The sequence below is a fragment of the Sphaeramia orbicularis genome, chromosome 22 (genome assembly GCF_902148855.1).
Source record: "Sphaeramia orbicularis chromosome 22, fSphaOr1.1, whole genome shotgun sequence".
In the NCBI taxonomy this organism is placed as follows: domain Eukaryota; kingdom Metazoa; phylum Chordata; class Actinopteri; order Kurtiformes; family Apogonidae; genus Sphaeramia; species Sphaeramia orbicularis.
The window spans coordinates 44,631,174-44,703,262 of record NC_043978.1 but is presented as its reverse complement, the minus strand read 5'-3'; the positions used below and the strand labels follow the sequence as shown (position 1 = coordinate 44,703,262).

The following is a 72,089-nucleotide window of genomic DNA, read 5'->3' as shown; positions in this document are numbered from 1 at the left end:
CTGATACAAAGATTAACTGGTTCGCAGACTGACTGATTTAACAGTTGACTGGTTCTCTGACTGACTGATCTGCCAACTGTCTCTGAGTGGTTTTCATCCTATATCCTTCATCATGGTCCTTCCATCCTGGCTGCTTCCTTGTCCGTAACCCACTTTCCCATAAACCCCTACCAAGTGCTAATCACCCCCCAGTCAGCACAGCCTACATTCAGTGTGTGGAGAACAATAGCATGATTAGGATTGTTTCTGAAGACAATAAGTAACATATGAACATATAGTCTGACTGGGGACAGAGGAAGGTTAGGATGGGGCACCCAGCAGGCAAGTAAACCATGATAGAACACATGTATTATCACTTATAGATAGTTTGATGCCTGTTCCTTAAACAGGACATATTTGCTTTTGCAACTTCTGAAAACTCCTGACACTTGCTTTGTTGTGTTTGATATGTGTAACTGATTATTTGTGAGCCCTCATGCAAACTCACAGACTCAATCCAATCCTTTAATATGCTGAAACTTAATCAGTTGAATGTTGTGGTACCACAGTTTGGGATGACTACAGCTAAAAGAATGACTACACATCTCCTGAATGTCAGTCCAAACTGACTGCAAATCAGCTCAAAAGTCTGAGTAAAGGATAAAACTCTTCAGCTCTTTTTACTGCAGACTTCAGCAGCACATCTGGCTGTGACGTTTACAACCTGAAACCTGCATGTCAGGATGTGGTCGCACATATACACGAACACAAGCACACACATACCGGAAACACAGGATTAACTCACTTACCACTCATATACTCGAGCCGACACACAAAAATACACACTTTTAACTGACTCATGTGGTAAAAACTCACTGTACAACTACTTACATGTGTGTCATGATCTTGTGCAGGAAGACGCCATCCACAAGCTCCATGAACATGTTGACCCGTTCCTCAGAGCCCACTTCATCACATGAACCCAGAGGACCCAAAGTCCGCACCTATACAGAAAAAACACCCCCACATCACACCTAGAACTGGTCACACTATGCAAATATTCCTCAAACATCTTGATTTTTTTTAAAACTATGATGTTCTGCTGATTTCTCCAAATGATCTTACAGGTATTTAAGGACTTTTCAAACCTTTCACAGAAATATTCAGAGAAGTACAGAAAGCTGTGCTCCCAGTTACAGAGCTGGAAGCTGCCCAGTGCAACCACTTTCTGATCTGCTGGCCACAGCTCGACTGGAGCAGTTGGAGATTAAGGGCCTTGCTTAAAGGCCAGCACTCCCCTTTCATTTTCTCCATCCAAATATATCCTAAAATCAAGTCGAGGGATTGTACAGGGGACCCTCTGGGCACAAAGACTGCTTCTATAACCTTTGGGCCAACAATGGCTGTGCCTGCTGCATAGTCTGAGGAAAGGGAGAGTGACACAACAGAATAAATGGGGAGGTGAAAGTTTCCCTTCCACTGAGTGGCAATGTTAATTGTGTTTGTCTGAATCCAACAAAGACGGGAAAATTTGTCGGTTGACGGGTCACTCCTGCAGGACGTGAGGTTAGGAGAAACAGGAAGTACAACAAGGTTCATGACCTGTTGATAACTCTGCTGGTTGTCATTGTTGTAGCTGGGAAATCATAGCAAGCTGCAGGTAGAATAAAACCATCCTCAAACAGTTGTGCCTCTTGGGAGTTAAAACCACTTGTGACCTAACATAATGGACCACACAATGCATGACACATTTCTCCTTGCTGTGTCTTTTACAAGGTCTCTCCAGGCATTATGCACTTAAACCAATGCTTCTTAAGATCTTTACAAGATACTTTAAACTTTGGGAAAATTTCAACAAGATGTGAGATAGTGTTGGAAGTTTTTGTCACTTGTCAAGTATAGTCTTTCTCTGATGCCAATGTTGCTGATGTAGATGTGCTGAATTATCTTACATTTTAACAAAATCTTAAACAATATTTAACATTAAGTTTTGGACAAATCATTTAAACTGGTAGGTGAATACAAAGGTAAGAATATGTGGTTCTGTGCAAATTTAGATTATATAGGAAAATATGATAATTAAAGTGAGTTAACACATTTTACAACCAGTGCCACTCTCAAGTAAAAGAGTAATACAAAAATCCAACATGCTGTTTTAATAGTAGTGGTTTGCTGTGACTTTGACTTGACTTGCTTTTAAGGAGCTTTTACCCCAACTAATCACTTGCCCACTTGCTGCTTGATGCCTAAATCAGTTGATGTGTTGGTTGCTCAGAAGGAACGCTGCAAAATAACAGCCATACAATAAGAATAAGAGTTATATTTACTGCTTAGAGCACAGGTGTCAAACATGCGGCCCGGGGGCCAAATCCGGCCTGCCAAAGGGTCCAGTCTGGCCCTTGGGATGAATTTGAGAAATGCAAAAATTACACTGAAGATATTAACAATCCTTTTAGTTCAGGTTCCACATTCAGACCAATTCAATCTCAAGTGGTGATCAGTAAAATACTATCATAATAATCTATAAATACTCACAACTCCAAATTTCTTTCTTTGTAAATGTAAATATTTTCATGTATTTACACTAAAACAAAGCTTAATTTCACAAAAAATGTGAATAAATTGAACAAATATGAACAACCTGAAATGTTTTATAAGAAGTAAGTACAATTTTAACAATGTTCCGCCTGATATTAAATATTTTGTGTATTTGTAGACCTGCTATGATCTATAAATTATAATGAACACATGAAAATGATTAACTGAAGCATAATATTGTTAAAATTACACTTATTTTTTTAGTTTGTTCATGTTATTTACATTGTTTGAAAGGATAGTTTGTAGATGTAAACATTTTCATTGTTTAATTGTACTTATTCTAATACATAGAAAAAATTTTGGAGTTGACATTGTTTATATATTATTATGTTTTTATTTTACTGGTTCGGCCCACTTCAGATCAAATTTAGTTGAATGTGGCCCTTGAACTAACATAAGTTTGACACCCCTGGCTTAGGGACTTGTGAGGTTACCACCTGGGTCAAATATTGTGCCACCTTCATCTCCTGTCAAAAATCTGATTCAACCCTTAATGCAAAACACCATCTGAGCCACAACTGGACTCATGTATCTGGAGTTGCAATGTTACAGGACTTCATGAATTTTTTTCCCTTCATTAAAGATGTCCTGTCTTACTAAACGCAAGGGCTGTATTTCCATGTATTCCCTTACCTTAATTGTTTTTTTTGCTACACTAAGAGTAATGCCACACTGTTATTTAACATGGCAGCTGCTGTAAACATGACCCTCTGCTTCATTTTGAGCCAGGAAAACCCCTGACAGAGATGTGTTGGCTGAGACATACCGAGCAGAGAATTTACAGGAGTTAAGAAATATCAGTGAGGTATACCAGCTGTAAGCGACAGAACAGAAACAAAAAGAGAATGAACTTTTTCTTTTTAATAGATGGCATGATAACCGAAAGTGGAAAGTCCCCTTGAAATGTATCAAAAGAAAAGACTAATATTCAGGTCTTTAGGGCATTTCTCCTGTCACTACGATGTAACTCAATCCCAATAGTGTCATACATTCATTAATCATGCAACACGTTATATAAGTTTGCAGTAAGTTGTATGTTTCTGCAAAAAGTTTAATACGAAGTCCTACAAAAAAACAAACAAGAGACAAGTCTGCAGCTCGTGCATCCTCACAACTGAGTGCGCGTGCTGCTCCCACTCACTCACCCAGACCACCAGCGGCGACTCCATGAAAGTGGCCAATAACTCGGACAGAGTCACATCCATGGTTGCGCAAACGACTTATCGATCACCAACCTATCATTAATCCAAAGATCGATCAGTCGATGTCCGCGGCAGGCTCGCGGTAGGTCTCCACACAGGACAGAACAAAGCCCCCGCGAGGCATCGATCCCCCCTCTTGCACGAGCTCTCTCCTACACACTATTGTCTCGCGCTGTCCCGTTTCCCTAAACACCGGGTTTAAAACTTGAAAAAAATCTGCGAAACGTGGGTAAAAACTGCCCCAGCCGCTGTCATAAACGGTCACATGAAGCGCTGATTCAGTTCCGTTGGCGAAGCGAGTAAATATCCAGTTTATTTTCCGGCTGAAGGTAAAACACTTGATCCAAACTTCGCAGGACAGTTGTTCGCGTTGCCAAGGATACAAGACTCGAACCGTAAAGTGGGGAAATCGTCGTGAAAAGACAAGAGTTACTAAAAAAAAGTACAAAAAAGTTAAACACACAGAGGGTAAAAAAAAATACAGAGCGTTGAAACAGTTGTTTCCGTTGTTTGCTACATCTTCGCACGGTCCTTCCACCTCTCTGCCCTGATTCTCTCCATCAACCTGACTATGAGTCCAGAGGCAGGGGAGGGCTGACTGATAGGAGGATTGACCAATCGGCTACTTAGGGAAACGCAGAGACGGCCCTTTGAGATAGAACAGCCAATCACAATTGAGTAATTCAGCAGCGTTTTACGGAGGCTGATGTCACCGCCAGATGAATTAAACAGCCAAAGAGTTACTATAGAACAAGATGATAACATTTAGGGAAATTGTTGATAATATTTACCTTGGTAAACCACAACTGCTACATGATATTGACCTTTAATAACACTATTCATACATATTTTTGTGCTTTTTGTGTTTTTGTTGCAGCGTAGGTTATTTGGTGGGCTGTATTGTGATGCCATATTATACAGGGTGTCCCATAAGTCTCCATACATAAGAAAAATAAACGTTTCTTGACATAAACCATTTTTATTTATATAATATGCTCTATATGACTGCCATTTTGTCGGGAACACATTTCAATGCGTGTCCTCCACTGCTGTAGAACTGTAAAGAAGAAATATAAAGAAATACATGTTAGAACCATACGTATTATGTCTCCTATGTATGGAGACTTATGGGACACCCTGTATTTATTATTTGTCAATGTCAAACAACTGAATTACAGAATAGAATAGAATAGAATAGAATAGAATAGAATAGAATAGAATAGAATAAGGAAGCTACAGTTTAACATTGCTTCAATACAATGAATGAATCTGATGTGCTGTACTATACAGAGTGTATAGCTATTGTGAATTTTCAACTCTATATACAGTCTATGCTTGCAGTATCAAGAAGGTAGCAATAAAATTATCCTTTTGCATAAACTGTAATTCACCTGAGTGTTAATTAATGTCCCTTGTGGCATAAGTAAACTGAATGACAATACATTTTAAAGTTTTAGCTAATCTTGGGTTTCTGTCATACTTGATTCTGTTTGAACTGTGGTTTAGTTAAGAAATGTGGCAACAAAAAAGTTTTAGTCAAAATGTAGGTGCTAATTATAGACATATCAGGAAGCCCATTTTTAACAGAGAAACAATAAACTACAAACACTAAGCTGCGCATCTGTCATTCCTGTGACAAAATAGCACAGGAAGGATGCTAAGCTAAGCTAATTCACAGCAGTTTTATTGTCCTAGCAGGAGAAGTTTAACTACTGACACCAACACAATCGTGGTTGTGTCAGATTCAGGTACTTGATATTCTATTTCCATTTTTTCGGGTCAATTTTTGGTGTTCCCATTACAGCACAGGTGTCAAACATGTGGCCCGGGGGCCAAATCCGGCCCGCCAAAGGGTCAAATCTGGCCCGTGGGATAAATCTGTAAAATGCAAAAATTACACTGAAGATATCAACAATCAATAGTGTCAAAATTATTCTTATTATTCAATTCGGGTTCCACATACGGACAAATATAATCTCAAGTGGGTCAGTCCAGAAAAATACTATTGTAGTAACCTAGAAATAATGACAACTGCAAATTTTCTCGTTGTTTTAGTGTAAAAAAAAAAAAAGAAAAAAAAAAAAAAAAAGTAATATTACATGAAAATGTTTACAACAAACTTTCCTTTTTCAAAAAGAAAAGTGAATAACCTGAATAAATATGAACAATCTGAAATGTCTTAAGAGATTTAAGTGCAATTTGACCAATATTCTGCCTGTTAGTAAATGTTTTGTGTTTTTGTAATTGTGAAGTAAGTTGTAATGCACATGTTTGAATAATAAACTGAGGCAGAATATTGGTAAAATTGCACCTGTTTTTCTTAAGACATTTCAAGTTGTCCATGTTATTCAGATTTTTAAGGAAACGTTATAGATGTAAACATTGACATCATTACCTCCGCCAAGGTGGTTATGTTTTTGCCAGGGTTTGTTTGTCTGTCTGTCTGTCTGTCTGTTTGTTTGTCTGTCTGTTAGTGTGCAATATAACTCAAAAAGTTATGGACAGATTTTGATGAAATTTTCAGGGTTTGTTGGAAATGGGATAAGGAAGAAATGATTAAATTTTGGTGGTGATCGGGGGTGGGGGCAGGCCCGGACTGGCTAATCGGGAGGACCGGGACAATTCCCGGTGGGTCGGTATAATATTTGGGCCGCGAGGGCCGGAGTTCACTTTAAATATGTATTTAATATTTTATTTATTTATTTTTTGGGGGCCGGTGTTCAGTCATAGCACTGAGTTGATCACGTAATCTGCAGCCGCTGTTCCTGGGCCACACCCCCTCTGCTAGCAAACTGTTTTTTTTCTTCCTGTTTTTTTTTGCGGACACACCGTGACCTGGCGTAACATGTCCTTGCATACGGTTAGTAGCTCTAGACTGTAGCTGTGGAGCATATACCATCTGTGCTCTGCAGGCTGTGGATGGTCAGCTGTGTTTGCTGTTTGAAACATGGATAATAGAAACAGCAAAGGTGGTGTAGAGAAGACAAGAATTAAAAAGAGGAAAGCTCTGGAAGCAAACGCAGCCAAATGTGACAAAATCTGCAACTTTGTCACAAAAACGACCTGGAAACTAATAAGGACGATGAACCGGGTAAACCACCTTTCAAGCTAGTTAATTATCGAGTCAATGAATTGTGTGGCATTGTGGCGTGTAACATAACGTTATGTCATTTAAATAATAGTATGATACGACGCCCCATAACTGGGAAACTTTGTCTTGTAGCTCCTCAGAGTCAGAAAGAACATCCAGCAGCAGACACCAGCCATGAGCACCACAAGTCCAGAGTGGGCAGGTAGGACCGCTCAGAGAGGGAAGATTATTAATAAATAGGCTCCATTGAAGAGTATGGTGTAAGCCTGTTCAGTATGAAAGGTGCTCTGAGATGCTCCAGGATTCAGCACTACATGAATGAAACTGACACCAAGGCTTTGAAAATGGAAAATTTGTGCTGAGAATAATGACCATTTTTAAACTGTGCTTTTGTGTCAGAAGCAGAGCCAGGAGCAAGTAGTGATGAGGGGATTGTTCCTGTCAGGATGGATACACATTTTTTTCTTATCATCCTCATCAAACCCCTAATATCACTATACCAAAAATTTTCAATAGCATCGATGGAACAAACCGCAAGTAAGTTGTGATGGAAATCTTTTGTTGCAGAGGATACAAAAATGATAGTTATTAGAAAGTGCAGCAAGCTTTTTTTTTTTTTTTTTCAATTTTTAATATTTTTATACTTTCATTTCAAACATTTTAAAGGTTTGAAAAATGTTAACACTTATAAGAACAAAAATATAGATTCTGTTATTGTTGTGTTGTGAGGAATAATAATGTTGGAGATGTCGATGTGCACTCACTTTTGAAATAAATCCACATTGTGAAGCAACCTTTACTTGCACTGAATTGGAAATATTTTAGAAAATACACTGAATTAGAAGGCTTTGCAGAACAGTGTGTAGACCTAACATGTAAGGTTATAATTCCATGATTTTAATAATAATCGGTCGTGATCTAAAGTGGGCCGGTCTGAGGTATGAAACTCCAGGGCTGAAAATGAGTCTCAGTCCGGCCCTGGGTGGGGGGGCCCACGGGGGGGGGGGGGCACTGATCAGCCTTGGCGGAGGTCTGCGCTCTTCGAGTGCTTCTAGTTTAATTTTACTTTGTCACTGTTATTATTTTACTGGCCCGGCCCACTTGAGATCTTATTGGGTGAATGTGGCCCCTGAACTAAAATGAGTTTGACACCACTGCTTTACAGCGACACGAAGGCTGGTTGGGGGGTTTCCTCTTGCCTTCTGTTGAAACTCTTTGGCTGCTCTTCGAACAGGTTGAAAAGGAAACTGAAGTTGCGCGAGGATCAAAAGGACGCAAATGAATGAAATGGCAGTTAGTGACGACAGGAAGTGCACCGACCGAAAAGCGTGAAAAGTCAACAAATTACACAGACAAACTTATAATAAAGATGCTCAGCAGCCGATTTGATTGATTAATAACCTAGTGAGCTGAAACATTTTGTGAATAGTTTTTGTGGCTATATTAACCCTTTCATGCATGAATTATGAGAACCTTAGTCAAGATTTTTTTATTTTTTTTATTTCCCCGAGTATTTTTATTCCTCTTTAGGCATGAAAAAAAAAAAACATTGCGATTGATTTTTTTTTTTTAATTTAACCTATTTTTCATGGAGTTACAAAAATGTCCACTCATTTGGGCACCATGTGTTTAAGTTTTGAAGCAAAGAAACATGTATTTAAAACTCATCATCAGAAAGTGATATACTTTTTCACTGGGTGAAAAAGAGCAGGTAGCTAATGTATCAAACGAAAAATTTCCTGTTATCATGGTTGGGGTTTCAGTAGCAGTCAGGATTATTCTTAAGCACTGGAAAACACCAAAAGCCCCACAGTTTAAGAATGGGTCAACAGGGTGATAAAGACTGCTTCGTATGAATGTATGCTTCATAAGGTTAATAACAGGATGGAACCACAGCACCAGTTTGGAAGTCATTCTGGTGTTACATAACTATGACTGACAGTCAGCAGGATGATAGTTGAACTACTTCCCTCCTGTATTTAATTAATTAATTATCTATTTTATTTTTTATTTTATTTTTTTTTCTTGAGACCTTCCACGCTTTGCAGTTTTGTTTTGTTTTTTTGATACTTTTCATGTATGTACAGAACCCCTCAATGTTATTATTAAGCAAAATTGTATGAATGTCATGATCCAAGTGAAAACTCTAATAAAAACTTGAATTATATATAAAAAAAAAAAAAAAAGAAAGTGATATACTGTGTGAAAACTATGAAATAAAAACATTTTTCTTGCAGCGAATCTGATGTTTTCTCACATTTTAACATACTCAGTTATTACTCACTTCATGGAGATAATATGCACAAAAAAAAAAAAAAAAACTTTTTGTGTAAGAAAACTGCTAATTACAGTCTAATAACAATTAGTAATTGATTTACACTCAAACATGTTACTGAGTCAAAACACAGTAAAGTCCCGTCAGAGAGCCAACTTTAATTGATTGCCATTCCAACATTTATTTCAATATAAAGTAGCTTCTTGTTATGGATAATCCATTATGGTCCAACTAAAGCAAAAATTAATTTAGAAGTAAAAATGTGGATCATTTAGCAACACTAATCTGTCAAATTGTTTCTAAAATGTCCCATTAGAGAGATTTTGAATACCCTACCGCAGATCAGACTTATCAAGAACAGGAAAGCGTCCACTGTGTTGGTTGATATGCAAATAAAACAACAAAACCATGAATATACAAGAGAACAGCTGTAGAATAGCTGTCCACTGTAGTGACCAGTATGCATGAAAGGGTTAAGTTCACTGACCTTTACAGAGGAATCTGAGGGAAACAGTGAAAGTATTTTGATGCTGAACTCTATTTAACTGCACTGGATGTGGAGGAGTGGAGAGCAGATCAGACCTGCACAAATCAGCTCCACTTATTTCCTTGGAAGACTGATTTATAAAAAAAAAAAAAATTAAAAAAAAAAAAAAAAAAAAAAAAAAAAAAAAGAAAAAAAAAAAAAAAAGGGATTTTGGACTTGGTCTGATGAAGCAGGAAACAGCAAAGCACAACAGCTTCATGTCAAAACAAATACATCAACGACACTAGAATACTGTGGTTTCTCCAAAAGAAGTGAATCAGGAGAGAAGAACATGACAGTGGACCATGTTCTATTTCAAAGTTTACACATGGTGTTAAAAATCTGAAGAACAGCACCCCCTTGTGGCCTTTTGGCGTTACTGCAGCTTTTAGCACATGTGAGTGAAAGTACCCGTGAATGTGGTAGAGATTTTGCAAGTGTTCACACAGAAATTGTAGGATTTGTGTGACTTTGTCTCACTCTACACACAACCACAATAAGACTGCATTTGGAGCTAAACATCCCACTTCTGTATTGAAATGAAACTCTACCATTAAAACCATAAAAATGGCATTTTTGCAACAAAATAAGAGACAAAAACCATACGTATTAATCTTTTTAAGTAGCAACAGCACCTAGGATTCCTGCAAAACTCAGCTGTCTTTAAAGCTTTGTCTTGTTTGTGAATGGTTGCACTCAAATTTCAACAGGAAAAAAGAAAAATACTGAAGTGTATGTAGTGTGAGAAACTTTGTTGCCTTTGTTAGGAACTTGGTTACAAATATTAAAATTTTGTTTCTTTTTTTCCTTTTTTTTCCTACTCTACTCACTTTTGCATGTAAGCAGCTCTCACAAACTGAAGTGATGCTGTTAATAAGACCCACATAAAGAATCTGAGTCAGACTAGACTTTATTTTATATTATTTTATATGCAACAAAACTGGTGTGCTAAGACCTGTACAGTGTGTAATGACATAAAAAGATGAGAGTTAATAAGGAAAAATACACAAACTACAAAAAATACAATTAAAAAAAAATAGAAGGAAAATCTAATGCATAAAAATAGACAAGGTGCCACTAAAAGTGTATTTTATTAGATTTTGTTGCAATGTAAGTGTAATTGCACATTAAAAGGGTTAGCCTAACCCTAAACCTGCAGGTCAGAATATTCTAACACTGACACCCCATCAGTCATCATAACTGTATTTATTATTTATTTTTATAATTTTTCTAATGTGATGTGGACTGTAATATAAGATTGGATCCATTCACCACAGATTCACAAAAACATGATCAAATCCTCATATTGATTGATTGATTGATTGATTGATGTGTTTATTTCAAACATGGATGTCAAACAGAAGAAAATAAGTAAACAAAACACTTAAACATAAGACATATAATACATATTCGAAAAGGAGTGAGAAGTACAACTTATAAACTCCCACCCCTTCTCCTTATATAATTAATAACAATAATAACCTTCCTCGTCTAATCATATTTATACACTATGCCCTAATATGACTGATACTTACTAGTAAATAATTAGGTTTCTGGCTTCATATTATTATGAACAAATATAATATGATTTACATAAACACATAATATAATAACGCATATATGCAAATACATATTCATACACCGATCTATACACACATACACACCTATACATATATTTACACACACTTACCACATACTTGTACATCTTTAGAACACCCAGTGATCCCCAAGCCCTCCCTCCTCCCTGTACCTCTGAAAAATTGTATCTTTGTACCTCTTTTTAAATTCTTTCATGCTTTCATTACTTTAACTCTATATTAACTCTTTTCCACAGTCTCACCCCGCTGACTGAAACACAAAAACCCTTCCTAGTCGTGCATATTAAGGGAATTTTAAAGTTAATTTTCCCCCTTAAATCATAACCCCCCTCATGAATACTGAATAATTTCTGTATATTTGTTGGTATAAGATTATTTTTAGCTTTGTACATTGTTTGAGCTGTTTGATAGTCCACAATGTCTGTGAACTTGAGTAATTTTGACTGTAAGAATAATGAGTTTGTGTGTTCCTGGTAGCCAACATTATGAATGATCCGTATTGCTCTTTATAAGCATTTCCATATAGACAAAACATTAACCTCTGTTGTACATATTTTACAATGTAAAAAAGTAACACAAAGAATATCAGCTGTGAGTAAATGGCCTGTTCAGAGCTTCGGGTCACAGTGAACTATAAGTAGTACAGTCTGTCATAGTCTGATCCAGTGTCAGTTCTCTTCTTTAAATTATTCAACTGCTGTAATAGAAGTATCACATATACTGGACAGTGGCGCTCCAAAAAACTGTACATGCTGATTTCCATTTAAAGGTGACAAAGAGGATTATTCAGCCTGTAAAAACAGTCAGCAGCTGCGCTATCATATATAAACAACTGAAATTAAAATTAAAGCCAAAAGCATTTGTCCCAACTCTGACCCTGTGTAGCTGCAGCCTACAGCCTGTAGAGGGCGCATCAGGACCTGGACCTGCCTGACTCTATTCCCACTTTAAAAGGTTAAAACATCTGTCAGCCTTTGGTGGAATCTGCACAATCTGTCCTTCCATAAAAAATGAATGAAGACTTGAACCCCTGAAGACAATTATCACCATGATACTAGTTCTTTTCTTTTTTTATTCAGTGTCAAATCTCTGCTTTAACACATCTCACTACAGTACATTTGTCTGACAGCTTTAATTCCTGTTCAGATATAAGTATTTCATTTCCTTCCTGTTTAGTGAAAACCACATATCTCCTAAACCGTTGATGCTAAATATTTGTGATAAAAAGAGGGTTGAAGTTGGATTTAAAAATTTCTTCTTTCTCATTATAATAAAAATCCTTTTGGATTAGCTGGAAAATACAAAGACAACTAGAAGCACTCGGAGAGCGCAGACCTCCGCCAAGGCTGATCAGTGCCCCACCCCCCCCGTGGGCCCCCCCACCCCGATCACCACCAAAATTTAATCATTTCTTCCTTATCCCATTTCCAACAAACCCTGAAAATTCCATCCAAATCTGTCCATAACTTTTTGAGTTATGTTGCACACTAACGGACAGACAAACAGACAGACAAACAAACAAACAAACAAATAAACAAACAGACAAACAAACAAACCCTGGCAAAAACATAACCTCCTTGGCGGAGGTAAAGATGTAAACTGGCCTGTTTTTCTAGAAGTCGACCCAAAAATGCCTCAAGACCCATATTTAGAAAAATACAAATTGAATTGAGTAAAACTTTAGTGATTCTTCCACCATTAAAAGAATACATGTATAGATTTTTTGTAAATCTAATGTGTTCTCTTTTACAGTTTACCCATTTTGAATCTTCATTGTACTGCATTATGTTTACCATTATGTTATGTTCATCTTCTACACTTTTACATCATGTTGTGTTTTCTTTTACATCATTTCTCTTGCTACATCCTTTACTTTTCACATAGGTCTACATCTATAAACTCCTCCAGACACTCTTCCTCAATTTAACTCAGAAAATTCACAAGTCACATAATTGTTAAGGGGAAAAGCGGTCTTATGAAATATGATGCATTGATGCAAGTTAAACTATCAACAGTATATTAACCCTTTCATGCATGAATTATGAGAACCTTAGTCAAGACCCCCCCCCCCCCCCCCCCCCCCCCCCGGAGTATTTTTATTCCTCTTTAGGCATGAAAAAAGACAATGCGATTGAAATTTTTTTAATTAACCTATTTTTCATGGAGTTACAAAAATATCCTCTCATTTGGATACCATGTGTTTAAGTTTTGAGGCAAAGAAACATGTATTTAAAACTCATCATCAGACAGTGATAAACTGTGTGAAAACTATGAAATAAAAACATTTTTCTTGCAGCTAATCTGATGTTTTCTCACATTTTAACATACCCTAATACTAGTTATTACTCACTTCATGGAGATAATATGCAAAAAAAAAACTTTTTGTGTAAGAAAACTGTTAATTACAGTCTAATAACAATTAGTAATTGATTTACACTCAAACATGTTACTGGGTCAAAACACAGTAAAGTCCCGTCAGAGAGCCAACTTTAATCGATTGCCATTCCAACATTTATTTCAGTATAAAGTAGCTCCTTGTTTTGGATAATCCATTATGGTCCAACTAAAGCAAAAATTAATTTAAAAGTAAAAATGTGGGTCATCTAGCAACACTAATCTGTCAAATTGTCTCTAAAATGTCCCGTCAGAGAGATTTCAAATACCGTATTTTGACCCTACTGCAGATCAGGTTTGTCAGGAACAGGAAAGTGTTCACTGTGTTGGTTGATATGCAAATAAAACAACAAAACCCATGAATATAGAAGAGAACAGCTGGAGAATAGCTGTCCACTGTAGTGACCACTATGCATGAAAGGGTTAATTAGTTCAAATGAGCTTATTTCTACAGCAGTAAAATGTATCACACACATTGATGTTAACAGTAATATAAAACCAAAACCATCATATAAAACCGGAAATTATTTTAGAGCCCCATGACCACTTGGCCAGAACAATTAGAGTAAAGAAAAATACAACGAAGCACAGGATAATTTTCTATGAATCATCTATTTATTTATTCATTGTGAATATTCATACAAAAAGTTGATTTTCTCAGGAACAAGTGACGTCAGATAAACAGGAAGTGGTATCAATTAACTTTACATTCAATAGTTAATTCCATTTAGCCCCGCCCACCAACTTCCTCCTGGACCAATGGCAGGGAGGCAAGGGGGTGAAGCCTGCAATCCTATTGGTGCATCCTGGACTTCATAAATCTATGTTCAATATTACAAATATATAAATGCTCTACACAGTGATAACAGTGATATGCTGTCAGGTCTACTTCAGGTAATAATAATACTTCACTGTCTCCAAGGACAGACACACACGCGTTCATTCACACAAGCGCGCACACACACATACACAAACACACACACTAAATATAGACTTAATTCAACATCATGTGCTGAACAGGAACGCGACTAAAACCTACGACTTTCACGGCTTCTTGACCCGCTCACAGGCTCTGAGGTCAACTCTACTTAAATGTGATCAGACCGGACTGAGGAGTCGACAAGTCGTCAAAAGCAGTCAGTAAAACACCTGTCGAGTGCTGTGTCCTTTATTTTAGTGTTTAGTGCGACAGTGTACATTTAAACAGGAGGTCAGTCGTCAGTCAAAGCCCTTTTCCACTAAAATGGAACCGGTGCAGGTCTGGTTAATGAACCTTCATCCTCAACTGTTCAGATCATTTGAACTAAAAGTAAATCAGTTGGAAATATTGAAAACCAAACCAAAAAACAGCAGGTTTTCCCCTAAATTCAAGTGTTTACTGTTGTGCATCACAAACAGGTTGGAAAGAGAGGATGAGATGGAAAAAAAGGTAAATGTCCGAGAGAGCAGTGTAAAAAAAAAAAAAAAAAAAAAAAAACTAAACCCAGTGTTCGATGCTAATTTATGGCACTTTAACTCTGTCCTCCTTTGGTCTGGACTCTGGGACTAGACGGTTTGATCAGAGCCAGATTTGCAGGTCTGAAACCTCCCCTGGACCACAGTGCAGACAAACAGCTGGTCCTTTGGTCCAGCTTAAACCAGATGAAACTGAATGACAGTTTGGTTCGATTGCAGTGCAAATACTTTTTAAGTGGTTTGGATGTTTGGACCAATTCCATTAAGTTAAGTGTTTACTGTGTTAATAAATAGCTAAAGGAAAAAGAAGACGTGAAAACAGACGCACAAACGTCTGTAAAGAGAGCAGCACACGTAGTATAAGTAGCATGAGTAAACTAAACCAAATGTAAAAAAGAAAAAAATTTAACTTTAATTCAGACTGAAATCACCTCTGGTCATCTACTGTGTTTAAGGAAAAACTAGAAAGTAGCACAAGAAAGAGGAACACCTGAACACAAGAACAAATGTAAAACTAAACACCTAAACCTCAGCTTTGGATGAGTAATGTGTTACCGTCAGACAGTCCACGGTTAATGCCAAACTACTAGAATAACTCCATTCAACACCTGTGGAAACAAGAGCTGGTTCAGGAGAGGCATCAGGATCCCAGGTCTGAATGGAACTGGTTCAAGAATCAGAACTACTTTAGTGGAAAGGGCCTCTTAGTCAGTGGGTGGGTGAGTCGGTCAGTGAGTGGGTGGGTCGGGGTTCAGAAGGCTGCAGCTTCAGGCTGTGAAACACAGACTCCCCAGTTTGGTTGGGGGTATGCAGCTAATGCACAGCTGGTGTGTATGCGTACAGTGTGTGTGCGTTTTCTTCATAGCTGTAAATGCAGTGGCTCAGTGCGGATTTGTACTATACGTCAGTGTGTATGCGAGTGTGTGTGTGATCTCAGCACACTGATTTTCACATTTACTCCTCCCTACGGGCCTCATCCAGGCTTAGGACTGAAGCTAAGCCTGAGTTTTAATTAGAAAAAAGAATGAATTCCAAATCAGAGGTTTACATGGATTCTCTGTAACATGTAAAAACTATTTGATCGCCATCATATAAATAGATTATTAATTAGAACTCAGTGAAATGATCGAAGGATTAAGTCAAAGGTGTGTTATAAAAGAGGCCCCACTTTTCTGAGAAAATAAAAACTCTTAAAGAAAAACAAACTGTCAGTGTTTCAGGTCCACGTTTTGGTCTCACCATGATTACTGATGAAGACGTCACTTAGTGTCATAAATGCCACTGCTGATCAAAAAACTAAACAAGGATCAGTTGAGGTTTTCCTCCCTTTTAAAGACTAGAACTTTTAACTTTATATATATTTATAATTACCTAAAGTGCTGCACATGGGATAGTGTTTATGATGTTGCACAGAAGTGTAAGGTCACTGTGAGATATGAGGAAAAAGTCTTAAAATGGGATTAAACAAGAATAGAAATAACATTAATTGTAAAAGAAAGAAAAGAAAATGTAATATGATCACATTTAAATTATTTTATCTTTTTTTTTGAGCGAAAAATCAGTGTTGAGGACAAAAAAAAAAAAAAAAAAAAAAAATCAACATTTAAAAGGCAATTAAAAAAACTTTAAACCTAAGTAAGGCTGTAGTATCTGTGACAGAGTGGGTGCAGTAGTTTAAGTTCATTCTAAAACCAAACATGTTGAAATTCATACATAGGTTTATGAAAGAAGTGTGATATTATCAAGATCAACATTTTACCATTACACATTCCTACATTTTTTTCTTAATTTTTTCAATACTGAATAAAACCAATTCAATGATTTAGGAGCCACAGAATTTGGTGCGTTTTCTTCTAGTGGCTGAAGCACAAAAAATAAAATTAAAAAAAACAACAACAAACATTTCCTTCATGACCGGCTAAGAGCGTTCACAGACCCAAACAGAAGTATCTGCAAACTAAACTTAATCTGACAGTCAAATTTAATAGAGTCAGGTTAGTAAATATACATCTGGGTGGGATAGGTGTAAACATGTCTCTAAATTACTCACTTCATAATACAGAAGTCTTTTCTCATTGTACATTTTTACTTAGATCCTTTCAACTCTTGTTGGAAAATCTTGTATAATTCTGATTTTCTTGTAATGTTCATGACTTTCTTCTGGAAATCACAGTGCTCTTACACTCTGCTGTAGTTGCAGTGAAAACTGGGTCCAGTTAGTTCAATGTGTAGAAATGTGTGCACCTTAGGCTGTGTGTGTGTGTGTGTGTGTGTGTGTGTGTGTGTGGTCAGTTGGTGGGATTTGTGTGTGTGTGTGTGTGTGTGTGTGTGTGTTCAGCGCAGCCAGGAGCAGGGCACCCACTGCGGTTCAGTGTCCAGTTTGTTGATGAGTCGTAGCAGCTCATTGTAGGCTTTGTCCTGGTCTGTGTTGACGATGACGGCGTCAAACAGGTGACCACAGCTCTGCTCCATCTCACGGGCTTTCTCGATGATGTCTCTCAGCTCCTCGGGCTGCGTAGAACACACACATATGCACATTAGTGAAGCAGACGTTTCAGGCGGGTCAACAACAGTGACATTTATCTTAGCCTTAGTGTAAACAGACTGTAGACAGTGAGACCACAACCTTAGGGTTCTTGTTGTCTTTAGCCAATAGCGCTCGGAGTCTTTCCTGGGAGGGCGGGGCTATGAAGATGATGTAAGGCTTCAAGTCTGAACTCCTCAGGACCTTTAGAGCCTGTACACACACACACACACACACACACACACACACACACACACACACACACACACAAAGAGAGACATGAAACTCCAGTTTTACCTAAGCAACAACAGTAACAACTTAAATGCAATAAGTGGTGCCAGGCACAACAAACCCCGCCCCTCGTACATATTGTAGCTTATTTTGGCATCAATCCAGCTGATGTTATCATGTTAGAGATTTTCTTGTGATCAGACAAGTAGAATTGAGGAAAGCTGTTTTTTTTTTTAATTACCTGCTGAAGGTTTTGGCTGTAGCGTCAGCCTTCATCAGACCTGTCAAACGCTTCCTGGTGTGATGTGTCTAAAAACAGCTGATCGGACTGGGAAACAAACATCTTTCTTCGATACTACTTGTCTGATCACAAGAAAATCTCTAACATTTGGAACGGAAGACATGACGAACGTAATCAATTTGATGTCATCATGTCTATGCATGTACTGATGTCAGCATATCAATTGCCTTTATATATGTGCCGAGCTGAAAGTAAATTGAAACCAAATGTATGCTTTTATAGACATTTGAAATTTTGCTCATTATAAGTAAATGGGAAAAAAATAAAATAAAATTTTAAAAATTCCTAAAAATTTGGAACTTTGACCTACTTTTCCCAAAATGTAATCATATCTATTCAGGGTCACTGGCAATCTATAAAGCCAATTTGGTATGAATTCAACCAATAGTTTAACTGCTAGAGTGTTAACAAACAAACAAACAAACCAAAAACAATACCCCTTGCCTCCCCTTCAGTGGCGGGGTAATAAATGCTTTCAGGAGCAATTTATCGGTGCATCAATACCGTTCTTGAACGCCTGAATGTTTCCACACAGAATGTCAATTTTCAGCAACAAAAAAAGGGCTGTCTTTCGTACAAACCAGAGCAGAGGTCAACTTACAAAAGCTTTTACATGGAATTCATAAAGTATTAATATCCTGCCAATCACAGATTACAAATCATCTTGTATGGATCAGTGCAGCAGCTGAAGATGATCACCTCCCATTTTGGTGAAGGTGAAAACGAAAGTCTCATTTATGCTCAACATATACGGACACACGGAGGCATAAAGGCTTGATGTTTGAAATGATTCATACGGACCCGCTAAAACTGGACAAGAGAAGATTGGAAAAATGTTGCATGATTTGATGAGTCTGATTTCTGCTGCAGTACCATAGTCAGTCTAAGAGAGCAACTTTTGAATGTGATAGAGTTAAAGACCTGCGTCATGGATATGAAGCTGACAAATCAGCAGCAACTGTGTGATGCTGTCATGTCAGTATGGACCACAACCTCAGAAATATTTCCAGGACCTTGTTGAATCTATGCTCTTAAGTCAACCTAGGGCTAACACTGTGTACCTAAACTCATGGGTGTATTTCCAACATGGCTGTTGTGTGTATATAGTACTAACCTGTGTGTGCAGACAGAGCACACAGATTTTTCCAGTGTTGATGACCTGTCTCACCGAGTCTGTACTGGTCCCATACAGGTTCTTCTCAAACTCACCAGACTCGATCAGTTTCCCTAGAGGAAAAAAAACCCACATTGACACAGAAAAATGAAGTGTCAGTTTACAGACTTGATATGAAATCACTTCTTCAAATGTAGGTGTACTTTGAGTCTGTAGAGCTCAGTGTTCTGGTAAACTATCACTGACACATTCAATCATAGAAACATACACTATATGGACAAAAGTATTGGGACATGTTGAATTCAGGTGTTTCTTTTCAGGGGTCTGTGCTACAAAACAATAATGACGAATTTCATAATATAGTTCTATATTGTGATAAATACTATTGCGTTGTTTTGGTTAGTTTTGTTTACATTGTTATCTTTGCTTCCGTAATACCTCAGAGATGGTTTTTCCTTAATTTCTCTCAACAGTGACTTTGTTTTTTAAAATCCATAAATGATTTTAAATGTTCTACCTCTAAATTTTTAAAACATTTTTTGTGCTCTGAGTGTAAACTAACCCTGTACTTTCTTCACATCTCATTTAGGAAGAAAAAGCTCCCATTAAACTTTAAGGAAATAATGATGTTCATAAACTATATGGACACAAATATTGAGACACATCATGTCTACAGCTCATAAGATGTCCTGTTTATGCTGATTTGAGATATAAACATCAAAATTAATAATAACTATATTTATCACAATACAAAACTATATTATGATATTTGTCATTATTGTTTTGTAGCCCAGACCCCTGTTTAGAAAAGAAACACCTAAATTCAATGTGTCCCAATGCTTTTGTCCTTATAGTGCATGCTACATGCTTTTCTTTTAATGTTTCTATATATCTTAATCATACAGGATTGAGAGAATGTGTTTTGAGCTCCAGTCTGGAATATAAGGTTGTGTTTACAGTACAGTAGTAGTGCCACTGTTTAACCATCCAGTAATAAAACTGAAAACTCCTACCAGCTGCCAGTTCTGCTTCAAAAGTCTGACGTGACACAAAGTGGTAGTCTCGTCCACTCAGCTCGCCTTCACGCCGGTTCCTCGTGGTATCTGTGACACGTACAAACACACGTCAGTATCTTGACAAATGCACAGAAACATGAGTGCAGGTGTCAGTGTGTGAGCTGAAGTCTTACGAGGTACAGCGCCAGCGAAGCGCTCTGGTTGGTTGTTGAGTAGTCGCTGTCTGAGCTCCGCCTGGCCACAGCTGGTCGGACCAATCAGTGCAATCGGCCGTTTCCTATTGGCCGGTTGGTGGTACAGCGCCATCTCCTCATAGGTGAGAATCTCATCATTATCCATATCTGGACCGAAGGAAAGAAAGAGTAAACTGAGTAATGTGGCCCAAAGGAGAAACTGTGAGATGACTGAAGAAAAGGAAACTACAAAAAAGAAAAAGCACTGAAATGTAGGAAGAAAAACAAATGACAATTCAATATCCGAAGCTACACATCAGACGTGCAAAGCTGAAGCAAAATATTTTTTCCAAGGCCAGATTCATCTAGTTTTCATCAATGATCCTCTTAATTTTTTTTTTAATATTACAAAATGCACTGTATTAAACCCAGTATTTATCAATGTATTAACATGTGTGCAGGAATATTTTGTTTTCTCCAATTAACGACGTGATGCAAATTCATGCTTGTTGTCATATGCAGCTTATTATTAATGGAGATAAATGCCAGCCACACAGACAGGCCATACCATCATTCCTGTGAGTGTTGTACAGTAGCTTCTTTCTCTTCCTCTTGTTCTTTTTTGCACACCACAGTTTCCCTGTAAATAGATAATCACAAAACACACCTCACTATGAGCTGCAGGGCTTATTAACATGCAAAGCAGAGTTATTTTTTACCTTCAGGTGAATACGACTCATAAAAACACTAGTATCAAACAAACCATTTGTTCGTTATAAAGTCAGGTGGTGCAGCAGGTGGAGAGAATAGACTAAAACATTCATGTTCAGAACTAAAAAAAAGGCATTACATGTTACTCTTCATGGATATATTTGATTGTGAACACATTTATTTTTGTCATTTGTTTAAAATTCGAAGTGATATGACAAATTATTAATGTGTCATAGGCCCACATAGAATTACTCTGATATTTACATAAAAAATGTACTTCCCTCCAGGAGTGGATGACAGAAATGGGAAAAGCAGCGGCATATGAAAGAATGTCCTATAGGATGCAGGACATGACGGAAAAATATCTTTTGAAATGGAGCAAATACCTGGAATCTTTAAATTTCAAAGACTAAAGGCTAAGAGGATTCACACTGAAAAGACAATGATCACATACCTTATGTGGGTATGTGCATATATTATGATTAGACACCTCTGTTTAGCTATTTATGGTGTATGTACAGTATATATATTATATACATGGATACTCAAAGGTGATGCGTGCGGAATAAAAAGCCACTATATCGATATGAAGACCTCTTCCGGTTACGGGTGGCTGGGCGGGAGGGTAGGGAATTTACCAATGCTCTAATGTTAGTATTTGATGTGTGATGATGTGATATGTTTGGAAAAAAGGCATAAAAAAGGCAGAGTTTTGATTAGTTAATATATGGACCACGGTAGCATTTCAGATTCCATATTAAGCTGTGACACTCGTTAGTTTAGGGACATCTGGAGTAGAAGAACTGACCAGGCTTCTCAGGCTCCTTGTCTTCTTCTATGGTCTGTTTCATGGCTTCTCTTTGCTGCTGGAAACTCTTTCCTGTGTGAAAAAATTAAGAGAAACTAAACAACCGGCATATTGTGCAATCAGAAAAACACATTATCAAGAAGTCAATTAGACCATAAGTGTTAAGTTGAATGTTTTTTACACACTATCCAAAAAGAATGTTGCACTGGGGGGGATCCAAAAATCAAAAAGACAAAAGTACCTGGTACCAGTCCAGCTAGTGGCTGGTTATCCTCGTCTCCATCCCGGTACGCCTGCCACCAGTTGGGGTCGGACTGGCTGATGATGTGCAGAATGTCTCCTTTCTGGAAAGACAAGCCTAGCTCTCTGCAGGGCACATAGGGGTCATCTGAGGGGTCGTAGTCAAAATGGGCCTTGACGTGGATCTGGAGTGAAAGGGGAGACACATGGGCGCAGAGGGAGGACAGATCTATGAGTCTGGGCTGGATTAAGCTCACATCTGCAACGGGAAAAGGCTGCATGTTTTTAGACTCATCTCTGTTCATACTCATGTCTTGAATCTGGACACTAGCTGTTCATAGTTAAGGTTGTTTTCAGGAGCTAAGCCAACTACCTCGGATCTCATTGGTTAGGAATTTGAAGTTTTACCCATTATACAACAAAACAAAACCCCAGTCATGACATTATTAATCATTGCGATATTGTATTTATTTTGTATGATTTATTTTCATGTGTGGGGGACTTGACACTCACCACAGTCTCTTTGACAGGAGGAGGTTTGCTCTGTGTGCTGGGAATGAGCACAAAGGTCAGGAGGCCGTGCATGTCCGCCTAACACACACAAAGAAGACAAGAGCACTCGTTATAAATCAGCCTGCGTTCATCACTGTCAGTTAAGTGGAATTCTATACCACTTAGATCAACTGTATGTTCATGTACTTACAAGAATGTCAAAGACTTGGTTGACATCTTTCCCTCTGATTTCTATGCCGTTAATCTCTAGTATTTCATCTCCCTCTGATAACAGCCCGCTCCGTTCAGCTGCTCCTCCTCGAACGATCCGACTGATCACAACACTGTCCATCTCGTTCCGAACCGTTGCTCCCTTCACAAAATGCAAAGTGGACACACAGCCATTAACACTTTAACAGAGTGTACAAACTGAAGCACACAAAAGGTATGTTTTTCCCCATTATTCTTTGTTCAACAACTGCTGACATTTCCCATATGTAAGGACATTCAGGCAGCATCATAAACAGCTGTGATTTTTGACAGGACTGAGGATAAACAACCTGTACTCCATGGTATGATTAACTGTACATGTATCTCAGCAATAATAAAATAAACATTATCTTTTGCACCACATTCCACCACGTTAATTCTTTGTACATAACTGCAAACAGAAAATAATAACTTTTAGACATTCCGTACACTTTTACTGATAAAACAGAGTTACAAGTAAAAAGGCTCAGTTTCACATCAAGTCATAATACAAACATATTTGTGCCATTATTAGTTATCCATCCATCAACTGAACTGCTTTATCCTTGAGAGGGTTGTGAGGGTGCTGGAGCCTATCCCAGCTACTTTTGGGCAAAGGCGGGGTTCACCCTGGATGTGTCACCAGTTTGACCAAAGGAAAAAAGACAGCAGTGAAGCTAATACTCATAAAATTATTATCTATACGAATTTCACTGAACACACAAAACCAAATAAAGGCTATTCTATAGAGTATTTCAATGAGTGCTGGCTGTACTAAAATCTCAACACTGCATCAAAAGGACATTGAAATATTTCCTGAAGCTTTATGGTCAGTGCTGGGCAGACCTCTGAGACCAGATTAAGCACTAGAGAGCTGTATTGAGTACTCATATTTATCGTTTATTTTTTTTAAATTCAACAAGAAAACACAGGAAGTTTGTGCACAATATTAAAATACACAAAACTATCAGAACCAAAGCTATTAGAGATAAAAGTCAGCATTTAATGTGGTCTCTGTTTGCTTGCACATAATGTGATTTCTTGGGCTGATGTCCTATGGTATACAGTACCATGCTTCCCTCAGAACTTCCTTCCTTTTTTGTTGTTTGTAATGCTGTTTACATATCTGCTGTATATTTCAGCTGTATCTTGATACAGAGATTGAGAAATGCACATGTATGGTTATTATAACCTTGCTAAAACAACAAACTTGGAAAACAAATGTCATGTTGCAACAGATAGCCACAGCCACCTTTTCTCTACAATGAGGACTATGTGTTTTGGTTATTGCAGAGAATTTCATTGTTTTTGTTTTTTACATATTGAAAACTAGTTAGCCATTGTACTGATTTCTGAGGTAGACTTGACAGTACCTTTTAAATTAATATTTTTGTTGTGGATCAGCAGTTTGCACAGGTTTAAATGGTTCATTTGGATTTTTTCTTATTACTCTCTACTAGCGTCATGTATGACATAATTGTGCCCCAGACAATGGTTGGCTTTAAGTTGACTGAGGGTAAAGTCCACTCCAGCTGTCTCTCTCTGACAACTGGGTTAGGATGTCACCTCTATATAGTTGGCTTCCTATGTGGATCGCTGAGTAAGTGTGTGAAGCATTCCTCTTACCAGTGGTATGTCTTGGGCCTTCTCTATGCGGACTATCTTAACGGTCTCTCCTCCCCACTGGGTCAGTGTTTCTCCTTGGGTGGGCAGCGCTTCAGGTTGCATTTCCCTCTCTGCTATGCTATCATGGGCCACGAGCAACGACTGCCACACACACACACACACACACACACACACACAAAAAAACTCAAATACAGAACTGGAGCAGCGACATATAGGCATGTGTAACATTGTGTGATGTGTCTACCTGAACGTGTGTGTCTGACAGCAGGTTGTGGAGTTCGAGTCCCTCTTTGTTCTGACTTGAATGGATGAGATCCCTGACCTGAAACCATGGTGACAATATTATCACGAGACACAAAATAATAGCTATCACATTTTAATTTCATGTCCTACACAAACCTTTCCTGTAAGTTTTATCATTTGTCCACTGTAAACTATAAATAAACTAAAAGAGGAACATTTATGAGCCTGACTTGGACTGAAAATATTTGAGTATTTATACGGATCTTCCCAACTATGTCAGTTTTCATTTGTGAATTTTGCACTTCATCCACACTGACAAAGGAACATGTTTGTGGGAGTACAGCGTGAACCAAAGCTTTTCCTTCTTAAAGCCAAATGCAGGGCAGGGGGCGGAGATGCCAACATGGAGCAGAAATAATGTGCTGCTCTTTAATGGGATTCCACTGAAATGAGCCATGAATAGCTCTGACAGCTCGCCAACTCAACGCTGCTGCAGAAAAATAATTGCAGCCCTGATCATACTTGCATCCTGGATATTGGCTTCACTTCAATTTGTTTCATGTGTTACAGAGTTTCTACTTGGCTTTAAAACACGAAGACCAATCAGGCTACAGCTTCGGGATGGGTCGTTCTGATGAAGGCAAGAAACACTTAAAAAACACTAAAAAGAAAAAGTGACAGCGGAGATGGCATTAACATGATCAGCACATAAAAGCTAATAGGAATCCATGCGTGTGTTTATATGCACGTGTTTGTGAGAGTGTGTGTTCATGCACATAGTGTAAACGTCAGTGTTTCAGCTCTAATTGATGCTGAACAGAGCTGCTCTGTCTCAACCTCGTTAATACACACTCACTGACCTCAAGTGTCACTGCGTGTGTCTGTCTGTGTAGATGAATACAGTGTAACAAGGACTGCTGAGGACCTAAATACATCGAAATGTTGAATAAAGTCATGACAGTCAGGTTGATCACCATGACTGTCAAGACTAAAACTACCCCCCTCGGAGTGTGTGTTACCTCCATTGCCAGTGGAAGTGCCTGGTGTGTGTGTGGGTATGGAGGCGAGGGTCTGTGCATGCTGCCGGCCACTGCATTATGGATCTTCAGTGCCGCCTGGAAGTCAGACTAAAGAAAAGGAAAAAGGACATCAGCATATTATTCTATTATTCCTAATTCAATCTACAGTAGGGCTGTATTCATGCGCTGACAAAATATATTACATCGATTTGCAGTGGACGCATCAATTTGTTTATATTCATCTTCAATTATGCCAGTTCACACACACACACAGAACATGATGAAATCAAGACTTTATCCAGAAAAGTAAATGTCTGAAAGTCAAGTGTGTAGAGTTCATGTTTTATACATTTAAGCTTCATGAAATGCCACAGACAGTCAAGCCATTAGTCGGTCATGAAAAATCATAATTACACACTTGCTCAGAGGCTTTTAAATTTTACTGAAGGATACATGATGTGAAGACGAGTGGTAACATCCAAGGAGAGAGAGAAATCTATCTTTTAGTCAACTCTCTGTTCCATGTGGTTCAATGTGTTCAACCTGGTACAGTACATCCCAGACGGCTCAAGCACTTGTCACTGGATCTGGGTTCGATTCTCAGCCCAGGCCACTCCCTCTCAACATCTTCAATGTCTTTCAACAATATCTCTAATAAAGGCTAAAAAGCAACAGTTGGTTCAATGTTTACTTCAACTAGCGATAAAAATGTGTAAAGTTGTTGATAAATTTTCTATTAGCTCATGACCCTTCCGGTGACATGTGGTCTGTCTTATCCAGTGTCAGGAAAACACTGCTATAATGTTCATAACATCTTAATGCATTTACATGCTAACATAGCACCCAGTCATTAGTTTGATGGTTAATGTTTGTGATTACCACTAACTGTTTAGAACATTTAGTAACTTGTCCTACTAAGATTTTTCTCTCTTTTCTGTTTTGTGTATTACAGTTCCACTCAAATACTGAGGAAGGTTCTTGCTTCCCGGCTTGTGAAAACTGAGTTTAGTTTGCAGATGTTTACATGTTAACATACTAAATGTACAGAACATGTAGCAACAACAGTGTAGCCAGTGTTTTATCTGAACTGTCCTTATTCAGGTTTTTTGAACAATACAATGAATAATTATAATTTGTTTTTTCAGTCAAAAATTGGATTTTGTTTCCATGGTATGGAAGCTGATTTGTATTTATCTTCTGTTGTAAAAACACACAAAAAAAGACTTCTCATCAGTTTCCTGCAGTAGTCTGAGAGATGTCTCTGGCTCTCTATATTCAAGTTATTTTCATGGATGTTCCAGCTCAGACAGCAAAGACGCCACTCCATCTCTGGATATCCTATCTGAGGTCCAGAAATCTCAAAAATCCCACAATGACGGTACAAGTTGCCCCGAAGCCCTTTCCTGTTCATTCCTTTCATATTACCTTGTTTAGTAGTGCAAGAACCAGCTCTATGTCATTCTGACTCTGCTGGTCGGACAGACAGCCCCGGACCTGCTTCAGTGACAACAGCAGTTCCTCCAATTCTGCAGAAAACACACACAACAGACAAACACCACTTAAATCTGACACTCAACATGAAAAAAAGACAAGAAAAGACTCAGAAACAGAGATTTACTTTACTATCCGATGAAGCCAGGGGACATCCTGCTTGTCCTGCTTCGTGGTGTCTCTGAGGCAGTATCTCATTAAGTAGTCAAGACTTCAGCTCTGCAGTGTGTTTCTGTTTGTTATTGTGTCATTACCTTGCCTACAACAGTTTTAATTAAGTCGCCCTCAAGAGCCTCTCATGTCCTTCTCTCCCTCCCTGAGGAATTCCCTCCCTGATGGCAGAAATGTCTTCCTTACATTCCTTTCCCTCCCAGCTTTCTCACTCTCCATCTCTTCCCTTTCACTCCTTCCTCCTCACTGTTTTCCTTCTTTCATCTGCTGTAAATTATCTTCGACTTCATTTATATTCAACGTTCTCACTTCTTTTCCCCGTGAGAGCTTTTAACTCAGAAATACATGTACTTCAGCACTAAAGAGTGTGTGTGTGGGTGAGTGTTTTACCCAGCAGTGCATGAGCGTGTTGGCTGGTGAGTGGCAGCTGCTGCGGTGAGTGCGAGTCTTGCAGGAATGTTGGGTTGTCGATGCCGATCTGGGGATTCTGGGAGAGCTTCCTGAGTCTGAGTGAGGCGTTCAGGTCCAGCTGACGACCCTCCTCCTCTCTGCGACGACGAAGGTCCTCCTGGAGCAAATGTATCACAAACAGCAATTAGTTCTGGACATAATATGTTGAGATAATTTTCATTGGCTCATTATTTCACTTCAGTTTCTCTTGTATACAGCTATCTGCTGAGTAGAACTGGGCAAATTCATGATCTGAGGTCATGATCATAAGTAATGATCATCAGCAGAAACATACAGACTATGTCTTTAAAAATGTTTTAATAATTAACAGTGCTGTAAAAACTTTTATATTCTGCTAAATTTTGTTTGAAATGGGACATTCGTCAGTACATATAAGATATTTTACAGATACTTGTACTAACCTATGGCAAATACCCTTATGGTTTCATAGTATTACTAACACTTGGATAGGTTACAAGGCTACTGAGTTTATTTCAGTCCCTTTATGATGATACCAACACATGTTCATATCAAAGTGCTCTGGTTTAGGCCACATTAACTTGCAAAGTTTGTGTTATATGTGGTTTTGCTGCTACTGAAAAAATAATGACAAAGAATTACTGTAAGGCCATCATCTGTGGGTCTGAAATATGAACTCTGATGTGCTGTGAGTCTGATTTGCACAGATACGTCAGAGTTATGTCAGAGTGTACATTTTTCAATTCATTATGAAACTCAGAGGGAAAATTAGACCACAGAATAATTAATGAAACACTGCAGACAGAAAAATATGGACTTGTGTTTATGACATCTTGATATTTTCAGAATATTTGCACAAAGAGGCTCACGATGACGAAAAAAGTTGTTAAAAATAGGTTGAAAACACTGGAGTAGACTAACATTGCTTTATTTGCAGCTTGTTTCATGTGACCAATGGCAACATATATAGAGAAAATTGCTACAAAGGGAAAGAACTATTAACTTCAGAATCAAATATAGGGTTTTCAAAGGGAGCTTTCATAGTCTTACTTTTGACTCAAGGGCATCTTTTTCAATATAACAGAGTATTATAAACAGTACACAATAAAATACACACTCGTAACAGAATAACAAAAGCTATTCAGACAGTAAAATGAACTAAAGCAAGAAAAAAGCAAATGTGACAGAACTTAGGACTTTAAACTCCCCGCAAACAAAAACTGAGTGCATTTAAGTAGAATCAGGATTACCAATTTTCCTATTAAACAAAATGACCTTTGTTCCTTGTTTTTTCCATGTGGTGTCATTTTTTTTTGCTTTCTGCTGTGTCATTTTACACAGAGTTCAGTATCACAACATGGTATCAACGTGACTTGAACAGACAGCTTTTTCATTGACTTTGCAGAAAGATAATGTTTTCACAACAAAGATGATAAGGTTAGACATTAGAACAGTACAAACTGTTGCAGGAGTGTGGTTCAGTGTGGGTCAGCTACTGTAGGTGCACTGTCTGACTGCTTGTCATAGTTGTTGGAGAGTTGCATTAAGGAGAAAACAATCAATACAGCATTTACTTCACAGCATAAAACTGTTCAGTCTTTATTTTTCATGATATGAAGACCACCTCAATCTCCACGTTAATAATGGATACGATACAAGGTGATAAAAGGCCAGGACAGCAGGTGTAAAATGAGTGTGTATGTGGTACCTGGTGTTGTCGTATCCTCTCCAGTTGGGCAGATCGTCGCAGAGGAAGCGTGCGACTCCCCAGCTCTCCAGGACAGTCCACAGCCATTTCCCGGTGCTGCTGTCCTCCCCTCAAGTCTTCATCTCCTCCTCCCTCCCCAGCTACATGGCCATTTAGGTGGGAGGTTGTCATCCCTCACACACACACCGAGAGCCAAATGTGTGCGTGACTGCGCGGATTCCAGAGAGGTGTTTTTATGTTGACGTATTGAAGGAGTCTAGGAGGGTAGCTCAGTAAACTGTGGAGCCATGTTACCTTCACCTGTAAACAGAGAAGGAACATCATGTCTTTAATACAGTTGTCCATTTTTCACCTATAACCGAGCTTTAAAAAGGTTTAAGGTGTCACAAAGAACAGGGATGCATAAAGAACTCACACCGTGACATCTGTCTGATGGGTTAGACCAGGGGTGTCAGGGCTATATTAGTTAAGGGGCCACATTGATCCCAATATGATCTCAAGTGGGCCAGACCGGTAAAATAACAGTGAAAAAAGTAAAATTACATGATGAAAATGTTTACATCTGCAAAGTTTCATTACAAATCTGAATAACACAACCAGTCAGAAATGGCTTAAGAATAGTAAGTGCAACTGGATATTTTGCCTCAGTTTGTTATTTAGACATGTACATTACAACTTACAGATCACAACAGATCTACAAATACACAAAACATTTAGTAACAGGCAGAATATTGTTTAAATTGCACTTCTCTTAAGACATTTTAGGTTGTTCATATTTGTTCGGGTTATTCACTTTTTTTGTAAAAGGATACCTTGTAAATGTAAATATTTTTATGTAATATTACTTATTTACACTAAAATAAAGAGAAAAATGTGTGGTTGTCATTATTTATGGATTATCATGTTATTATTATTTTACTGGTCTGACTTGAGATCAAATTGGTCTGTATGTGAAATGTGAGCTGAAATGATGTGACATCCTTGATTGTTAATATCGTCAGTGTAATTTTTGCATTTCACGAATTCATCCCTGGGCTGGATTGGACCCTTTGATGGGCCGGTTTTGGCCCGTGGGACGGATGTTTGACACCTGTGGGCTGGACAATTCATCACCAAGTTATCAGCCCTGGAGTGGCTAACCTAACTGTATAAGCTTTGCCTTTTTACCAAACATTCTGCTGTGCGTTTGTATGTCATAAGTCCACTCTGTCCTGTTCAACCCAGAAAAAAACAAAACTTAGATTTGGAAAATCCTGCAACTATATACCTTACTTTAAAACAGAAAAACTCCATGATGTATGCTTACAATGCTGCAAGGAACAGTACTAAATCCCCAGTTATAAATAATTTATTACATACATTACAATACATGTATATGAATAAAGTTCAGGTATTTCCATGAGGTGATAAATTTTAACTACATATGTATCGACCCAATATTCACAAACGTGTATCTAAACATTTGATGAAAACAGCAAAAATATACAGAACCGTGTTTTGTGATTATGGTTAAAATTCAGAAAATGGAGGAATGAATCTGGAAGGAAAAAGTTGATACGAGCTGATATCACTGAAAAAAACTGTAAGTATAAATAAAGTACTTCCGACTTTATTAGGAGCCGAGGAGGAGGTGATCGTTGGTGCACTTGGAATGTCTGGAGCTATTACAGTCAGTATCTCCACTTCCGTTAGAAATGGCCATTATCAGCCAACAGTGGACAGTTATAAAATGTCTAATTGGTACTGATTAATTGACCCATCTCTAGTATTTCAGGTACACTGCAAAGAGTTCCAGTTAGTTAGAGGGAAGAAAAGAAATGCAGATCTGTTCATAGAAACATCTGGGGGCAGGTCTTTTGAAACCACAGATTTCAGGGTGAAGCAGGACAGTATGTAAAAATGTTTGATAAATATCACTTAATTGTAGTTTTCTCTTTGCTGTATTGTTCCAAAGAATTAAGAGGGGTCACCGGTAAGGATGGGGCATCATGTTCAGACACTGTTTAATAATCTTCTCAGCTCTTTCTGTTAATGTGCTGGCTGACTGCCTGTACGGTTAGGGATACTGACTGGATATTTATTTTTTGAGTTTTGGGCATTCTTTATATCACTTAGATTAGCACAGTATTTTCAAAGTAACTGCTGTGCTTTCATTTTTAAAAAAACCCTCAAACCTGAGGCTTGTTAAACTACGTCAAAGTGATACAGCGTTTTTTCATGTTACCTATGTGACTGACAGACTGGTTAAACGACACAAGTTTCAACCTGATTACGTTTTATCTCAGCTGTTTGTACTTCACTCTCCGTCTCTTTCCTAAGACTTTAGAGTCAACAATGTCATGACACCCCCCCCTACTTTTCACGTATAACCATGGCAACGGCTTCGTCAGCAGCCGGGTGGTCCCCCTGCCCCACACACACACACACACACACACACACACACACACACACACACACACACTAGAGAAACAACGTACTACGAGGGAGGTGGTGGAAGTGAAGGGGGGTGGATGTGAAAAAAAAAAAAGAGGGAGGGGGGACACATAGAGCAAGCAAGGTGGAGGGAGAGAGTAAAAATAAACAGGTGATGGACAAAGGACTTATCTTTCAGTACCACAATAACAACAAGAGCATGTTTGATATGTTATCTCTTACCACCAGGACTGTGCACACATACATGCACACACACATAAATGGCAGAAGTCCCATGATGCAGCAGTGAGGAATGCCGGGCAGCCCAGGGAACAAAATTCCACTAATGGGGGAAGGGTATGGGTGTGTGTATGTGTGTGTGTGTGTACATAGCATATGTGTGAGTGATCGAAACACACCAGCCTTGCATTATCTGACTACATTTAACTGGTCACCTTGAAAACTTCAAATAGTGGCAGAAAGTTAGAGTGTTATTATTACAGTACTTTAAAGATGTAACGCTCCCACTGTTGACTCAGCTCTTATCTGCCTGAGATCACTTGAGAATTATGTATCACTGAATGATATATTTCAAGAACGACAGCCTTAGCAGTCAACTATATTCACTGCTTTAAAGAACAGAGCGGAAGCTTGGCCACATGCCTCGAATCCATCCAGACAAATATGTCTGTTCTCCCAGGACACAGCAATATAATCAAAAAACAATCCTCAGGAAATTCACAGAGGGTTACTTCTACCTTTATATTGCTCTAACAAAACACAGTGGACAGTAGGCAAAAATGGTCAGATCACTGTTCTTGCAATGAATATGATGCTGTTTGACAGATTACACCTTATAAATGAATAAAATAAATGAATGATAAATGCCAGTATTCCAGTAAATTTAAATGTCAACTTTAAATTAACTCCAAACTTAAGTTTTCTAGCTCTAAAAATAGCACAAAATGAGAAAGCGAACAGCGGACTGAGAGCAGGAAGCTTCTGATAAGGCTTCTGTGTGAAAAAGTGAAGCTATAAAACTCTGATAAAGGCTCTACAGTCCGACTGCAGTCTGAGCAGAGCAGTCAGTGTCTGATGCCCAGACATCACTGAGTGGAAATAAGTACAGCAGGATTAAGGCAGCTGCTTTGGAGAGCTAGCCTCCCCCCTACAACAACAAACTTTAAGCTGCTAACATCACTATGAGGCATACTTACACCGAGGGGATATAAATGACACTGCTCAAACTCATTTAAAGGCCTTAAGCAAATAAAACAAACCACAGGGAATCATCCTGATGGGTTACTAGTCACTAAGAAAAGACACTCATAGCCTAACCACTGTAATGTTTATATGTCGGGAGCTAAACACCCACTGAGTTTACTGTGGTTAACAACTCATCCATGTTGACATGCATGAGTACAGAAAATACATTTGACAGAGCAGGAAGATTTTTAACACAAGGGGCTGAAAGTGAGTACTTTATGGTTTTAGAAAAGCAGACTGTTCCTGACTTTAAAAAACTTGCAATTGTACACCACTGATAAGAACTGCTTTTCCGATTAAAGCTCCCACACAGATGTTTTCACTTAATCTGGCTGACTGGATCTATTTCACGGATTTGACCCCATATAAACCTGTCACATCCACATTGTGTGAAAATTAACATTCATTCTAAAATACAACTCTCCATCAAATGGATCAACAATATAACCGCCCCCACTTTAAATGAAGAAATGTTTGTTTTGTCAGTAACAAGTACAGCCAATTCAGTCCAATTCCTTCATATTTTATCATCTTGGAGGTGTTAACATTGGCCTACAAACAGGTCTAATCAGCTAGTTGTCAAAAACGCTGGTGTGCTCATGCAGACACTTTTTAAATGGTCTATCCAGTGAGTATACTACAGTAATAGGAGTGAAATAACATCTTGAAAATACACACCTTCCTTCTGCACCTCTCTCTTCTCAGCCCATATCAATATATTAAGTATAAATACAGACAACCTGACTTCATTTCATATATTTATGGGAAAGTCAAGCCAGTTTTATAAGCTATGTTGAGACATAATGGAGAGCAGCAGAATCATACCCAAGTTGCAGAAGCGTACAAAATCTGATCAGTGATAATTGATTACAGGTGTCAGTCATGTATTCATCCCCTTTGGCTGTCTGAAAACACCCCTGATTAACTATTGGATACATTCTCTACAGTCTGAATAGGAAATAGGCAGACAAAGAGTATTTGCAGAAGTCATTTGTCCTCTCAGACCACTTGAATTATGAAGCACTATCACACCCTGCAGCTTTCACTAAAGAATGGAAAATACTGGCTCTAAGGAGCTGCAGCTATAGTAGTGGAGCGTGAGAAGTAGGGATGCAATGGTACAGGTTATCCACGGTTTGGTGCGTATTGCGGTTCTTGAGTCACAGTTCATGGTACGGTTCAGTTGCAGGGCCCAGCTGTGAGCAAAAACATAACTGGGAGCTGATGGAGAGCCTTAAGGCTAATTTATGTTCACTTTACATACGTAAATAGGTATGGCTGTTTCTAACGTTGACATGTGTCACTAACTTCATAATTCCATGCATCCTGCACATTGCAATGAGTGTTTCTCAGTCAGTCCACAGAGGGCGCCGCTCTTAATTACAGTACTGGCCAAATCCCATGAAGAAGAGTAAAGTTTTTTGAGAAGAAGAAGAAAGTCAATAATAACAGACATGGCGACGACAGAGAAGGTTTTATTAATGTGGATACTAATGTTGATATTCAGAAGGGTAGTTGTCATAAATATGTCGGTAGTTTTTCACTAACTCACACAGTCGCTCTTTGAAAAGTTCTACTATTTATGGAAATTATTCTGTTCAGATCTCAACACTGCCTCCATGGTTCCCAGTGGAACTGCTCTGTTTTTTCCATCTGGGTAGGGATCTGCAAGCTCCTGGAAAACAGACAGCATTATGTACGGAATGTATGCAGGGGACAGACAGAACGCTCCATCCGTATCTATCTGCATCTTTAATGTAGAGCATGAATGAGCCCTTTCCCGGAATTGGATCTGAGTTCCATTTAAGACAAATGGGCTGGGTGCATCGCACAGCCAGCCAGAGCCCTGGCTCTGCATCTGGCTCCAACCAATGACAATAGAATTTCGTCAGTCAGTCGTCTTGCAAAGTTATAATTTAAAGACGAGTTGTCTGGAAATGTCATTTGAAAAAGACAAATGAGCCGTACTGTGATACATGCTCATACTGAAGCACTAGGGGTGTACCGATCCCTACAATGTGTACTGTTGCACCCCTAGTAGGAAGGTTGAAATTTGCAACTTCACCACATGATGTCACTAAATATTACACACAGAACTGATAAGTTTCCTTGAATAACCAATCTTTGCAAGACCCCAGACACATGAAAGTATTACACAGGTAGACTTTCTTTAATTATAACAACATAACATACAAACATCATTTGCTCCATCTAACCATATGGGCTAGAGAGAGTAAATGAATGCTAGAAGATGAGATTTCCATACTTATTCAATCCCCGTTGCAATGCGAACATGGTGTTACCTGAGTAACCTGGTTAGGGTCTGAAATTAACACAAATTACATTAACATAACTAGGGTCCAACTCTGTTATATAGAGCCTTTGGTCTGTGTCTGTCCTCAGCCTTTGTTTCTGTTGTGCACTGTGCATTCTCTGAGTCAGAGAAAATCACATCAAAGGAAAACAATGGCAGTGAAAAAGGCATCAGACTGACTCTCAGATGCACTGCTGTACATCAGCATCTAAACGTAGTTGAAGTCTTCAAATATCCCCATTTCAGCTTAAGAACAGAAATTCTGGTAAATGCATTTACAGAGATGTACTGTGGGGTCTGCTGAAATGAGATATATGCCAATTTTTGCCTTTCACTATCAACATTTACCACAAAGCACCATTTGTTCTAAGCATTTTCCTACATTAGCGTTTTATGATGCTAATAATAGCACTGTCCAACATATCAGTCCAAAATCTTCCCAAGCTTAAATCTAGTGACTGTGAAGGCCATAGCATATGACTCACGTCGCTGGATAGAAATGTCTCAACATAACAACATCACTCAGGAAAACTCTGTATTTATTTTCTATGTCCGTGCCCAAAATATGTTGGCAAAATGCCCAATACATCAAAACATAGCCATCCAATCCCCTCACTGTAGGGTTCAAGCAGTCATCCTACATCATTCTCTTTATATCTGTCATACATGAACTTATGGAGAATGTGGTAAAGGATGATTAAATCACTTCTTTCCAAATTTCTGCAGACCAGTGCTCATCATTTTTACACCACTGAACTCTTAAATGCGCATTTATCTTTGTAATGGGACATTTATTCAATGAAAGCGTAATGATAACCATAATGATAAGCGTAATAACCATACTAATGCATGAGCATCACAGTCATCAAATGTGCACTTTGAACATACAGATCCCAGACCTATTTAATGATATCTTTCCTATAGCATATAGTTGACTAGTCACCATAAAACTCATGTTTCAATGTTACTTTGATCTTTTACTCAAGTCACCTTGATTCAAAGTCAGAATCAACTGGACTTTCTCATCTGTGCCATGCAGTACACCTATATGGAAGCATTTATGTTCTGTTTCCAGACTCATTTAGATAGGTTTTTCCATTAATTTGTTACAGTTCTGTACTTAACAGCAGTGGGCCCCTCTGAATAAATGCATTTTCCCCTCCTCAGAGACAGGCTCATTACAAACACATGCTAATCATGTGGAAATTTCGCAGAAACAGGACAATGACCTACTTATAGTACCGATCCATACAGTGTGACAGAGCTATCTTTTGAAGATCGCCATTTATGTAGATGCAGGGGAAAGGATGAAGCAGGGTGTGGGTCCGACTCACAGTTCAGCTGGAAAAGCCTGTATTATTGCTGATGAGGACCTGCAGCTGTTTCCTACTGGATCTCTGCCCTCAAACCATGAACAGAGTTAAATAAGCCTTTATCTGTCGACCTGCTTGACTGCTCACCACTGAAGAAACTCATACAGGGTAGATAAGCCATAACCTGACATGAGGACGTCACCTCCACCCCCCTCCAAACACAACTACATCCACACACATGCATACGACGCCATCTGCCACTGCAGCTTACCCCCTGGTGTGTGCGAATCAATGTGTGCATGTGTGTCTTGCTGAGGCAACAGTTCAAGGCCAAGCCTTGGAAAACAATCTAGTGATTCAGTTGTAACAGTTTGAGTGGCCTGTTCGACACAAAAGAAAAAATCCTTTGGCTTCACCTTCCATCTGCAGCAGATGTTGGTGATGTCAAGTAAGAGGTAAATTAAGTAAAGATTGAATTATTTATCATTATCATTTCTAATAATTATCATATAACAACTCCATGTTGATTTGCAAATGAAAAGATCACAACTGAATTTTAAAGATATGCTGACTTATGTTTTCCATGAACCTGATTCTGTGAATTGAACCCTGAACTAACATCCTGGTGCCACCCACTGAGACTGTGGACTCAAAAAGTCACCCAGCAGCATAATGAGCTGGGAAAGGTTCAACTTCATCTGTTGCTGGCGAAACAACCTAATAATAACCAACACACTTTGTGCTTCTCCCAGGAAACTGAGGGTCAGAGTTGTTTTCTGCTCCAGTGATCTATGTACAAGTACTTATACAAAATGTAGGGCATCGTATAATGGACTGAAGTTTGGAAAAAAAAAACTTAACACACTCAATTAAGATGATCAATTTGTTTCAGATTTTATGGCAACAAATGAAGCAGCCTCCACTGAAAGACCTACTCTTTCCTGGAGCAGACAATTCCTCCTGTGGGCGTCGGGTGATTGACAGGAAGCAGAGCCTTACATCATACAGGCTTGACGTGATCACAGCTTGATGTTTACTGGAGAGGATTATTTCAGACTGGAATGTGATTTTAGTGCTGCTTGAGAATAAAAAGCTGCAACTGGCTTCTCCTGAAAGGAGGGAACCAAAACCTGGTGCGTCACACAAGAGAGGGGCAAGCAAGCATTGTACAAACTCAGTAGCATCAATAAGAGCATTAACGGTCCAAGTATAAGCAAATGGTTGAGAAGCAAGAGACAACACTAACCCCAAGAATACCTCTGAATACTGACCTGATGGTGACTATTTGAAGAAAAAACACAAGGTAAAGTACTTCTGTAACCCCAGAAAACCAACCACCATGTGACACAGAGTAAAGCCATGTGTGTGAATGTCTTCTGAAGGGGAGCAGAAGCAGAGCCAGCTCTTATCTTCTGTTCAACACGCACACTTAAATGCTTAAAAAGGGCTGTACCACCCTGTACCAGACAAAGAAAGCAGCCAAAAATGATGAACAGAGGAATACGGACACAAACTGGGCTCTAGTCCAATATTTTGCATTAATTACAATGTACTGATTTAAATGAAAGATGAAGCAATAATATAATTATGTATTATTTATACAAAATCTTTAAAAACTTCCAACATATTTAAAATAAGATGTCAATCATGATTTGCTGCTTTAATGATGAAAAATATTTGTAAAAACAATATTTTCCCACCACACCCTTTCCATATATCATGAACATTAGCATACATCTCAACAGATCACATGGAAACAGTTACTAGTGAGATATGTTTAAGTTTGGAAAAGGACATTAAATACAGGAGCAATGTCCTGTGTTCTGGACTAGTGACTTTCTGTGAGAGAAACTTTGCAATTTAATATACAGCAATGACTAATTGCCATTATCATACAAGCTGCTACAGTCTGTATGCTCTGTTGCATCCCACAATGCAAAGCACACTTGATTACAAAAGCAATTTATTTCAAAATTCAACAGTACAGCTACGCTACAGAGTACAGCTAAAAAGTTTGTTTTCTCCTGGATAGCACTGTTAACAGCCTCCTTTATAGAACACAATGCACAGAGTATGACAAGAGGCTCACTCAGCGTGAACTACCAAGCACACCATTACATTTCTTCCAAGCTCATTCCATCCCCAAAAGTCCTTCAGCAGTGTTTGTTCAGAAGCACTTTGCAGACTTTGGATGAAGACTTACATTAATATTAAATGGTTCTCACCTTGAAGTGTTCTTACAAATGTATTGAATGCATTACTTTCATCATAACACAAAGTTTTATATAACACTCACACCTCTAAAACAGCTTTGGTTCAGTTCAAGTGCGATTACAGGGTTCACACATGGCCGAAAAAATTTCACAAAAGGGTGAATACAATTAACAGTCTGATTTTAAAAAAATAAAAAGTGCAAGTATTAATGCCCCATAATTTCTAATCTGCCTTTAAGGCCATTAACTGGTACATTCACAGAACCACAGCAAGATAAATCTCTCTTATTACTTTCTTCCTTGGGAGCAGCTGAAAGCCAGACTAAGACATCATGACCATTCAGTTGTTTCGGAAAGGAGATGGAGATTTCAAGAGGAACTTTTGGCATATCTGAGTTGGCTTAATACCCTTCACGTAACCATATTGTCCTCACTGTCAGTTTAGTCTTAATTTAGTGATGCATTTTTTTATTATTTGAGTTCCAATCAGGTCATCAACAGAGTGAGAATGAGACTGAGTGAGAGAGCATTCCAGAGAACAGAGGACTTCTGTATTTCCCTGGCCTGAAGCCCAATGTGCCTGTCCTCACCTCTCTGCTTCACCAGCTCACTCTGTGTGTATGTTTGTCGGTAAAAGTCAGCCTTGACCCCATCACCATAGCAACATCTCCTCATACCTGGCAGGATGGCCCATCTAAAAGGTCAGTTTAGAGTTTAAGAGCATGTTACATGTACAGTGCACCACGCCACCTCACTCCAAACAATGAACAGCATGCACCTGCAGCTCAGACACGTAAGAGCAAACTGAAGGGGAGGTTCCTGCAGATGGATTGCTCGGCATTTCTCCAATGCATCTACAAAGGCAATTCATTCTTCTGTAACACCAGATACTTCAAAAGCTGCACAAGGCATCTCATATTTCAGTATTTTACAAGTAATTAAGTAATACCATTTATGCTGCAGTGCAGTATTTAAATCAGTATCTACATTTATAGGTCTGCACAGGAGGTGACAAAAATGTTATTGTGACAGCAGCGTACTGGATAGGTTTTACTTAACACACTTCACAGAAACCTTTATTTTATTAGTCAGATTTAACAAAATATCCACTTCATTACAGTCTGTGTAAAGCAGTAAGAAATGTAATAGCAACAGAGGAAAGACATTATTAAATCACCCAGTTATATTTGAATGATTAAAATGATTACATTCATTTTGACAAGTCAGTAGAGCTCCTCTTTGATAGTGCACGTCAGAATAAAGTGAAGGGCTATGTAAAGTTGACAAAATCACAAATATTGTTTCACATGCCTGGTATTGGTCAAATACCCTACACTGGGTCTCTTTAAGGAGGAGAGAGTGCAAGCTCACCACCAACATACCACAAAGCTGGTTATATGACAGGGTGACAGACAACCTGCCAAAGAAGCATGGTGGTATAATCAAATGAGTTTCACTGTCATTAAGTGATTTCAGTGCCAGTGCTTCCGACTGATAATGCTGTCACATTATACTTACATCTTTCTTCTCCCTGTTAGACAAAAGTCTATAATCTACAAAACAAGGAGGTTTCACCTTGAAACCAAGGAAAGCATTATCTCTAGTCACTAGCTGCGTGATACTAGGAAATTGTACCTAAAATGAGTTGAGTGATTGTCACAGTCCTACCCAACATGAAGCAGATCCTGGCAGAATGAAACTACTGATAAGTCACACAACATATTAGTGCAATCTTATCGAATACATACCGTTCTCCAACAGAAAAGATAAAGGTTCGGTGCGCTTAAAAATTTTGTTTGTGGCTTACTTTGCTCTTTTACACCACAAATATACACAGCTGTTAACGTAATCCAGTGGTACTTCAATATAGATATCCAAGGTTACATTCAGCGTTGGTGTCGTGATGAAAATTGCGCAGTATAATGTACAATCAAACAAATCCCAATTCCTTCAAATTTAATTACACTAAGTATAACTGCTTCTACCATTGCAAGCCCTTATTACTTGACGGGGCGGACTGACAGCTAGTAAAGGAAGTGACTGTTTTGGTTAGCCAGTTTCACTATCAAATTAACACAGCAGCTGAACTATTATATTTTCTAAATGTCCATATTTTCTCTATAAATGAACTGTTCTCATGTGGTGTTAATATTTTGCGTTAGTCTGATGGGTAGCTACCCTTACATAAACTTCCTGTGTTTTAGAAAATGGTTGTTAGTTTTACATAGCGTTATCAGGCTAGTGTTAGCAGCTAACTAGCTAGTTAGCTCCTTCCTGCAGCACCTGTTGATAACAAAGCCACTTTGGACCAGACCGAAAACACTAGAATACTCACTCTGTTTTAGAGCCGTCCACGTCCTTCTGTAGCTGATAAATCCGGCTGAGAGGTGTTAACTGGTGATTTTAATCCAGCTTCTCGTAGTTGGGTTTTACTTGTTGAAATTCAATGTTTCAGTGTACCAGACTTGTTGCTCGTTTATCCGACAGAGCGGAGCGGACCTCTCCCTCCTCCTACCCCTCTTCAGACTGTCAACTCCAGACAGGGGGAGGAGACAACATACCAACAACCAGATAAAACAAAGGTTGTGATTGGATGCGTCGGCATAAGGAATCTCGTATTAACCAATCCGAATGGGTGCTTTATCAGTGGTATGCAGCCAAACGTAGCACGTGAACACTATACAATGGACTTACAACTTGTGTTGGGACTTTTGGCTCTTTGAAGGGAGCCGTTCACTGAAAAGAGCCGTTCAAAAGACTGGCTCTTTTATGTTTTTTTGCATTATTTTGAAACACCAATGTTTTAATGTCTAAATAGGCTGCGTGTGATGATTGACATTACATTTTAAAGGTGTTTAATTGGCGCAGCAGTAAATATTATCTTACCATAAAAAAGAATAGTTAGTTCAAATGTGTGGGCTAAATACATGACATGAGAGGTGACATTAAGCAGATGCTGGAATTTGACAAAAAATATCATGGTACATTATGTGGACTAGTCTGTAGCCTAAAAATGAAGAAGAAAATAAAACATTTTCTTATGAAATAAGTAACATTTTAGTCTCCTCAAAACAAGAACAATAAATGTGTGTAAACATACGGGAAAAACTGCACGAAACACAACAGTGATTAATCACAGCAGTTACTTAAATAGCTGAACTATAGTGCAATTCTCAGAACAAGAATAGTATGTTGGTAAATTGACAGGCAATCAATTTTTATTTTAATTTTAATCCTCCTTTAAAAAAAAAAGAAAGAAAGAAAGAAAATGAACGGCTCTTTTCAAAGACTCGGTTCCCATCGTTCATTTCAAAGATCCGTTTAAAAGATTTGATTCATTCGTGAACGTCACATCACTACTTCCAACCACTGGAGACCTCAGAGAAGGCAGCATTATACACATTTAGAAGAATGCAATTTATCATCTAGTACAGGGGAGTCAATGTCATTTTAGTTCAGGGGCCACATTCAGCTAAATTTGTCCTGAAATGGGCCGGACCAGTAAAATAATAGCATAATAATATATAAATAGTGTCAACTCCAAACTTTTCTCTATAGAGCAAAAAAAAAAGTTAATTTACATTATGAACAGGTTTACATCTACAAACTATCCCTTCCAAAGGTGTGAATAACAAGAAACAAACTGAAAAAATAAGTGTAATTTTAACAATATTATGCCTTAGTGTATCATTTACACATGTACATTATAACTTACAGATCACAGTGGATCTACAAATACACAAAACATTGAGTAATAGGCAGAATATTGTTAAAATTGTACTTGCTTCTCTTAAGACATTTCAGGTTATTCACTTTTTTTTTTTTTTTTTGCAAAATTATGCTTTGTTTTAGTGTAAATACATGAAAATATTTACATTTACAAACATTTGGAGTTGTCATTATTTTTATGTTATTATGATAGTATTTTACTGGTCTGATCCACTTGAGATTGAATTGGTCTGAATGTGGAACCTGAACTAAAAGGATTGTTAATATCTTAGTGTAATTTTTGCTTTTCACAAATTCATCCCAAGGGCCAGACTGGACCCTTTGGCGGGCCGGATTTGGCCCCCGGGCCGCATGTTTGACACCTGTGATCTAGTACATTGAAACAAGGATGATAAAACTACATTTTATATAACATATGGTGAAGAAAAAACTCTTTGATGAAGTGATGAATAAGTGATGAAACAGGTTTTTGACATTTTTAACTGTTTACTTTTTTAATTTCAATGTAGTTTGTTATAATATCTCCATTCATAAACTAGGACTATTGTTAGAGCTGACCATTGGATGGCGTGGTGATATTTGGTGCTGTTGTAATGCTGACTGTAGATTCAATAAGTTCATTGTGATACACACATCAGAAACACACTGAGAAGTTAAATTTTTACTTTGCGAGTTCCCCTCACACAACTGAAATAACACCTAGGCAACACTAAAATAAAGGAATAAACCTAACTCTAAGCATAGAAAAAAATAAATAAATAAAGTGAGTATTATAAACAAAAAGGTAGAGTGCAGTCAAACATTCCATTATGTGTGCAATGTCACAGTGGTAAGACACTGAGTAAATATTATTGCATTAACATGCAGTGGATATGTGTAAAAGTCATAATGTCACAGATGTTTGCAGCTGCAGAATCGAGATGATATATGTTTAGAGGTGCAGGCCAGATTTTTTTAAGGGCACAGACAATCTCAAACAGAAACAGATAATCACAGTTCAGAGGTCAGTGATTCAGTAGTCGGATGGCCTGTGAATTATAATATGTGTATGTGGTGTTGATGACCGGTTTGAACTAGTCTGAATTCATCTTTTTGAGCAGCTATACTGTATCTATAACACAGTACAGAAAACATAATGTGCAGAAAGTTTACTTTAAATGATACCATTACTGTAAGGAAGTCAAATGTTAGTTCCAACTTACAATAATTACTGTATGTTCACCCAGCTGTAGACTTTCCTACCTTCCTCAGCACTTTATGCAGTTCACAGGGAGAATAAAAGGAGTGGCAAGTCTATAAATAGCCTCTGTAATATCAGATAACAGTTTGGTCCTTAATCTGCATAATCTTCTCGTCTTTTACGGTTATTGCACAGCTCTTTGCCTTCCTTCTGTCCTTTCATCAGTATCCATTAAGATTATTTTACAAATGAATAAACCTATTAAAGTCATTTTTATCAGATTAAATATGAGAAAAATCTTGCAAAACACAGAAGTACAGAATAATCAGGATTATTTTTATTAATTCATCTTCAGTTTCAATAATATCATTACAGAAAAAAAACATCCTCTTCATTAGATTTATACAGTAGTAGTAGTAGAATGCTGTGTCATTGCTTCATTACAAGTGCTGGTCATAGTTTATAGTGTGTGCAGTGTGACACTGAGTTCAGTCCAGTGTTACGAATCACTCGATACAAAGGCAGTTTATCAATTACCTGCTTCTTCTTACTCAAATGGATCTATCTGGGTTTGATTGGTCCTCCTTGGGCAGGTGCCAGGATGTGCTCTAATGCTGCGTTCATGTCAGAATTGATTTATCATTAATAAAAGCTGCCAGATGTGGAGAAAACATAAGTGTGGTTAAGTGTGTTTCAGTTTGTTTTGTTTTTTTAATTACTTGCATGTAGGCATTCTAGATAAATATACAGAACTACTTCCATACTTCTGCTGCAATGAGATGTTGCCCTGGTCTTTCCCTTGACATGACATGACCACAGCATGAGCCACTTATAGATATGTGGTGCATTTGAGGTAACTGGGAAGTTTCTGACATCTGAGCTATAAGAAGAAATGAGAAGACAGTGTTGGTACCAGAACCTGGATGTTTAAAAATTCCTCTGTTGCGCTGATAATTGCATTGAAAACTGTCCTAAAATTAAATGATTAGCCAGATCAGAAGTCCCGCCCAGGTGCTGCACTCCGGTCTTGCACCTGGATATTAAACCTGCCCAAAGAGAAAGACACGCCCCCTCCCCATTTATGGGCATGCAAGCGTGACGAAACTGGGGAGGAAAAAAGGACGAGAGGGAGGGTGAGGAAGGAAGGGGAGAGGAAGACTGCATCAGTCAATCAGAAGAGGGGTCAAAGCTCAGAAATTCAGACTAGTGCTGCATTCATGTCAATGAACAGAGATAGCACACCAGCTTTCTAATCTGAAAACTCTCATAATTAACAAGCGTAATGAGGTGGGTTAGAGATGAACCTAGAAATCCCAGAAAACCCAGAAAGATTACTCAAACTTCTGATATCAGCTGTGACAGACATAGATGAAAAAATATCAATCATGTCAGCTTGGTTGCATTAAGTACCACTAAAATTAAAACAAAACAAAAAATGGACAGAACTTTGTACAGCAGTTTCACTATGACTTGAATGCAGCATTAACCTCTGACCATCTGGGTTTGTTTAGCACTGCTGACACTGACAGGAAGAATCAGGGGACCCAGAGGAGGTAAGGTATGGTGCATTCAGTGAATGCTGGGGTATAACAGATTGCATATGATGCATTTGTATGGTCCTTGTTAATTGGTAAACAATTTAACGTCAGTGTTAAATCTGCAGGTTAGTGCAGCCAACTGACCTGTGTTTTATTTATGCTAGGAGTAAATTAAACTTTAACGGTGGGCTGAATATCAAAGTTTTCTATTGAACAGCAGACTATCACATTAATGTACCAGCTGTTTCAGTGTGGCTCTGACTACATACAGTACATTGAGGAAAAAAGCAGTCAAATGATAAAGTTTGATTTACAGTCATGAACTGTATTAGTTTTTGACATTTACAAGCACCTTAACAGCGTCATGGTAGAAATTCACCAGTTGTGTAGTTAACAAGCACCTGAATGCGACACCTGCTTTCAAGTGATGTCAGGAGTTTTCTCTGAGTTGGGGATATCATATCTAAGAACTCAGTGAAGCAGCTTTTCATCTTCTCTTGGTTTATGGGCGGAAAGAGATGTAAAAACAGTGGAGGCCACTAAATGTTATGTTTTAGCTACTTAAAGGGCCCCATGTCTCACACCAAAACACAGTTCATGTATACTTGAGGCCTAACAATGTGATTATTTTTCCATACTCACAAAACTTCTGTAAATACAATTTTTAAAAATACTTTAAACTTGGCAGTATTTACATCAATATGTGTGAGCTTGCAGTCTTTTCTGCCTTTGATGGAGCATTGCTACATCTACTGCTGCAACACCACCACCAGCTGTCAGTCAGTGGAACAGGGTGACACTAGTGGCAGGAATGCACACTGTACATGCATACGACATAAACCAAACAGGGACCCACTCATGAAAACATTACTCGTTATAACACTACTAGTGCTCACGCTCAGCAGGGTACCTTTAGAGGTTTTAGGGAGCAATCCAGAAATGAGACTTCCATGTAACTGTGTGGCTGCAAGATACCAAAAAAAAAAAAGATATGACAAGATCAAAGCAGGATGAATTATCCCAATTTTGTAGAAAAATTGGCTCCTACATTAGTGCAAATCATTATAATCTCTTTTAACATTTCCTCTGCCTGGTTAACACTCAAGTCCTTCAAATTCCACAAACACTCTCAGTTTATAAAGCCACAGATGACAATATAAAACTGTTTTCACAGGTTGAATGGTACTTCATTTCTTGGTACGTTTGTGTAAAATAAGTAGGGTGACCCCTTTTAAAAATACAGGTCACACAGGGACCGCAATGGTGCATTTATCACAGACTGAACTTTAAGGTGTAAACTTTAAACTCCTGTAAATCAAACACCACTTGAACGCAGGGTTAGGAGGATGCCGTACATCGGTTGGTCAGAATGGCCCACCTCTGACAGGTTTTTATGCGTTTTATTAATAACATCATGCTTATATTTGATGTTGGACCAGAGAAATTATTTCAATGTGACAATTGAGGATTTAACTCAAGTCTGTAAACCTGCGATGAATCCTACCTCACCCTGCCTTAAAGCTGAGCCGCTGACCCAAGAGTTTCATGGCTTCATAGAGAGTCATGAGTGTCTCAGTATAGTATGAATGCTGTTATATCTCGACATAACAAACTTTTTTTTGGCAATAAAAGTCATATTTACTGTACTGGCACAAACTATCAGCAGCTTCAATAAAGAAATGTCTTTATCAGCTTTCAGTTGATATATCGGTTGAAGCCTGATGTTAGGGATCATTGTGTCCTGGGATGTAGTGATACTGCAGGAAGGGGTTATCAAGGAGTCTCTATATCTGGATACAGGAAGCAAGAGCAGAAAAAAAGACAAAGAAGAGAAAGAAGGGGACAGAGAGAAAAGAGTACAGGAGGACTGGAGGAAAAGAGTCTCTATATTTCTATATCTACCAGGGGAAAATGGGAAACGCACAAAGCAAATGAACAGGAGAGAAGAGGGCATGATTACTACTAAGATGATAATATTCAATCAGAACCATGATAATAATAATAAATAGAATATTAATTAAGAATATTAATAATCATAATAATCATTATCATCAGGATAATAATAATAATATTACAGAATAAATCTCATATTTTATATTTTTTTCACATTTTTCTCCATTGAAATACAGTGATCTCCTCAGAGCAGACCAATGAGGATTCAGCCTCCGCTGGCTCCGATTGGCTGTTGCATATGACATCACAGCTAATGGCGACCAGGTAGACATGCATCACTTCCTGCCCCCGCCCGTTTCCTGTCCAGACAGGAAGTCCTGGCACTGCCATGGTAATCGGTAGCGAGTGACATTAAAGTCTGTGGAGAAAAGTCATTTGGTGGCTTGTTACCATGGTGACATGTTTTCTTAACCCATTTACTAAGCTTAACAGACGCTAAAGTGTGACAAAGTGACCATCATAAAACAGTAGACAATATAAAGTACCTGCATCATAGCCGTCCGATGACCATGACGTCCACGACCTCTCCCTTGTGCAGTTCCACATACTGCTCTGTTTTAGGTGGTAACATCAGCAGGCCATTGGCGCTACGCATTGACATTAGCCTGCTAGATACCTGGTTGCCTGGAGAACAGAGGACATTTACGTGTCAACCAGTGTGAGTCAAAGCATGTGTGTGAGCTACGTGTGTGTATTTCCTTAAATAAGAGGAAAACCACTTCGTAATCACGTCTGTCCAGGTCAGAATTATCACTATAGGGAGACAATTTATGTCATTCATCTCTGATCCGAGTGATAACGAGATTTTAACCATGTAACAGGAACACAGCACTTGTGTTGTTTTGCCTCCTCCTCAATCTCATCACATATAACTGACTAGACATATTGATTCACAACCTTGGAAATTTAAAGAATATTTTATGAATTATTACACCTACTCGCTATAATTCTACAGTGTATAAATGGTATGCCATCACTTGTGAATTTTCTAACAAGGATGAAGTACAACTGCCTAGAATAAAGGATGTTTACTCTTCTTTATTTGTAGAAATTCCCATGTGAGTGTGTGCATTTATGTACCTGTGCTTTGTGCCCAGGGCAGTGGCTCCTGGTGATGCCATGTGAGAATACAGCGGTGGTACTCAGGTCTGGGATCCAGTTTAACATCACATGAAAGCTGAAACAGACGGACAAAAAGTCAGGGACATGATCCATTCAGACTTGGACAATAAGATCATAAAAACAAGATAATTTTCAAATTAAACAATTTCATCGAACTAAATATGGGTTGCTTTACCCTTGAGCTCATTCTTTAACAGAGCACAATATCTAATAGATTTACAATACTGATCTAATGCTACTAATAATGTGAAGTGTTTTTTGTTTATTCAAACTAAGTCTAAAACCAGGTAAAGAACATTATACAGTACACCAATCATCATATACAGCTAAATGCCTTCTGCATTTAACCCTGTGTGCAAGTGAGTGTGAGTTACCCTAGCTTTAATAATTGTAGGTCTAGGGTCCAGAATGCCTTGCATCTTTCTCAGAGCAGGAATAACAAACAGATTACATGTCACCACTGCAGACACTGGGTTACCTGGAAGACAACATAACACTGGGTTACATGGTGTCTGTGTATGTATACATGGTCTAATCCACTCCCATTTGCATTAATCATGTTTCACAGGTCTGCAAAATAGAAGCTGAAGTCTCTTTGCACCAGTGGAACCAGACAAATTCCTTTATATTTATTGCACTTTGTGAAGATATTTATACTTGATGTTACAGTCATAACAAATACAGGAGACCTTGTGCTAGGGCAAAAACACACTGTCAGCAAAGTGTACTGTCTGGAGTACCTCCCAGGGCAACTACTGTGCATTACAAGGTTGGAAAAGCTGCTGTTTTAGACAACAAATACAAGAAAGATTTATTAAATTCATTTGGTTCAGTGAATTTCAAAAATATTACCAGGACAATAACATACAGTGCCATTTGTGATGGTTAAAATACATTTGAGAGAGATCAGATTTCATTACTTTCATTATATTATGGTATCTTAATTTAAGGTTCTACTTTATAGACATCTTAGCAGTGTTATGTTAGAACCACTGCCATCTTTCCAAGAGCTATATTATTTTACTGAAAGTCTACTGTGGAGTGTCTCAGCTTGTCTGACCAATAATAACAAAAAATCAGTTAATGAAAATATCCCCACATCAATAAGTCAGGTGGCCTTGAATCACACAGCAGAGTGGACACAGTATGAAATAAGCTGTGAATAAGCAGGTCTCCAACCAAGGTCAGGGACTAAAGTCATAGTAGTTCAGAAGGACATCAATTAATTTCAATGTACAAATACCCTAAATAAATATCCCAACTAAAAGAGCTACAATAAAAAATACTTATGGCATTATGAAAGATATACCTGATCCTACACATAAATGATTTCCTTAAATACTTCTTCTGAGTGAGTAGCAAGGTGTTTTGAGTAAATGGAATATGGTTTCACATTGGCATCAAAGTGGGGTATCTGAAAGGAGGTGGATCCTCTACTTCCTGTGTTGGACTCACTGTGGTGAATCATCAAATGGCAAATTGAGTCGAGATAAGCATGGCATGTTGCTAACCTTCTAACAGTTTAGATCTCTCAATGGAATTTGGTTTTACATTACATTCAGTCTTCACACATAAGCTTCAGCTTGTTCTCCTTTAAACTGCCTGTACTGGAACCGTTAAGTCTAGACCAATACTGTGTGGGATGAAAACATTTATTATTATATGCCTGTTGTCCACACATGCACTTGAGCACAGTACCTGGCAGAGCAAAGATGAGTTTCCGTGCTCCATCAATGTCAACTGTGGCAAAGGTAGTAGGAAGACTAAGGAATAGAAAAACAGAGATCATTAGCACAACAACAATCAGTGACAATTCTGTAAAAACAGAACTAGTAGAAGCAGTTCAAGATATAATACTCTATTTTAAATTTCCACCTTCCCAAACCACAACTCCATCTCACCCTGGCTTCATAAAGACTCGTCCAAAGTGGATCTGAGCATGAAGGTCAATATCCAGCACCTGCTTTAGGTAGTCCTGACAAAGACACACACACAGGGGGATATTAGTTCTGTCAAAGGAGAATACCTGTTTTATACATATAAAGGAAATGTTAGTTAGAGGATGTGGACAGATGCTAGTGGTCAGAGGTTACCTTTTCTCCCATGGACACCCCCCCTGAGGTGATGATGACATCAGCACGACTGATTCCCTCATGGAGAGCTGACAGCAGGTCATCAGGGCTTGAAAAACAAGAACACAACACAGAAACAACTACTTATTTACATACCTCCACCAGAGCAGTTTTCCTCTTTAAAGCCAAAACGTTCCTACTTGTCTCCAACGATGCCCAGGTTGATTGTAGGGTATCCATGTTCCTGGATGGTGGCCAACAGAGTGGAGCGGTTGGAGTCTCTGATCTTCCCTGGATGAAGGTCATCCTCTGGATTCAACAGCTGCATAGAGACACACATGATTTGACATGGTATCCTGGGTCAGCAGCAAACCAACATCTACCAAATATAGTGTAAGATTCTGTTGAAAGTTACTGCCCTATAATTTAGATTAGATTGTCTTTGTGTAAAACTTATTACATACATATTTATATGTGAAAGTACTCAAATATTATAACTGCACAAGGCACAAGGCCATTTGACCTTGAAAAAGTAGGTCAAGGTCACCTATTTTCAATAGGTCTCTGCTCCATGCCAAGATGCATCCACAGTATACATTTGGAGTACATATCTCAATGCATTCTTCAGATAATGCAATTATGTCATTGAATGGACAGACAGACGGACAGACGATGAACCGATTACAATACCCTGAGGGGGAAAAAGTAATGATTTTGTGTGTGAATTGGTTTCAGGTTGAGTGTCTGTACCTCATTTCCAGTGGACATGACAGCCACCACAGGAAACTTGTGCACGCTGACCTCAGTCACCCCCACTGTAGCCAGAAGACCGATCTCTGACGGGCCCATATGCGTTCCTTTAGACAACACACACTCCCCTCTTCGGATGTCATGACCTATTGGCCTGTGCAGACACAAAAACAATCAGAATTTATGTAAGTTGTCACATATTTCTCTGATGGCAAAAAGCTCTGTTTCTCTTTTTGTTACCTGATGTCTTGGCCGGGTCGAGCCTGGACCATAATCCTCACCTCCAGCTCCTCTGTGCCCTGAGTCACAACAGACAGTTACCAAGAGGCCAGCAAAAGCATGTTGACTCCAACTAAAACAGCAAGGGCCATGCAGAGCCAGTTAGTACTAAACCAAAACTTACATCCTCAGATTCCCTCAGCAGCTCTGTATCTTCCACTTGGACCACAGCATCTGCTCCACATGGAATTGGAGCTCCAGTTGTCACCCTCATCACTTGACCAGGCATCACTGTGTGGGTGGGCTACAGACAGAAAGGCAACCCTTACTGAGTCAGGAGGATCTCTGCAATCTCAGAAAATGTTAGCATGTCTTACTTCAAGTTTAACTAGACACCCTGTCGCTTACAGATTAAAGACAACAAACGTGTACTGCAAAAAAAAAAAAAAAACCCAGAACTTTAATTGCTAGAAACCAGGAGCCTCATTTCCTGGATCTCTTTACATTACCAAAATCAAATAATTACTGTAAAACAGAATCATAAACCTGGTTAAGAACTACTTTTCTTAATTTAGTTTACGAATTGTAGTTATGAGAGCACCTTCACATAAAACAGTGATGGCGCCAGATGTGTTCTTATGTGAATTGTTGTGATGTGGAAGGTCTTTTGAGCTTTTTTTTTTTTTTTTTTCAGTTCAACAAAGTTTTAAAAAATGTTAAATGGTCCAGAAGAAAGTAACAAACAAATATGAAAATAAAATTTTGAGCACCAATTCAGCCTACTGTAAAATATTAGAAGATCAGGGCTCTATTTGGTCTATTCAGATATATCATTAGATATACATAAAGTAAAGGGTTTATATGGTCTGTGTGACTCATACTCTTCACAAACCAGGATATTAAGACACTGTGGAAATTCACCCCAGTGAGGAGTAAACGATCTTTGTGACACCAAAAACCCAGGTCTGAACCAGAGCCTGGTTACCATCCCGCTTCATGATACAGGGCCCAAATGTCTCTGTATTCTTTTCCTCTACTCTCTTATTTTCAGTATATGTGGAATTATTTCTTCAAGTTTCAACATCATTTTACAAGAGAAAAGATGTCACAAATCCCATCCAAAATGTAGATACATGCATCAAACATTGAGTTGAGCCAATAACTTAAAGTTAAAGGCCACAAACGGCCACTAGATGCTGAATCCAATTCACTCCCATTCACACAAAACAACTTCTCCTTACATTTACTTTTAATGCACTGAGTCAAATTGTTGAGTTTCTGTTCTCTAAATAAACTGCATTTTTTCCCTGACAAAAATTTCTTCAGTAGTTGTACTCAAGAAGACCTCTGAAGAATCCTAAACACTTAAATTAGGGCAATTGCCATGCTGATGCTAACTTTGTTAAGTTGATGATTAAGTCAAAATACAATACTATTGCAACAGCTAGCCTGTTTATGTTTCCCATGATTTGATTAGCATTCATTAGAAGCAGAGGTCACTTAAATTGTTATGTAAGTAATGTATAGTTATGTAGTTATATAAGTAGTGGGAGGGCGTGTGGTGGGCGTTTTCAGTGGTGGGTTGAGTTTTTAGAGCATGAAAGGAAACACTGTGGAGTCTTTTTCTCAGGTCAGGAGGTCAGTCCTCACTTTACTGTACACAGCCCATTTGTATCACTCAGAGTGGACAAAAAGGACTAAGCAGAGTGGTCACTGGTAGACACAGTAGTATTGTTAGTGGTTGCGTGACAGTAGCTGATATGCCATTAAAGATTCAGACATGTCAGTGGTGTTAGTGTATTAGAGCTGACCTGTTGTCCAGCCTGTGACTCTCCCATGATGAAGCGGTCTCCAGGGCCGTCAGCAGCTACAGGTCAATCATAATGATGTTAATGACGTTAATTATGGAAATTTAAACACATGTTCACTTGGTGATTTGGGTTTAGATTTGGATTTTGAAGTCTGTGAAAAGGACACTTTAAATATACTGTACTAAAATGAGGCACTTCCCCTTTAATTCAGATACTGTCAACAAAGTGGTGTTATATTAGATACTGTAGCATCGGGTGCCTCACCTCGAACAGCGTAGCCGTCTTTAACAGAGGCGGGGAACGGAGGAAGGTTGTCTTTGGCATAGATTTCCTGAGCTAGCACTCGGCCCAAACCGTCTACAGAGAACAGCCAATAAGAATCCAGTGTGACTCATCAGTTATCACAATAATCAAATATAATAACATGAGTGACAACATGTGGCTACAGTAAATCGCTGCATGTCTGTGTAGATTCTTTTCCATCTTAAATATGACACCTGAAAGCAAAGTCAAAGGGATGCACACACAGACCTCAACACTCACCTCTGTAGTTAATGACTTCAATTCCCAGGATAGGTGTCATCTCTAGAACAGTAATGAAGGCTTTGTCCATTGACGTCAATGGGAACGGGGACATGCGATGACGACGTGCCACTTTACTGATGTCCACCGCACTGTGGCCTGCAGACAGACACACACAGACACATTAATGCAAGCATTCTTAGCAAGGTAAATGTGCTACTATATACAATGCTGTAGAGTATCTATATTTTGTACAGTAGTGCAAGTTTGCTGTTGCACTGTAAATTACATGTTAATAAGACACACAAACACACACACTCCAAACTTACTGGCTCTCAGAATATTCTCGTTACTGCCACATCGTGACTGAACCTGCAGAGACACACAGATATTCTATATTTGGTCATTGCTTGATGCAAATATATTTAAGAAATAATTTTTAATGCCACTTCTTTTTCACAGGACATTCTGGCATCATGCTGGTAAAACACGCTGAAGATTTCTACATTTAGATACAGAATCTATTCACAGCATCTAAAATACATGACATGGGAACATAAATAACATGAATTCAGGCTGTGACATTTGGAATCTGCACAATTGCAACTCTAAGCAGAATTAAAACACTTTTACCTTTAAAAAGGTGAACATAAATCCTCTGTATGGTTGTGACGGAATCACAGCAGTTTGTAAAACCTGTGATGACATTTTACTTTCCTCATGCATCGTTTCAGCATTCAGGAAATGCTTTTGGAGATTATTCTTCAAAATAAAACATTCTTATAAGGAATTTACAGTGTCATTTCAAATTATCAGATGGGGCCCTGTAAAAATGAATTATTCTCAGTTTAATAACAATAATTTTCTAAAGGCGGGCCTTTTTCGACTGCCATCGAACAAGAGTTGAACACTGTAAATTCCCAAATTGAAGTTGTCTTTAAATATTAAAGATAGCTGCAATAATAAAGGTTTGTCACTGATAAAGGATCCTTTCAAACACTGACTTAAAGTTGTAATTGAATGTACGTACATTAATACCGCATTACTTTCATCAGTTCAGTTATGAGTCATGTCAAAGTCACTCGCTGCTCTCTGGTAAATACTCTTTTTGTTCATACTCTTTTTGTTCACTTAAACTGAAGTAACTTTTGTTCTGTGATAATTGGCAAAACCATTCAACTTTCTGTGTATGTTTCAGATTAAAAAACTTTTTGGCAGGTAGAATTCTTTTAAAGTGAGTCATCTGATGCCTCATCCAACTAGGAATAATTAGTGAGTGACATTATTTTTGTTTAAAAAAAGTGAATTGTAGTGAGTAAGACATGACACAGATGTCATACTGATGTAGTTCATGCTGTTGCACTGCACTGTACTGAAGTGACCAATGGAACACATTCTGGGTTTGCATGAACAGTGTCAACATGTTGTTTTACTGGGAGTAGATCAGAAAACAGACAACGTACTTAAATAAGCCTGTATACATGTATAAAGAAAAGTAGAATCAATACAAATCCAGCATCTCTCTTCAACTGGGTGAACCATTTGGCAATATACAGTATGTCTTAAAGGACAATTCCAGCATAAATAGAGTTTTTGCCATTTTCAATCATTAATTGTTGTTTTTAATTGGGACATTCTTTATGTGAACATACCACAACTGAAGATATTTAAATTTCAGTTTTGCAAAACTTCACAGTCCCATTCACTCCCATTCAATTCCAAACAGCACACAAGTCCCGAGACTTTTAATTTATGAAGTAAAGCTAATCCGCCACTGTGAGCGAGAGGCCAACAGTCGGATTCTGTAAAGGCTGAGTTTAGGATGCTTACATCCCAGCTTCAAAGTTTTGACTGTTTCATGTCTGCAGTCAAATTGAGAGTATGAATTTCATCAGGGTTTTTTTTTTCTTCACAAGAAGCACATTATAACATTTACACTGCACAGGTTTGTAGAGGAAGAGATAAAAACATCAAACGGGAAGATAAAGAGTCAGAAAGTGGTTGGGGAATAGGTGAAAAAAGCAAAAACTCCAATCATGCAGGAACTGTAGTTCAGTTTTTAACTGCTGAGACAGCCATCAGCAGTGAGGGTACATATCCTGTTGGCATGCTCTGTGACTTTTTCCTCACATACCGTAGAAAACGGCTAAAATTTTAGCCAAATCGTCACATTCCCTTTCGTAGTTTTGGAGAATCAAAAGTGATTCTCATTTTTAGCAATGCTGAATGGTCAGTGTTCCTTTCTGTGTGTGTGCATGTACAATTGTATGTTTGTGTGTACCTTGGGTGTCGGGCATGAGGCGGTGGAAAGGCGGGAGGTCGCCTGTGTTGCCCGTGGTGACTCAGAAGGGGTGGAGCTTAAAGAGGCAGAATCTCGAGGAAGCACCTGAACGCCTCGAGAAATGATCGAGTCCGGGATCTACACACACACATGCACACACAAACACACATACATACACACTTAATGCTAGTTTGAATTTAAAAAATAAAATAAATCAAATCAGATCTTTGCTCTTCAGTTGTTTAACTGTTACAATTATGGAGCAACAGTCAAGAGTCCCACTCTCTATATAAAACAAATAGAGAGGAGGGATCTTTATTTTTTAATTGCCAAACATGTTGTGATTGTTTCTAATTGTCTATTCTTATGGTAAACTTCACACCACAAGGGAAAACGGAGTCCAAACCCCTGATGTTTCCCGACAAAATCATGGGCTGTTTAGTATGGCCTTAAATATACAGCAAATGTAAAGGTACAAAGAAAAACAGAGCTTAATGTTTACCCTCATTCTACTGAAATGGGATTTCAGTCATATACATATATGAGTAGAATCATCTAGTGTTGTAGCAGACAACTTATTTGTACCGTAATGCATCATAATTAAACAAAGTTGTTCATTAGTCTTAAAAAAAAAAAAAAAGGACATGTGTTTCATGTGGGTGCTGCTGTCCATTACGAGCAATGCAAAAAGCTAGCCATTTCCAGCAAACATTACCTCACTTGCAGCTGTGTCACTACTCAATAACTACATAATAGGCCAAACTACACTGGACTACAGTTTCCAGTAGACCTTGTAATTTCTGAACACACCTCCACCACTGTCTTTATACTGAGCAGCTGAGTAAGGCTCCTGAATTTAAACCCAAAACACTGTCAAGTATTTCATTAATAATGCCGACTGAAAACAGGAAAACAAAGCCTGTATTTGACCTGGTAAAACAGAGTTAAAATAATACACTGTTCACTCTATGGATGTAAAGATTCAAGAGGCTGAAATCAGGGGGAAAAACACTAAATATGAAGTATGTGAAATCTGATCAGTGATTGGTAAATAAAGGTGTTTTTTCCATTTACATGCTGAACCAGCTATCTGCCTGAAAACACATGTCATTAGCCAAATCTGTGCCTGAAAACATAGGGATAGAATAGATGCAGACATCTCATGGCCTCTCAGACCATTTGAGTTGCTATATACTGAAAGGCAACGACCAATGGCACTGAAAACTATCAAGCACTGCAGCTTTAAGACGTAGTCTCTAAAACTAATACTATTACCATGTGAACAGGGCCTATATAAATGAATGAAAGATGATCTATTAACAGGAAATCAGTAGACAAGTACTATAATGCAGACCTGGTTGATAATTTGTGAGTCACACCACCTGTCTGAAGAAAAGATTTACAAAATAAGCATGCTGTGATGACGTATCAGTTTAAGTGACATGAATACTAAAATATTAGTATGTTCAGTAGCAGCATCTGCATCAAAGCCTGACCGGAGACATACAGTAGGGATGATTCTGCCACCTATTCCTCTCATCACATTATCATATCATGTGTAGTCATTAACAGGAAAAAATGGTTTGATATTTTTACATATAAAATACACAACAGGGTTTTACTGTAAAGTAAATGGCCATCACACCTACAAACTGCAGCCTACTACCAACGTTAGCACTGATTCACTACATATCAGGGCCCGGTTCTTTATACATGGTTTAATCTTTGTGAGGTTCTACATAGTTGGGCACAGTTTTTAAGATACGACAGACTTAAAAGGAAACTGACAATCAGAGCACACAGTGGCTACTTTTCTCTGGCATGATTCTCCAGGTGGAGGTTGTGTAAACCAAGCGAAAAAATTACATTGGTTTACAAGTAAAATGCTTCAAGAACAAAAGTACGGAAATTTTACCACGTGTGAGTCACTGATAAAGAAAAATCCAGTCAAAAATGCTGGTTGGCTGAAGTTTCCAAGATACAATCTTGGGTCAAAATGTGAAATTCGAGAATTAATGAGAGAATGGGTTTTACTCAAAAGGAATATTTATCTCAAAACACTGTCTGCACATTACAATAGATTCACGTTACAGGTTCTATCTAGTTAAAGATTTATAAATCTATTGTATAAATGTACATCAACATATCCTCAGACCTCAGACCATATTTCAATCTAAGACAATATGTTTTGTAAACTATTAAGTACCCTTGAAACTCCAAATAGACATGTATAGAGCCAGGATTTAGAACCACAAAAAGTCTAAAAGGTCAAAGGTCAAGGTCACAACAGACAATTCACTGAATATCTCAACATATAACATTTCCATTAATTTTAATAGAGATATTTTTGACCCTTGCTCCCATTGTCTTCTTGGTAATTAAAAATGTAATGTAAATGGTTGGCTTTACAGTTTATCAAATCATATCATCATTTTCAGGACTTCCTTATGTAACAAATCAAGACTCCTTGGAAAACTGACAAATCTATGTCTGGATAGCCCAGTTATCCATGTATAAAGAATGGAGCCCAGCAGTGTGTGACTGACAGACATGGTGATGAAATGACTGATGGCAGGAGAGGAGGGGTGTGTGCGATTGTCTCACCTGTTGTTCATGGGTGCAGGAGCAGGTGAAATGAGAGGGAGGAGAGGATGTGGTGCCGGGCAGGTAGGGACCCCCCTTAGCCATGACCACGGCATGACTCGTCTGATGATGACACATACATGCATTACAGGTGACCACAAACAAATTCACATCCAGACACAGGAATGAGGTGGAATGGACTGAGGCTCATCGATGGAAAGTACGCATCAATAAAAAAGCCTCTAGACCCGGATAACTCACAAAGACAATTTTATATCATACAGGGCTTTAAAAATGCAAGACCCCATTTAGATCTGGGGATATGATGCAGATATACACATAGTGAAATCTGATCAAGTTCTCATTATGTCACTCTGATATACGTAGTAACTGCTTTACAATGTGGAATGTGCTACGGGGAGTTGACAGGCTGGACAACGAATATGAATGTGTCCAAAGTTGAGGGGAGTCATTGGGTGTACTCTCATAGGACTGTTATGACATATAGGGTAAGGGTCACATGACACACTGGTTGGGGCATCCATAGGCTACTTTGTTTGTACTGTAAGGTCAGAAAATACATGGGAATTGATATGATTTTATTGATATCCATCAATTCTACTGATCATCCTCATACTGACTCCAGATTTATTTTCTGTAATAAAAGCCCTACACAGATTTTCCATGTCAACACAGCTGTTATTATCTCTAATATTATGTCTTCTTTATATATACGATTATTATTATTGTCCATTAGCATGTCTAACATAAACATAATGTAGAAACAGAGTAGAGAAAAGGCCTGGGTTTGCCAAAGCTCAACTCTTTCACTGCTGTTTAATTTGGAACATTGGAGCGCAGGAGTTTTGCAATGCAGAACCGTCAGAAAAATATTCCAACATTGATAAAAGTGACAGATAAGCAAATGATTTGGTGGCTTGGACAATTTGAAACCACTTCTACATTCTGATGCCAGGTCATAAATTAAAAAGTGTTAAAATAGCTCAGCTTCTGCTTCGTGTGGCTGTTGTCTGACAATAAGGATCTTAAAAAGACCATACAGGTGATTTTGCATTGTTTAAACTGGGAGGTTTCCAGAGTGGAGCGATGCCTCCACTTCATCTGTGGATGATAAGATCTACATGTTTATACTTTACACACCACTGGGATGGTATAGTCTCCTACGGCAATGCTGCTCTGAAACTCAGTGCAAACTAACACCTCCAGAACTTGTATGGCCAGTCTGGTTATGTGCATTTGGATTAAGTCCAGACACTGATTACAGGATAATGTCAAGTATAAGGGGGTCTACACATTAAATACTGGGATGCATTTCCTTGCTAACTTCTCAAGAATTTTTTTATGAATTCCACAAATACTTCTTCTTTAACCAGTGTCTTCCCTGAGCTTTACCAAAAAAATCCAAAATGTCTCTATGGTCTTTGAGTTTTATAAAATCTTACTGTGTACCGTTTCATTCGGAGCCATGCAGCAGCCTATAGCGCTTCACCAGCGGTTGCCTATAGTACAGTAGTGTGCTGCTGCAGTGACCCACTTTCCCCACAGGGATCATTAAACTTTTATCTACCAAGTTTCCACCGGCAGCTCTGGTCCTGCTGCGTCCTGCACACTGGTTACCTTGGCAGCGATCGCGGCTGCGGTGATGTGGGAGGAGCCGTGCTGGTGATGGTGGTGATTGTGCGCATGTCGACCTCTCCTTCGGTCCTCCTCCTCATCTTCCTCTTCTTCGCACTGGGTACCACGCTCCATGGTGTGCGTGTTGCTGTGCATGTTGCTGTGTGTGTTGGTCAGCAGAGGAGAAGGGGAGGGCAGCTGCTCCAGAGCGGCATGTGTGGACTTAACCCTGACCGTGGCCTCACGCAGCAGGTCGATGGCATGGGGCAGAGCGGGCAGGATGAACTGAAAACACTCCTGGAGAAACATAGCAACACACAACAGGTTATTAGACACAAAAACTACAGTTACGCAAATGAAAAGGCTTTAAATCATAACATAATGTCATTAGTCAGCCAGAATTAGATCTAGATGTATAAAAAAAGAAATGAATGGATGAAATCCTGATATTTTCAGTGATGATCATAGCATTTAATTTAAATATATATTCCCCTTCCTAATTCAGTTAGATGACTATTTTAGAAGTAATTTTTAATTCCAGCTTTCATTTTATAATCACATTTTTAAAGAGTCAGTTTTTTTTAAATACAAAAAAGTTCACTGGAACATTTGTTAATGTTTGGTACCTTTGACTTTAAATTGTGCAACTTGAAACAAAAGCCTGATGCAACTTTCCACAAGCTTTCCACAATATTCTGTGTGAAGAGTGGCCCATTCCTCCAATTTTTATATTACAAATAGCACAAAAGACCTAGAGTCAAATGCACAACAAATGGACCACGCCGATCACTAGCACCAGGAACTACTGCTGCATTGTCTTCCACAAACTGGTCAGTTTTAAGAACCAGTTCACTAAATATACTGTTCCAATGATATGCCAGCACAAATGCACCCCTAAAGTTTTACCCTTGCTTTGCATCTGAGCAGTCAGACCTACCAAGTTGTTTCTAGTGTTTCAGAAGGAATTTCTGCCACACTGAAATAAATAACTTTGAATAAGATTAGATATGTTTTAATTTTGTTCCTCCAAGTTTGATCTGATTGTAGTGACTTTACCTTTAGCCACTACTATGGTGTGGAAGGTTCAACCTGTTGTATTTTTTGACACGTGCATGAATGAATGTCCGGCTGGTTTTCTTTGTCTTTGGATATGGCAATCCATTTATTCACTAATATCAAGTCCAAGTGTTCATTACAGGTCACAATTGTTGTTCCATATACTTTCTACAAATAAGCAAAATAGGCTCCTTCACATTAGAAAAACACTGAAAATGCCGACCAACTTAATTTACTCTGTCTCAAGGTCAGAAAATTATTTGGGGCTGTCCTAACACACCACCCACCTCACACAGCAGGTATATGTAATCTTGCCACACCCATACCAACACCCATGATGAATTGCACCTGTGGCGATCATCACAGCCACATCCACTAAACAATTATTAAATTAAGGTCAAAATAAAAAAGAGGAATAAACAAACAAAAATGTATTTTGGCTCCAACACTGATTTCAAATCCAGTTACATTACTTTCCATAAGTAAGCCTCTATGTTCTTGCCTCTGGATGCAGATGGAAGTAAACAGAATTGTACCTGAGAGCCCTTCTTGCTCCCCGGCAGGTTGATGATCAGAGTCTTACCACGTATCCCACACACTGGCCTAGAAACAAGGTGGCAAAGAATAAGTAAGAGATTAGCAGGTTAGAATAAATCAGATTAGCAGATAAGCACCATGGGATGTACACAACATACTGTACTTAGCAGGCTAACAGTCAGCAGTGTAATTATATTATGTGTTCACCTGGACAGCATGCCTAGTGGTGTAACGTTGAGTGATCCCATTAGCATGGCCAGAGCCATACCAGGAGCCTCCCTCTCTATCACCTCTCTGGTGGCCTGAAGCAAAAACAGCACCACATGTTTAGGTCAGGGCTACACAAGTGCACGTACAATTAATGAAACTGCTATTACTGTTTTGTTGTCAATTATGAAAGCTGTTTAAAGACCCCCTCTTACCGAACATAACATTAATGTCAGCACAGAATAGGAAACAAACATGATATCTTCTCTATGTAAATCTAGAACATATCAATACACATTATAAAATGTAACTCCTGTTCTCACACTTTACATAAAGTTTTTCACACTTTCAGTTGCACTCAGGCACCCAGAGTGGAAGGGTTTGTCACATGCACACAAGTTTATAATTAGTTTATACTAGTTTATAATTAGCTCCAAAATATTTGCAGTGTCACAGATCCTACTCACGTTAAACTGAAAACCAGAGTTGCTGCATGTATTTACAGACAAAACTTTAAAACTTTTCAAAACCTGACAATATAATTCCCATGACCATTCACAACCTTTAAGTGTATGAAAAAGAGGTGTATTTTAGTTAATTATTACATGGAAATTAAATAGTAACCTTTTTCATTCTGTAATTTCTGGTTATTAATTTATTAATAAAAAATATGAATTTCATATACTCCTGCAAAATACTAATAAGATACTTTTTAATGAATGTAATAATTATGTGTAACATCCAAATAATCTAATATTGTGCAGAAATAGTTTAGCAACTAACTGAATAAATCTGAATTCATACAGTCAGAATTTATATAGTAAACCATCTCCAGCCACCCAACCACGTGTGAGAACAGTTTCCATCCTGGAGCCGTGGCTGCTCTAAACCAGGTCAAATAAACAGACACTTTACAATATCAACTGCTTATATAACTTACTGCTATGCAAATAGTAACAGAAAATATCTAAATACATGTCCATTGCACCACTCACTCTATATTTTTTTTATTATACTTGACAAATACAACTGCACTTGATACTGAACATAACACCTCTACAATCTGCGCATTTTTATTGATATTGGACTCTGGGGTTTTTGTGTGCGTTTTTACTTGACTGATTTTATATTTTTATACTTAACTGCTTTTATAATTGCATTCTGTATTTATAATTCTGGGCACTTTACAGAACATAAAAACTAAATTTCGTTGCACTGTAGAGTGGTATATTTGCAATGACAATAAAGCATATTGTATTGTATTGTATTGTGTTCTATTCTATTCTATTCAAGTAATTAACCATTTAACTGAGCAAATGGGATGTGAAGTTAAATATCTTTATTTTCCCTACCTACTTCTATTTCCTCTCAAAATTATGCCTGAATTATTGCTATTTATCAACCATTTACAATAGATATCTAGGTATCTTACTATTGACTTTTCAAACCTGCCTGGATGATATACTAGTATTATGCGTTAGAATATATTTTCAATCTTTTCCAGACAGGGCTTGTTAAATTGTCTGATTTATCATAATTATTAATGAGGTTATTATTTTTGTTTTTAAATCTTTTAGTCAGTGTGTACCTCTGGAGTAACATCTCTTGGTGCAAAGCCAGTTCCTCCAGTGGTGAGGATGAGATTCAGCTCCTGATCATCACACCAGTCCAGAAGTGTTTCCTGTACACACACACACACAAGTATAACAACACACATACAACATTAACAGACACACTAAGCATCCTCTTCACCTGGGGTTATTATGGTCCAGATGTCAACATGCCTGCCTACCATATACTAATAGGACACAGATATCCAGGAGGTATATAGTAAAACATTTGCTACTGTTTCTATTGAGTGTATTTTCCTTTCATGATAAAAAAATGGAAGCACACCTTACATCTGCCATCTAAGACTGAAAGTAATGCAGCTGAAAGTGAGAATAACACAAAGATATGTACCTTAATTTCATCAATCTCATCAGGGACGATCTTATAGGCTGATATGACTCCTCCCAGCCTGCAGAGACAACGGAGATGCAGTTAGCCTGATAATATTAATAATAATTAGTCTGACTGCACATATTTGTTAGAGAGTACATTTCAAGTACACTAATATTCCACTATTATTCCAAATGTGACAATGGATTTGATAGCTTTTGTATGAAAAGTATATATTGTGTATGTATTCTTTTAAAGCCTCGCTGTAGTATTGACTAAGATGTGTCACATATGCGTATGTTATTGCCATTTTATATGAATTATTTGACCAAATACAGCCTATTTTTAATAAGGGGTGAAGGCAAAGGTCTTCTCTGGTAAATATGACCACGCTAGTCTACATTTCAGGTCGAGAGGAGAAACATACACACTCTTAAACGTTCTCATAGTGGACATTGACAGGCTTTTGGATATGTGTAAATATCAAAACACCAACCTTTGCAAGCAAGTGTTTTAAGTGTTGCAATAAAGGATGGAGGCTCTCTTTATTTGATTTACTTAGAATCCACATTAATTATTACCATAACAGCTACTAGTCCTGAGATCCACACAGAAAATAAAACATTTCATTTTATTTCATTTACAGTGAACATTATATAAGCACCACAATAAAAATAATTTTTATATTAAGAGCATATGTAGCCTACAATGATTCTGATTGACAGCCATAAACACTTGACATTGTTGTTTTTATTTTAATTGTGATACTGTGTGTTAACAAGAATAACCGCAAACCATTGCATTTCTTTACGAATACCATCTGTTTCAGGTAAAGTGCAATAAGCAGAATATTTTGAGCGTGTAAAATGTTTTCAGTGTGTTTGCGTGTGCAGACTCACAGTGAGGGATCATGGACTAGATCCTTCAGGTTGACGCCACTCCTGTCCTCAGCCAGGTTCTTGAAGCAGCTGTCACTAACTGGAGAAAAGAGAAAAAGAGGTTTAGGACTCATTTAGCTCACGAGCAGAGATCCACCTCTGATGGCATGAATGGGATGCAGACAGTTACCACCTGTGAAGACATACTGATAGTCAATATGGCTGCATTCAGAAAGCAGGTCTTAATGCACAATTCAGATTTTTTGGTCAAACCTGATTTTTTTGTGTGCTCGTTCATATTACACATCAAATGCAACTTCTATCAGTTTTGAGTATGAACAGAATGCGGCCCTGTAGTGACCCGCATGTGCAAAACAGGTCCTGATGTAATACGTGATCACACACAGGCACACACTGTGTTAATAGAAGTAAATATGTTTTACCGCTGTTCCTCCTCCTGGGACACAAAATTGTGACATTTTTTGCATTTCAATGACATAAAGGTCGGATAAATGTGACTTGGCCGTTCACACTGAAGTCGCATTGCAAAATATCAGCTACGTATCGAATATAGGACCACGATGAAAGTGGCCTGGGTTGGATTCGAAAAAAATCGGATTTGTGCTGTTCAAACTGTCTTTAATGGCTTGGATACAAGTCACATGTGTGCAAAAAAAAAAAATCAGATTTGGGCCACATTTGCCTGCAGTCTGAACGTAGCCTATGTCACTACTGTTATCATCAAGGCTGCAAATACATTGTTTTCATGTCTGTTGTTCTACAGAAAGTGGTCCTCAACCTCCATCTCAAAAGATCAAGTACTGACCTAATCCTGTACTGAACTTGAGTATTCATCTTTCCAATGGGTGTGTGCTGAATTAGGTAAATGCACTTTTATTATTTTTCATCTTCTATAATTATGTGTAATATTTTCCCAATGTAATAAATTCCATGTCTCTCTCTGCCTCATAATTGCAGTGTGACTTTTTCACCAAACTGTGCATATAATGAAGGCCTATGATGCCTGTAATGAAGGACCATTTATTTAGAGCTAAAATAATAACCTACTTACTCAATTAGTCAAGTAACCGAAAATTAATTCATTTACGACTGACTGTTTCATTAACTTCTTCAAGTAAAAGCAAGCATTTAAGCATCTTCAATGTGAATACTTGCTTTTTCTATTAACCTACACGTGATCTGATATTCCATTTTAGGATATGAAAGACTTTAAAGGCCATTTCAAGCAAAGATTATTTGATAATGGGAAAAAAAAATTTAGCTGTAGCCAGAGCTCATGTGTTGGATGTAGAAAATAAACCTACACAGCAACACATATTACTCGCCTTTTATTCAGAGGATTGGTTAAGTTTAAAATGAAATGTTTCATCCATTTCCTACTGTTCTTTTAGAATTCTATTTTACTGGCTCTGCACATGGGCTGTGTAGATTTCATAAACTGTAGCCACAGAGTGACAGCTGCCAAAGCGTCACATGCTCAAAGTGCACATTCCTGCTGTTTGTGCAAAATAAAGCCCCCTGTCAAAGAGATGAACAACTTCCATTTCAGTGACATCCCTCCTTATATTATGCACCGTTATTTTAATTCTATTAGTAGTAATTATGACAATCAAATAACAATATTATACATTATTGCTCTCTAAGCATTGTTCCACAGTGATTCTGTTTTTAATTGGTTTATGTGAGAAAAAGCTGATCAGCCAAAGTAAAACCTTGACTGTCTACATCTGCTACAAAGAGTTGGAGACTGAAACTTGAAAAAGCTTCCATTTATGATGACAGATTGTGAAAATATTTTCTAAACCAGCCTACATGAGTTATCTTGAGTTCGTAAGAAGTCAATGTGACACACAAAAAAGCAACTTCTCTAAAGTTCATTGAGGCCTGAAGTCTTGTGATCAGCTATATTAATTTGTTGTAAATATAAGATAACAAGAGTATTCTAAATCTTCTGAAGCAACGGCAGGAATCCTGTGAAACTTTGGTGTTCTAGGGTATAGGTCACAAATATTTAGAGATGACTCAGTTTATCTACTTTGGTGTTTGCGTTCACTGGTTCTGCAGTGTCTGTGTCCAACACTGACATTAAAGCCTGGGATTCATCAGTGAGGTTTGCTCACTTCAACCAAAAGCCAGATACTTGATTTTATTGGTAAAAATGTATTTGTGTACTTTATGGGTGATTACACTGCTGCAACTGATACACAGAGGATGCCTGTGGTGTGTGTGGCTCAGCCTGCCTCATTCCTGTCCAAAAACTGAGATTATAACTGTCACACAGAATCTCTTAAGCATGGATTTTAATACAAAGCTACATTAGGTAACTGCTCCAAACACTCAATGCTTGGTCTGGGTGTCACCACTGATTTTCCAAATCAATTAATCTGATTCACAAGATCCCAATACGATTTAATTTCCACTTCAATTCAGGTTCTATTCATTTGAGGATATTTTAGATAAAAAAGACAAATAATGTATGTAATATAAAATAAACATGTAAAATGAACATCGGTGCATTATTAAAAATACTAAATTACATTGAGAGCTGACTCTAAAGCAGTTACATAAATGTACATTTTATTTAATGTGACCAACAAGTGCCAATGAGTGGCTCCTTTATTGCAGAGGTAATGAACAGGATTAAAGTTGTATTCATCCTCAAGAGAAGTCTTACATTCAAAAACATAACTGTATTTTATTCCATTATGTATAATACGCAGACAAAGTCTGAAGAATGCAAGAAAACAATGACAAATGTCGATCACAATGATCTGCAACATAGGTAATGACATCTAATGTTCTACCAATAGACCAAAGACAAAATGTTAATGTGTAGGCTACATTTATGGATTTATGTCCCTGATGTGTATAGCAGTATAGCACTTAACGTTGACTGTACAACAAACCACTCTGTGATACTAAAGATATCCTTGATCCTTTATAATTGCTACAACTTTTTATGTAATTATATTATATTTGAATTATTATTTGACCTTGTATTAATCAAAATGTTGTAAGAGAGGAGTATATATTAAAATACTATATATATTTTTGTAATTAGTGATTTCCGCTTTCACACTCACTGTGAATTGATTCATACATATCTATTATGTTGTTATGACTTGGGATATATTCATATGGTCAAAAATTTTCTCAAGATAAACATTTTTATATCAGACAGTAATGAATAATTATCCCAATAAATGTCAAATCATTCCTTTCCACTATTAAAGCTGCTTTTTGGTCTTGATTGGAAGTTGAAGAAAACAGGTGTTTGTGTCTAAATAATTCATCAAAGATGTAACAAGACAAAAAAAAATAAATGACATAACACAGTAAAAACAGTGCAATATACAAATAAAGACAAAAACACTCCTGTGGCTCCTGATTGTATGATTTAGTGTTCATTTTGCTCATTTTCATTATGATTTAATGTTATGAAAATTGGTATATGTTCAGTTAAAAAATCCAACATTATTTAATAAAAGGGTTGTTTATGGTTATACATGCTTCTTTATGACCAGCACATGACAAAACGCTTGCCAAAATCTTCACAAATCCAGAGAAAGGACATTAAAACTAGCGCGATAATACAATCAAAATATACAGGAGTAAAAGTAAGTTGTAATGTGTTTTGACTGAGAATGTAAACTACATATAACCCTTAATATATGTTAGACATGATAATGCTAACAATGACAATATAAATATGTATTACAGTAACAACAATTAGTGTTTTTTTTTTTCACCCAGGCCATACAACACAATGGTGTATGATCTATGACACAAAGCCTTGGCTTAATATGGACTTAGCTACAAGTGTGTTACTAGGATCGAGGGCCACGCAATTAATCAAATCACAACCATAATCTCAATATCAGCTGGTGCAATTATGTAATCGCAAAAGACGGTGATTTAAAGGTTCAGATATAGGAGGATTTGGGGTGATTTAACAGCACAAGGGGGATAAAATAAATACACTTTGGATTCTGTGACGCTGAGCAGAAGTACTGTGTAAAACATGCAAAATCAAAGTCACTAATTCTGTGTGTTCTTGTATTTTTCTTACTATTTGTTGTATGCTTGAACTGAAACAAATCCATGTTTTAAAACATTTCATCTCTGCATTTTTCTTGCTAAGTATGAAGAATCACATCAAAATTGCAATACTGCCCTCAATATGTGCAATATGATTTTTTTTTCACCTGACCACACAGACCTTCAAGAAGCAAAACATTGATCTTCTGTGTTTTTACTAGGAAAAAGACAAAACATATGTATTAACCACCTGTAGTCTGAGTGCTTTCCAATTTTTGAAATTAGCCCTCTGTGGTACCGACACGACCTATATTCAACTAAAACGATCACACCTATAATGTGTGACTATCAAGCATCTCCTGCTCCTGCTTACACCAGCCAAGAGGGCCCAACTACACCCTGCATTTTAAGAAAACACATGCAAATTGACAAAATGCAAGCAAATGAAGACATCTTTCACAATTCAACAAAGAAGCAATAAGAAAACACATTGCAAATATACGAAAGGACAGATGAACAAGACCAGACATATTTACTGTTTAAAAAGTTGAGACTTACAGAACTATTCATCAGTGGGTTATAAAACAACCTTTGGTTTATTCTAATTCTGGTTTATTCTATTGTGATTTCAAGATGCAGATACATGCTTTAGCTTATTATTAGATTTTTGTGTGTCCCTTAGAAACATCTGTGTTGCCACCTGTACTACTTGCAGTGCATTTCTGTATTTAGTAGGGATGCTCCGATTGCAAAATTCGGGCCGGATTATATAGCCGATACCTGATGCAGAAAACAATGCTATTTTCTGTAACTTTATTTTGTTTTTGTTATGTATCCCATCTCAACATAGGAATCATTATAAATAAAGACTGATAATATTTTAAAATGTTTAAGCCCTTCATCAAATTAGGTTTGAATCAAACATTTAAAAAAAAAAATAAACAAAAATAAATATCTGCCACTGTCATCAGTGACTACTGGCTGATATGAGCAAATATCTTCCAATATAATCAGTGCATCCTAGTATTTAGTTGTGCTGTGAGGATGAATATATTTTCTTAGTGAGCTTGTGTTTGGTCTACTTGCATGGGTTTTCTAAAGCTGCAGCAGTGTGCTCTCTCAGCCACCATACCTTCTCCTGCTTTTGTAATTTCAGGGATGCCCAAGTGTCACAGGTTCATCTATGGAGGTATATGATCCAAATATAAGGTGTAATCTTTGCAGATTTACCATCTTTCAGTACCTCATCCTACATGTGCCCTGATTGAAATCCTTAACCTACTTTGACCCCCATCTCGAGCTTCCTCCTTAAATCAGAATGCCCCCTCCCCCCAAACCAGACGTGTAACACACTTGCACACATGAATGGAGCAGGACCGTACATTAACATGTGAGAGGAGGTTGTGGTTGTCAGCTGGACGGACACTGGAGTTAGCTGCTGTTAGCCCGACATGCTAGCTCATCAAAACCACCACAGACTTCCCAGCCAGCTGCTGGCTCTCGTCTTCTTAGCATTATTCTCACGTCTCTGTGCCTAGGTAAGAGGCAGCGGGGCTACTGGTGGCTGTCACCGGCTGTGTGCGGGTCCCCGTCCCCCTCTGCACGACTCCCAGCCAAACCTCAGCTGTGTTCATTAGTGGAGCCGCTAAAACAACCTGCACAACCGCTGATTTGGCGCTGCGCTTTGCCTTCTAACTACACCTTAATAACTGACCAAATACGCGATTTAACACGTTGTCATCTAAAAATACACGTTTCTGCTTTAAATTCAAACATTGACATTAATCCCGAATGGAGTGACTGTCAAAATATTAATGAATAAACGTGAATGCAAAGCACCCTCGGTAGCGGCCAGTATTTCGGATCTGCAAAGGGACATGAATAATGCAGCTGATGTAGGCTCGGTAACGCTATATTGCTAGAAAATATAACGTTGCTCTGCATCAAGGTAGACACACGCCACACAATAATATCGGAAGAATAGTGCTTTTGCTTTCAAAATAAAACCGCCATTTTGGTTAAATACTTATTACAACACATGCTCGCCGAGGAAAGCCTCTCTGATTTTGAAAGACTTTCCCGGACGTTTCCCCGTCTTCTGTCTCACTTAATGCTGCTTAAAATGTCTCACTACACTGTGGTGTAGCTATCTAGTGCAACACTGAAAATGACAGCCACTATCCACATGCAAACATTCAGTATACAAACACCACTTGGCAAATAAAACCGTTAGTATGCTAATGCCACATCTGTCCCACCTGTGAAGAAGCTAACGATATACCAATGACAGCCAACGGTACCGGTTAGCATACATGCTAACGTTAGCTAGCTCTGCAGCGGAGACAGCTCGTATCGTGACAGCGACGTGCACAAGTTACCGACGCTAAAACGGCTCCGGTGTGCACTTTTAAGCACCATTTTATCGCATTTTATCAAATGGTGTCCTTACCCGTCAGAATCCCCACTCGGGTCTGATGGTCGTGGTTGGTGAGCACCATCCCGTCCGCCGCCATGTTTACAACCTCTGTCTGCACTGTGACGGCACATACATAGAAACAGTGTGGTGGTGTGCGGGCTGCTGCTGCACCTCTGGAGGACGACTGTGTGTGTGTGTGTGTGTGTGTGTGTGTGTGTGTGTGTGTGTGTGTGTGTGTGTGTGTGTGTGTGTGTCACAGAGTGTGTGTGTACACCCATGTCCTTTGGTGGAAATGTCCTCCAACTGTGGGAAGTCTTAGGGCTGCCCCAGAAGCTCAGGAGAGTCCAGACCTGTAGTTTATGACAGGAAACCTGCTGGATGTGGAAAAAGATATTAACGTATCTATAATGTTTGGTGA

General features: G+C 38.2%; 3 protein-coding genes across 11 annotated transcripts in view; all 3 read right to left on the bottom strand.

Moving 5' to 3' along the window:
* The window catches only part of ccdc88c (coiled-coil domain containing 88C), a 44,644-nt gene extending 40,313 nt beyond the window's left edge, over positions 1–4,331 (bottom strand). For all 3 annotated transcript variants that reach the window (XR_003934468.1, XM_030126356.1, XM_030126357.1), the window contains exons 1-2: positions 3,723–4,331; positions 871–983 (exon numbers count right to left, since the gene is read on the bottom strand). Coding sequence is in view for 2 of the 3 variants with exons in the window: in XM_030126356.1 (XP_029982216.1) it covers positions 871–983; positions 3,723–3,782 (173 nt within the window). In the remaining variant the exon portion in view is untranslated. The remainder of the gene's footprint in view (positions 1–870; positions 984–3,722) is intronic.
* A 9,925-nt stretch (positions 4,332–14,256) lies between these two features.
* Positions 14,257–41,699, bottom strand: pals1a (protein associated with LIN7 1, MAGUK p55 family member a). 5 transcript variants are annotated; one of them, XM_030126841.1, is made up of 18 exons: positions 41,518–41,699; positions 29,665–29,964; positions 27,918–28,095; positions 27,291–27,391; positions 25,866–25,973; positions 24,848–24,925; positions 24,604–24,744; positions 22,940–23,101; positions 22,750–22,827; positions 22,238–22,421; positions 21,997–22,068; positions 21,046–21,117; positions 20,478–20,645; positions 20,302–20,391; positions 19,289–19,401; positions 17,745–17,855; positions 17,421–17,629; positions 14,257–17,372 (listed from the first exon to the last, which is right to left on the bottom strand). In XM_030126841.1, the coding sequence occupies exons 2-17, from the start codon at positions 29,833–29,835 to the stop codon at positions 17,453–17,455; spliced, it is 2,004 nt and encodes a 667-aa protein (XP_029982701.1). In that variant the 5' UTR covers positions 29,836–29,964; positions 41,518–41,699; the 3' UTR covers positions 14,257–17,372; positions 17,421–17,452. The 5 variants fall into 5 exon arrangements, with proteins under 5 accessions (XP_029982701.1, XP_029982704.1, XP_029982705.1 ...); XM_030126844.1 differs by having other exon boundaries at positions 14,257–17,381; positions 17,443–17,629; XM_030126845.1 differs by having other exon boundaries at positions 14,257–17,387; positions 17,445–17,629.
* A 2,707-nt stretch (positions 41,700–44,406) lies between these two features.
* On the bottom strand, positions 44,407–71,768 carry gphna (gephyrin a). Of its 3 annotated transcripts, XM_030126419.1 has the most exons (24): positions 71,705–71,768; positions 65,218–65,296; positions 64,340–64,397; positions 63,966–64,058; positions 62,378–62,472; positions 62,170–62,236; positions 60,581–60,874; positions 58,964–59,065; positions 56,360–56,497; positions 54,408–54,450; positions 54,100–54,237; positions 53,821–53,913; positions 53,557–53,612; positions 51,930–52,049; positions 51,767–51,825; positions 51,527–51,680; positions 50,977–51,098; positions 50,798–50,885; positions 50,606–50,679; positions 50,403–50,467; positions 49,079–49,182; positions 48,663–48,759; positions 48,068–48,206; positions 44,407–47,940 (listed from the first exon to the last, which is right to left on the bottom strand). In XM_030126419.1, exons 1-23 carry the CDS (start codon positions 71,766–71,768, stop codon positions 48,073–48,075), a joined length of 2,337 nt encoding a protein of 778 aa, XP_029982279.1. In that variant the 3' UTR covers positions 44,407–47,940; positions 48,068–48,072. The 3 variants fall into 3 exon arrangements, with proteins under 3 accessions (XP_029982279.1, XP_029982281.1, XP_029982280.1); XM_030126421.1 differs by lacking the exons at positions 56,360–56,497; positions 58,964–59,065; XM_030126420.1 differs by lacking the exons at positions 44,407–47,940; positions 58,964–59,065 and having other exon boundaries at positions 48,073–48,206.
* Positions 71,769–72,089: the final 321 nt, after the last annotated feature.

Excerpts from the sequence above, each read along its gene's own strand:
- pals1a (XM_030126840.1), bottom strand. The coding sequence starts at position 29,835 with ATGACAACCTCCCACCTAAATGGCCATGTAGCTGGGGAGGGAGGAGGA. Across the intron at positions 25,974-27,290 it reads TTCTTGCACTACTAAACAAG|TCTGACTTCCAGGCGGCACT; the intron begins GTAATATGAAAG and ends CCTTTTCTTTAG. Across the intron at positions 21,118-21,996 it reads CAAGGAGCCTGAGAAGCCTG|GGAAACTGTGGTGTGCAAAA; the intron begins GTCAGTTCTTCT and ends ATCTATTTACAG.
- gphna (XM_030126419.1), bottom strand. The coding sequence starts at position 71,768 with ATGGCGGCGGACGGGATGGTGCTCACCAACCACGACCATCAGACCCGA. Across the intron at positions 56,498-58,963 it reads CCTGCACCCATGAACAACAG|ATCCCGGACTCGATCATTTC; the intron begins GTGAGACAATCG and ends GTGTGTGTGTAG. Across the intron at positions 53,613-53,820 it reads AGACGGCTACGCTGTTCGAG|CTGCTGACGGCCCTGGAGAC; the intron begins GTGAGGCACCCG and ends ATTGACCTGTAG.